We start from the raw sequence: 62,687 nt of genomic DNA, 5'->3' as shown, positions 1-62,687 counted from the left end.
GGACGCTTCCTATACAAAAACAAATCATACTGTGTGGTGGCTGGTCATGATTGTGTGGTGGCCCGCCACACACAGTAATGCATATAGGCGGGAATACACTGCATTGCACTTGGAGTAACACACACCACTCCACACCAGTGCCTTCAGCTCTAAATGAGTTGCGTAAGGAGGAGTTGTGTGTTGCCGTTATGATTGGGTGTGGATCACTGGAGCAGATGGTCCATGTTTAAACCCTGTAAGCTGCAATGACTCAGGAGACAGCTTCAACACGGAACAGCACTCATTGACACACTGTGACTGCACTATGGACGTCACACATGTCTTACATTACCCCCTAGTATAGGCTTTGAAGTAACTACATTCAAATACTTTCTCTGGGACTGAATGATCTTGGCTGATGCACTGACCCCACTACTATTGGAAATGTGCCTCTGAAGTTAACGAGTTAATGAAAGTCTTCTTATTCTTAGTCATATTAATTAATTAATACATTTCCAGTTGGTAACTGACCACTGGTTAACATAAAGCCCTATTAAACCACACCAAAGGGACGAGACGGTTTTAGCGTTGTCCCAGCAGTGTGATATGTCCTGTTGCACGTTGACGCATGTCCCAAGTGATTCAACGCATGGAATTCAATGGCCCAAACCACACCAAAGGGTCACCATGCAACTCCTTGCAACCGTTTGGACCCAAGGAGTTGCATGGTGACCCTTTGATGTGGTTAGGGGCCGGGCTTAACAGATCCTAAGTTCTTGCTTTAACACTTCTGATGCCCAGGACGTTAAATAAAACCGCGGTGTGCCTGCTGGGACCTGTGGGGACGTCTTATGGTCTTTTTTATTGATATAAAATGTGGTTGTTATAATCACTTTTTTTGGAAACGGCTGTTGCTAGGCAGCTCCTTGCTCAGCATAATAATAATAATTACGACAAAGTCTCTCTAGAAGCATTAATATTCTAAACGAGAGGCATGTTGAAGTCAGAAATGAAGAAGTATGCCCATGTGGTCAAAACCATGGAGAGCTCCCTAGATTAGGAGAGACAAGCCTTTCTTTCTGAGCGGTAAACAAGGAAGTGAACGGCAGTGTGCATGCGTGAAACAGCAAGGAGTATGGTGCAGAAGGAGAGGCCAACCCCCCCCCCCCCCCCCCCCCAAAAAAGGAAAAAATAATCTGAATTTGTATTTGATGTTTGATATCAATAAAAAAGAACTAGGACGTGTGTAGTGTACACATCCTCTCGATCCATCGGTTGTATTTCATATGACGTTTCCTCACGTCCTACCATCTGAATGTGCTAACACTTCTAAAGCTAGATCAGACTTACTAGCGCAATGTAGTAATCTAATGGAAGATTTCACTTTCGATTACTACATTGGAAATCTTCTGCTTAACACTCTAGCGCCTTTATTCGGAAAGATTCCCCGGCACCAGAAGGCAGAAGTGTTAGGTATTAGTAAACAAAAAAAAAGAAGAAGAAACATAGCTCTTGGAGTCTCAGTAGATTCAGTTGACAGTAGCTCCTTTTTATAGTGATTATGGAAGGTCATGAGGCCTGGCTTTGGCTTTCTGTTATCGTGTGTGCGCGTGTGTGTGTTATCTGAGCCAGGCAGCAGATACCCAGGCCAGGTAGTAATACATGTTGATGATGACCGTAATGGTCTGCTGGTAGACAGGACGAGGTACTGTAGACTAGAAGAGCACCGGTTCTCAAACAGTGGGTCGGACCGATTTGTGGGTCGCAGAGACATTCTCATGGGTGTTATGTTTTGTTTTCCACATTTTGTTTTTAATTATTATTTCAAAACCTTTTCAAAAAGAAAAGATTGTGTATGAATTCAAAACAAATTCAATTATTATTTTTAGCAGCGGCGGCTTGTAAAGTGCTGGTCAACGAAAGCCCATGAAAACTAGACGACAGATCGACATGCTAGTCTGACGAGTAGTTCTGATTGGCTGCCTCGTCTCCTCCAGACAATTTTAATTCCATCGTTTAACCGTTCACGGGAGCGGCACCGCCGCCATGATGCCTCTGAATTCTTTAACCCATTCTGACCTGAGATCAGATTCATACAAGGTTTCCACTGGACACACGCTGGTCTGACGAACCCATTCTGACCTGAGATCAGATTCTAAAAATGTCAGTCGTTCTTCGATTTTTCAAAAATAGCAGACCTACAAGCTCGTATCGCGCCACTCGGTGGCGCGATATGAGCTTGTAGATCTGCTATTTTTAAATAGCTAAAGCACGACATGATGCCAACACCAAAATCGGTGCCCGGTCAGAATGGGTTAAGGCTAACAAATTTCAGCATAACAGTGCGTAGACCTGCATGAGAGCAGAGCACACCGGAGCTGCACCCGCTGATATAACAGTAACACATTTGAGTCTCAGTCGAGTCACTGTAACCGCGTACCCGCACGCAGACTACCGCAAACCCCCGTGCCGACCTCCGCGGGGACCCCCGTTGGACCCGCCGATCCGCGGACCCCCGTGATTTTGACACATATTGGAGATGTTCTTTAATACCTCTCAAAGGGCACCTACGGATGGCTGCAATTCAAAACTGGCCTCTGTAAAATCTGAATCCCCCCCCCCCCCCGCCCCATTTCCCCTCACTGTATATGTATCTTTTCCATTTTTGCTTCCTATATGATGAATTCCTGTTCTGTTCTTTAGCTACATAGAAGTGTCTATTTGTATGTCTCTAAATGTTTTGATGAATTGAACAATGTGGACCCTGTTGTAAACAAGTGTAATGCTTAATTGGGTCGTCCACTCACAGTTAACAGTCTTTGTATTGAGTTTGTGCTTAAAATGTACTGTAAATTCTACAAACTGTTAATAAATATTTCAATCAATCAAAAACCTGCCAAGCCAATGTAAACACTACTACTACTGCTGTGCGTGAGGTGCGACATATATAAATGGTTTGGAGAATGTGCTACCTGAGACTGTACAAATACAAGAGTTTATTGTTATAAAAGGGTCCTTTGGTTCCATTTGTAGTAGGCTAAGGCTACACTGTCACAGTTACAGAGTCAGAGTTAACTTGTTTCCACAGTACACAACACACACAAATACAGATAGACAGATATTTACATTTCATTGCACAATTCTGGAGATATACTGTAAGGCAGCCGCTACTGAAGATAATTGATCAGTTCTTGTTTCATGAAGAAATCAAATAAAAATCTAAGAAATTCCATGAATTGGAAAACAAATCTTTAAAGAAGTAGTGAAAATAGCCGTCTACAAGGTCGATGCATTTTGAGCTTGTAGATCTGCTTTTATCTTCACTATTTTGGGTCCCGGGCTGTTTTGGGCCTTGAGTTAAACGTTTGGGAACCACTGCTTTAGAGAACACTGTCAGTTAGTGGAGAGCTCCATTTGTCTATGCTTACTCTCAGAGAGAAGGCAAGGTGAATTGTAAACATATTATTGGCGCTATTACAGGTCAAGTCTGGGAAGGTGGAGCCCGATAAGGACTACATAAACATCCCTCTCTTGAGTTTGATATGGGTTTATTTTTAAGATTGTTGCTTTGATATGGCTTACAAAGTGTTGTCTGTTGGGAGTTGGGACAGGACATAATATTGCATAATGCTTAACCCATTTTAGGCATAGAAGACATTTTTAGAATCTGATCTCAGGTCAGAATGGGTTAATACAGCCCTAACATTGTTCAAGATGTGTGAGTGTCAGTGTGCAATGTGCATGCGTGCATATGAATGATGGCTTCTATATTGACTCAGGCTACACCTGTGACCAACCATACACTTAACAATGGTTCCGTAGAAGTGTCTGTTAAGGCCAGTATATACAGTAAATTTTTCACATTATGTTTAGCATTTAGCCTAATCCTTTATGGTTACAAGATCAGGGTCAGGGATATACCAACCCTCAGCTCGGAACTTCCCATAGCTCAAAACAAAGACCGTGGTTATCCCCAAAAATCATTAGTGTGAAACCAGGTTAGAACATGAATGCCATAGAACGTTAATGTTTGTTATAAAAGACGGAGCTTGAATAGGCTACTGTTAGTGTGTTAGTTGTGTGCTGTGAGTGAATTTGTGCAGTAGTAGTAAACCATCATGGGCTCTGATTTATCTGAAGTGTGAATTGCTTACATTACTAAACCAGTATCCTGTAACCAATTGGGTTTAGGGTTAGCTCAGGCCATAGAAATGCCAGTGTGAAAAGCTCTACTGAAGAACCTTCATACCACTATTCCAAACTTTACTTTTGAGACCCTCTTGGCTCTTATCCCATTCTGACCTGAGATCAGATTCATACGAGGTTTCCACTGGACACACACTGGTCTGATGAACCCATTCTGACCTGAGATCAGATTCTAAAAATGTCAGTCGCTCTTCGATTTTTCAAAAATAGCAGACCTACAAGCTCGTATCGCGCCACTCGGTGGCGCGATATGAGCTTGTAGATCTGCTATTTTTAAATAGCTAAAGCATAACATGATGCTGACACCAAAATGGGTGTCCGGTCAGAATGGGTTATGGTAAGACTAATTGCTATGTTCAGGAAACCGTACAAACATTTTAGCCACTTTATAGTGCAGTGGCGAAAAGGATGCAATGTGAATGCAGTTTTTAATGTCAACAAAGTCAAACGATCACACAACACCAGAGGGAGTCCCACAAACCACGTACTACCCAGATTCAGCTCAAACAAGCGGTTAAATTAATTTAGCTCCTATGCCACTAAAATGTGGAATGCCCCTGGCAGAAATTATGTGAATCCGTAGACTTCTTCAAAACCTCTCTCAAAGAGCGCTTACGGCCGGGCGGCTGCAATTCGAAACTGGCCCCTATTTTTTCTATACAGTACTGTACACGTTTTCCCTTTTTTCTAACGGTATATGATGATTTCTTTTGCATAGATGTGTAATATATTGTATTTGTATGTATGTCTTTAAATGTTCTGATGGATTGAAAATGGAGGACCCTTATGTAAACATCTTGGTGCTTTTTTTGGTATTATATACTCTTAGCAGATTTTGTATTGATCTGTATTTCCTTGAACTGTTAATATCAATGAATCAATCAATCAATCAATCAATCAATCAATCAATCAATCAATCAATCAATCAATCAATCAATCAATCGTTAACAATAGAACACCAGCTCTGCCAGGGGTCCTTGAGGACCAGTGTCAGAAACCATATAACCTTTTCTGTTCCTGATACTGTAGTCTGTACTAGTGTACATTTATTTGTACAACCCTATTTCTGTGAGCGTAGTCTCTTCCTTCCTATCCAGGCCCCTGGCCCAAACCTACGCCCATTGTCCCTGCAGGCTTGCAAGTGGTGGTTTGCGAAAGAGGCCCAGCCTGTTTGGATGCATTCTGCAGCCCTGACGATGCATACTGCCATGCTTCACATCGTCTGAGTCATTTTCAGCCTTACAATTGATCTACTGTAACATCGCATCACTAGTATATAGGCTTTCCACATCGGAGTAAAGCCTGTTCCTAAATCGCTGTGATCCGGTCTAGGCGTGGTTTAAACCCCCCCCCCTGGAGTTATGGTCCCCCTGTTTGTTGTTTCAACAAACTATTCCAAGAAGTACTTGAAAAAACATTTCTCGGAGTCATACACCACATCAAGGCTTTTATTGGGTAGGCCCTAAAATTATGACGCAGGGAATTATTTTGGGTATTTCTTATTCCGATTTGAGGGTTTCCGGCCTGATGACTACAGTACAAACTATAAATGGTAAATGGTAAATGGTGCATTTATATAGCGCCTTTATCCAAGGCGCTTTACAGAGATTGTGCATTACATTCACCCATTCACACACACATTCATACACCGATGGCAGCGGAAACCATGCAAGGCACCAACTAGCACATCGGGAGCAATTAGGGGTTCAGTGTCTTGCTCAAGGACACTTCGACAGTAACTCTGGGGGAGCCCGGGTTCGAACTGGCAACCTTACGGTTACCATCCAGGCACTCTACCCCTGAGCCACCGCCGCCCCTATAAATGCACTCTGTCGAGATGCCAACTTGCTTGTACAGTACGTGCGCTCACCACTGGCATCACCGCTTTGTATTGTACTATGATCTCTACTTTGAGTGCTAGTGATGTCTAATAAATACAACTGCTGTTCTAAATCCTTTAGACCCGTTATTGACCTTATACAGTACCAACCTTGAAACTTAGTTACGTCACCAAGAATGGTGGTTCCTTATTGGCTGTTGGAGGACACTGACATACATACCCCGACACACACACACACACACACACACACACACACACACACATACATACATACATACCCAGCCGATCGCAGTACTTGCACGCTCTGCTTGCGCAAGTAACCAGTGACTACTGACGTAAGATAACACGACGTAAGATATCATCCGCTCCGGATAGTGTAAAGCAGTGGTTATCTACCGGTGGTACACGTACTGACGTACTGTACCACCGCTGGTAGGCGAGGCCTCCTCTCATGGTACGCAGTGGAATCTCCCCGAAGAAGAAAAATGTGGACTGAGATGGCCTATAAAATAAAATAATATCATTGAAATGGGATTTAAAAACCTGTATATTAATACATTCTGAACGGGAACCCATTTTAGTGTCAGCATCATGTTATGCTTTAGCTATTTAAAAATAGCAGATCTACAAGCTCATAGCGCGCCACCGAGTGGCGCGCTATGAGCTTGTAGGTCTGCTATTTTAGAAAAATCGAAGAGCGACTGACATTTTTAGAATCTGATCTCAGGTCAGAATGGGTTAATCAGACCAGTGTGTGTCCAGTTGGAAACCTGGTATGAATCTGATCTCAGGTCAGAATGGGTTAAAAACCTGTATATTAATACATTGTCAGTGCCGTGTTTATGTTGGCTTTGTTTTCGACGATGCTTTCACAATCACAACAAGCTTAAACGGTGGCTAATACACTTAAAATGGTGCAATGGTGGCTTAAAACTGTAACTCTTTAAGTGTGAAAGGCAAGAGGAGATTAGTTTGACCAGCAGCAAGTAGCTGAAGTTGTGGATGTCTTGGATCACAGAACAGCACTTGCTCCAGGAGCGCCAGTGAAATCGCACCCGGGCTGGTCCCAGCACCAATTGGTTCCGTTCAAATGGCACAAACCCACCACCACTTAATTTGACGCCTAAAACTGGGATTAAACAGAAACGTTGCCTACAGACAGTGAATGAATGAAATGCATTTGACAACCAAACAAACGTAGCCTACTGAAAAGAGTTAATCTTTTAATAACGAGACAAACTGAACTAAGTCCTAGCCTCGGTACCAGGCTTTCATTTTTGTTGGTGCAAAAATGTAAAGCCTGGAGGAACGCATTGGCCGCTCTGGTCTAAAAGTGGGAGTCAACCCTTCCGGGTGGGCGTCGCTCCAAATGATGTGACGTAGCGCTGCACTAGGGGGGAGAGGAGGGGCCGGGGGTGACGGACAGATCGATGAGATCCAATCAGGGCGTGCGCAAATCTCAGCCGCGACCCGCCCCTCTAGACCAGAAACCTAACACGTTAGCTCAGGCTATTATTAACCTAACCTTACAGCAGTATTAAAGCTATTGGCCTCGCGCATTGCAGCAAAGCCGCTGTAAAAAGTGGCAAAGTTGCAAACTAAGTGTGTGTGTGTGTGTGTGTGTGTGTGTGTGTGTTAATTAACTGCGCTTAGATGGATGTACGCTACTGTATTTTTATGGTGGTACTTGGAGAGAACTATTTTCTTAGATGGTACTTGGTGTAAAAAGGTTATCAGTTTTGTGTCTTATATCTGGTGAACTATAGTGTCTGATAGGATTTAAGGCCATTTGTTATAATGAGGTCATTTAGGTTAACAATTAGTCAGAAGATAAAGGCATTGTTGCCTGGGCTATATAGTCCGTTTGAAAATATAATTGTTTTAGATGTTGTTCAACGAGGAAACATAACTGCCAAAATAATCTCATTCTGATCTTGATCACTTCCACTTGTTTAGATGTTTCCTCAGGTCCCTGGCCAGGGGAAGCAAAATGGAGTCATGGGAGTTTGATGAAAAGGTGCAGCCCTTACAATCATTGGCACATTTGGAAAGGAACGAACGAAGGACGGAAGATATCATATCACACAATATCAACAATGACAGTTTCCGTGCCGGGAATGGATTACTCCAGGTTAATGTCGCTGCCATATACGACAGACCCGCCTTTTGTTTTATGTGTTTAATCCGCTGTATTGTAATAAATAAATAGAAAATCCGTCTTCGTCGCGGAGAAAGATACTAGATGCATTCGCTTTGATGACGAAACCGGAAATCGTCACATGCTGTGGGCTGCTAGGGCTTCTGGGAAATTGAGGCCAATGGAAATGCATGGAGTGCAACGCCTCATTGAGACCAGTCTTGTGTGCGTCTTCCGGGTGCACCAAGATGGTGGATGATACGCTCGAATCATAACAAACCACGGGAGCTTTTTTTGCTGGATTTTCGCGGATTAAAAACCCAAATAATTCAGCGTATGCTCTAAAGGTAATACAACAATCTCGGCAGTGAAGGGGGGTTGATTAAAATGCGGGTTAAGCGTGAAAAACAGTCAAACTGTTAAGTAACTGAGTAGTTAATATGGTTGTTTGATCTATAAATGTCATGATATCTCATTCTCTTAACATAATTTCACCCCCGTAAATGCAGGGACAGTAGCTTGTGCTATCATGTTTAATGGTAGGCCCAAACTATGAGGAGCAGAGCTTCCGTTCACTTGCACTGTCTTCCATTATTTCTGTTTTTAATATTAATGTATGTGCACCTGTCATTCCAGTGCTGCTGCTCAGTAGCATTATGTTCTGTGCTGTGAACTCACGTGTACCGTTGGCTGAAATAACTCGATGTCAGAGAAACCTATTGTACCCACCTTTTTTCTGTCCTCCAAATTCAGTAGCTCACTTATGACATACACATCCATGTTTTATACATTTCCCAGTTATTTTGTGTCTTGTGCTTGTGTTGTACTTTGTGTTGCCGACATGTTCCCAAGAAGAGCACTGATGCCACATATGATGTAAACTCATTGACAAACTAAACCGAATCCTCGACAGTAGCGAGCTCTACATTGTCTCCGAAAACAATAGCCTCCTTGTGTGTTACGACTTACTCTCATGCTATACATAGCAAGCTCACTAGGCAACATCTCCAAGTCCGAACTCTGAACCCATTTGGCAGCTACTCTAATGCATATTATTCTATTGTCAATGGCTACTTATGGCTTGCCTTAAAGAACAGTTGTCTTACTCTTATGTGTCCTCAGGGATCTTTTTGTACGTATGATTGAATACAAACTATTTTCTGTATGATCAAATGTGGCTCAAATCATGACTTTCAGTTGTGTGTGTGTGTGTGTGTGTGTGTGTGTGTGTCTGTGTCATTCTTCCCTGAAGAAGACCTTACAGGTTTCTGTTAATAACCTTTCACCATTGTGGATATGAGTGTCCCCTCATGGGACTTTAAATTCAATGGTGCTGCATGCTATGCATGGCCCAGTTCTATCTGACACGCCTGCACCTGCTGGAGTGACTCCCCTTGGTGGAAAACTGCTGGAGCAGGCTCTTCCGTCTCCGGGAGACAATACAGTATGTTGTTTTATTTATGGTAGTTTGACAGGTTATGTAAACAAGTGTGACGAGCTCAGTAGCACACTGCACAACTGCCTGCATCAGTCTGATTTCATGTAGGTGACACTAAAGAGACAGGGGACAGAGACAGAGAGTGACATGCAGAAAAGGTCGTTGTTGGGCTCAGGAATCGAACCCGCGACATGTTGCATTTAATAGAGCTTATATATGTTATGTGCCTTAACCGCTAGGCCAGCGGCGCCCCTACAACAATGTTCTTGATCTTGAGTATACTGCAGACTCGTTAGCAAAACAAGCTCCCTGTTTTCTTCAGTGGCTGGAGCAGTTTATCTGAATTTTATAACATTATAACGACGCCCATTTTCAGTTTCCCAACATGCAAGTTGTGTTAATGTAACACCGGTGATTCAGAGTTTGGGCTATGGGATTTATGGTCGCCAGGGTTACAGCTGTCTCCATGTTTACAGCCCCGCAAGCTATGGGATGATGACGGCCTCCCAGCTGCTGCCGAGTGCCGGCTATTGCCACACAGTATGCAAACACTCAGAAGATGTTTTATGAACTGGAGGTCGCTTTTGATATGCTCTTCATAGCACTCTCTCTCTTGCAGATTCACTAGTGCAATGTAGACTTGGCTACACTACTGCAAACAAACTACTCTGAACAGCGAGGAATGTGGTTGCAACTCTGTATATAAAGTCTGTTGCCAAGAGTTTCAGTTACAGTTCCACCAACATGAGAATGAACAAGTGACTTGATCCAAGTGTCTCTGAGCGTGAGTATGATTGTTAGTGCCAGACGGTCTGGTGGGGGTTCCAGAGTAAAAGCGGACATGTCTTTCTGGCACGCCAGAGCTTCTATTTTGAAGGAATCCCAACACTGATTGTGTTATTATTAATGATGGCTTCTTTGGCTGGTTTACTTTACCTTCACATTTGAATTTCAAGTGTATTAATGATGGCTTCTTTGGCTGGTTTACTTTACCTTCACATTTGAATTTCAAGTGTATTCAAATAAATACAACTCACGAAAAAAGGCTAATCATTTGTTGATCCCTATCATAGACCCTGTTCTTAATTTTTCACATTGCCATGGATGCAGTGATGGAATAGGCAAATCTTTTATTCTGTCAGGGAGGACAATTTACAATTTAGGCATTTAGCAGACACTCTTAATCCAGAGCGACTTACATTTAAGCAAGAACAAAAGCATGGGAATACATCACATAAAAGCATTTATCATGAAACATGCGTAAGCTAAGAAAGTAACAGTGGAATATCTGTATAATGAAACTATATACACTATACATATTTACTACTATGCTATACATATGTACTATGGTGTGCTATGACTATATACAATACAATTATAGTGCTGTCTACATAACATGCTATAAGTCTGTGTCAAATGCTATCTAAGCCAACAGAAATGCTATCTAAGGGGTTAGGGTAAGTGCTATGGGCCATGATGGAGTCTGAAAAGGTGGGTTTTCAGGCTACGGCGGAAGATTGGGAGTGATGCTGCAGTTCTGACTGCAATGGGAAGTGCATTCCACAGTTTTGGAGCCAGAAGGGAGAAGAGTTTGGGACGTGTGGAGCGTTGTTCCGGCGTTTTTAGTGAGGGTACTTCCAGTTTCCCTGCGTTGGCTGATCTGAGTGCTGATCTGAGGACATGCCATGGGAAGCGAGTGCATTGAATGGAGGACGGGTGTGATACTGACGCGTTCATATTTACACACTCATCAGGGTCTTAGCAGCGCTGCATGTGTTCCGGATGTATTGGAGATCCTGAAAGCTCTTACTAGGGATCCCGATGAGAAGTGCGTTTTAGTAATCAAGCTTAGCCCTGCCCTGTATAGTGAAAACAAATCGGTAAATCCTAGAGATGTAGTATTAAAGCTTGTTAAGCAACATATCAGGGCAGAGGGTAAGAGAGTGGACAATGCTAGTCAAAAGGTTAAGTTTGGGTCTTGATTTGGAAATGCCATTATCCCACTATTTGGACCTGGGTAAGCATTCTTACTTTTGTGCCGGTATTTCAAAGCCAAATTGGCTTGGATCACAAGTTCACAACCCTGATCCAGATTCCAGATGCAAACTCTTCAAGATGACCAAATCAATATTACTATATATATATATATATATATATATATGGATGGTATCCAATCAGATTACTTCTAAACAACCAGGCCCTGGGCCCAGACTTTAGTTTCCTTTCCTGACAATAACAGGAAACCTGAGGATGTGGAACATATGTTCAGGTCCACGCACGCACGCACGCACGTATACGCACACACGTATACTGTTGGAAGGACAGTATCTTACCCTCCTTATCTCTAAACATAACCTTGACCCCTCACCCCTACATCCCATATCCTAAATGCAACCGAACGCCGTTACTTTTACAAAATGGCCTCAGTTTCCAGGATTTTCCTAATCTTTTTGCTCTCATGGTGACATCTGATCCTAACAAAAGTATAAGCACATGTACACACACACACACACACACACACACACACACACACACACACACACACACACACACACACCTACCTACGCACACTTGCAATACCACAACATACAGTACCTCTGTAATAAAGAATCACACTCGTGTGAAGTGAGGGGCGCTCTTATCATCTTACAACATCAATTACAACATAATGTTTGTTTAACCCATTCTGACCTGAGATCTGATTCATAACGAGGTTTCCGCTGGACACACACTGGTCTGACGAACCCATTCTGACCTGAGATCAGATTATAAAAAAAAAAAAGTCGTTCTTCGATTTTTCAAAAATAGCAGACCTACAAGCTCGTATCGCGCCACTCGGTGGCGCGATATGAGCTTGTAGATCTGCTATTTTTCAATAGCTAAAGCATAACATGATGCTGACACCAAAATGGGTGCCCGGTCAGAATGGGTTAAGCAACGGGTGCTAATGTTTGTTTTAGTCCTCAAAACAAACTTCTCTTTATTGTCTATTGCGTTTTCTTAATTATTTGTTGTAATTGTTCTGGCCAACTACGTTCATAAGCGTAGACATAATGTTTAATCCATATATGAACGCGCCGTCGGTCTGTTTACCTTTTAACCCATTCTGACCGGGCACCCATTTTGGTGTTGGCATCATGTCGTGCTTTAGCTATTGAAAAATAGCAGATCTACAAGCTCATATCGCGCCACCGAGTGGCGCGATACGAGCTTGTAGGTCTGCTATTTTTTGAAAAATCGAAGAACGACTGACATTTTTTGAATCTGATCTCAGGTCAGAATGGGTTAATCAGACCAGTGTGTGTCCAGTGGAAAAGCTCGTATGAATCTGATCTCAGGTCAGAATGGGTTAACATTGCTCCGGCTAGTATAGCCCTCCAAAAATAGGTCCCCTGGTCAGCCTGTCAAAGTGTTGACCAGTTGATTTTATTCGGTTTTGTTCAGAGGAAGCCCGATACAATAAGCCTTTTGATCATGCCATTCAATGCCATACAATGGTTGCGCCTGACCTTGTGATCTTGGTTTTGATCAGAGGTTAATGAATCATTTTAAATGGCTAAACAAGTCATTTCTGCCTGAGCTTGGTGTGAGATGAGCTTTGAACGATGCTTGGATCACCACTTACAGTAGGCTATTTACCCTCTCGTCCACTGTCCCAACAGCCCACATGTCGTCTACACCGTGACTCTGTCAGCAAAGTTAGTTAAAATGTGATAACTCATGAATGTTTTTCCATGTGTGTTTGTGTTGCAGGCCAGTCTGTCCATCTGGGGATGGGGGGGTCTTGGCGTGGTGCTGTTCTTGGTGACCTTTGGACCTTTCGCCATATTCTACCTGGCCTTCTATGTCTTCTGCTTTGTTGGCGGGTGAGTGCAAGTAATTCTTTAGGTGGAGTGTGACCTGATTGATTGTACACAGTATACACAGTCTGACAAATTCAGTTGTCTGAATCTAATATATATATATATATATATATAAGGCTTTAAATAAATCATTTTCATTGTACATTTTTATTCATTTTAAAACTTTTCTTGTCAACTTTACCCTGTGTTATAAAAAGACGCTGCACGATGTGGAGGCTAATATTGACACCGTGGAGTACATTAGTTTTCAATTACCACATTGATTGGATTAGATTATTTTATCACATGCTAGTGTTTTTGTCATGTATTTGGGGCATTAGGCTCTTTTAGTAGAAACTTTGTGTTGGTGTTATATTATCAATATCAACCATGGAATAAACATTACTCTAGCAATTGGGAGAAGCCATTACAATGACCTAGATCCAAGTACCAGTCTACCAGACCAAGTGGAAAGTTACATTGAAATCCATGTTTTAACCCATTCTGACCGGGCACCCATTTTGGTGTCGGCATCATGTTATGCTTTAGCTATTTAAAAATAGCAGATCTACAAGCTCATATCGCGCCACCGAGTGGCGCGATACGAGCTTGTAAGTCTGCTATTTTTGAAAAAAATCGAAGAACGACTGATTTTTAGAATCTGATCTCAGGTCAGAATGGGTTCATCAGACCAGCGTGTGTCCAGTGGAAACCTTGTATGAATCTGATCTCAGGTCAGAATGGGTTAATGCAAGGGTTTCCCACCTGCCCCTGGCAGGTAAATACAACAAGGGTTGCCCACCTGCCCCTGGCAGGTAAATACAACAAGGGTTGCCCACCTGCCCCTGGCAGGTAAATACAACAAGGGTTGCCCACCTGCCCCTGGCAGGTAAATACAACAAGGGTTGCCCACCTGCCCCTGGCAGGTAAATACAACAAGGGTTGCCCACCTGCCCCTGGCAGGTAAATAAAACTTTCGGGCAGGTGGAGTTTGCTTTCAGGTTGCCCGACCGGCTAAGTACTCGTTTGAGTGCTTGTCTATAAACACAACTCACGCTATCTGTCTAAACACCTGAACGTCGCCAGAGCGCTTTGTCTTCTGGTCTGTGGAATTAAAAAATAAGAGCACTGTTTACCTATAATGTTCTGTTTTCACTGTAAAAATATCAAGTGTGAACCCATAGTCATATTCATAGCATAACAATTGAGGTAATATTGCACAGACCCAGAAAGTTTTTTAAAAAGCGTTAAATTGAACGGTACTTCAAATTTTAACTATCATTTTTATAATGAACAATTTACTTTGTGCAAGTAGAACATGACCTGTACTTGCCCGGTGGGCAATTGTCTCTGTGACATTAGTGTCAACCCCTGCCATGGGGTATAACCATCTCTGTTTCTATTCACTGTGGTTTTCAGGGGCTTTGCGGTCACTCTGCTTTATGGGAAGATCAACTCCGAGAAACACCTGGAGAAGTGCGAGCACTCCTACCTACCACCTACACAAATTGGCATTCTCAAGGTAACTACAGTACACCGATGGACACATTTATGTACAGTAGTTTGTATTGCCATCTACGGAGTAGTCACTGCTTCTTCACTTGGAAAGGAGCCAGCTTAGATGGTTCGGGCATCTGGTTAGGATGCCTCTCGAGAACCCTAGAACCTTGATGCACGTCCCGCTGGAAGAAGAACCCGGGCCAGTGTCGACCAAGGATGAGTTGGAGGGTCTCCAATATCTGACGGGACCGCCTCAGGATCCCAGAGAATGAAGTTACTAATGTTGCTCTGGAGAGAGAAGTCTTGAGCTCAATGGTAGAGCTGTTGCCCCTGCGACCAGACTACGGATAAGCGGTTGAAGATGGATGGATGGATGGATGGATGGATGGATGATGATTTACATTCACTATATTTGTTTCCCTTTTCCCTAACCTCATCTCTCACGTGTACCTGCACGCATGCACGCACACACATACACACACACGCATGAGCACGTAATGTACAAGTGACAGATGAGACTATATAAAGTAATTGGATTGGAGTGGAGTGGTGAATGCTAGCGGCTAACTGCAGTAGTGACATTTAAAATGTGCTAAAGGAAGGAGCAATAGGATTATGGCTAGTGCATAGACCAACACACACATAAAAACAGATTGTGATGCATTGATCGCCTTTGCCAAAGCAAACAAGTTGAGTAGTAGTGGTTCATCAAGTTTCATCAAGCACCGTGCCGCGCAGTTATGTCGGACATAATGAAAGTTGTAATTGATTTGATAAATTAATCTGCCTGTATGTCTCTGTCTCTCTTCATCTCTCTCTGTCAGACTTTGGATGAAATGAAGTTGGAGTTGAAGGCCATAAAGATTGACAGGAGATTGACAGGCTCCAGCTTCATAGATGAACCCTTACAACAAGTATGGATTTTTCTCTCTGCATATCTCTCTCTCTGTGTGTGTGTGCTTTCCATTAATTTTTACAGCTAACGGTTTGTGTGAGTGCATGCAGGTCTGTACATTTCGTCAGTAAAGTCTCTTGTAGTTTGTAACTATGTGAAAATGTTACAGCCACCTCTCAAAGCTGCACCCCTTGGCAATGAAGACAAACAAATTGAGAAATGGGAGATGCATAAAAATTAAAAATGCATCTGCCGTAATTTACAGCATTTTCTATGCTTGGCTTGTAATGCAGTTTCCCGACCCTGTTGGTATTCTATTCTGCCATGTAGGTCACTATCACTACATTCACCTGGTTCCACCTGATGCATCAGGTATAAGTCTAACTTGGGCTCGTTCACAGTTATCAAGAGATAGAATCAAGCAAAAATAACTATACTGTAAAAAGTGTCTAACCAGAAATGTAGGAACTACAAGGTTTATACATCCTACTGGACCTTTCTGTAAAAAGTTTTATATCCATAACAACACAGCTTTATTTGTATAGCATCTTTTTTAACAATGTTATAATATGTTTCTTTTTTTTATGTAAACTATCAAAACAACTTAACGAAGTAAGAAATGGGAAACAAGAAAGCAATATTGACAAAACGGTAAAAAGAAGAAAACATGGCTTCAAATATTGAAAAATACTTTCTTATAAAAAAAAATATTTTAAGAGAATTTAAAACGAGTCGTTTTAGATTGCTGTGACTGCAAAGGCTCGATCACCCTTGGTCATGGGCTAAGACCTAGAAACGACCAGCAGGGCGCCGTCTTCCCTCCCCATCTTAGGGTATATAGTTAGCTCATTACATAGTCATAGTTCCATACTGAATCCATGTTGAAATATGGAGGGGGGGGGGGGGGGGGCTTTGAAGGTGTGGTCCAGTAATTCATAGGCTGGCAGGCTGAGTGAACTGCAGACACAGCACTTTGTTGTGGTCACATGACAGTCACTACTCCTCCTGACTACTCTCTCTCTCGCTCTCTTCTCTCTCTCTCTCTCTCTCTCTCTGTATCTGTTTCTCCACCCCAGAGAATGTGTTTCTAGCGCTATGTGTGCCATGCACTTTTGCTCGGCTACGCATGACACGATGTAACCTCCGTGTCACGCTCGCTCTCCCGAGAGGCGATTGAAATCTAGCCGTGTCTGGCACATTCTTCCTCACTCCCTTTCACGCTCACTCTCTTTACTTCACTTTTTTCCAATATATGCCTATGTAGCTCTCTCTTTATCTGTCTCTCTCTCTCTCTCTCTGTCACCCTGTCAATGTCAATGTTTCTCTCTCTCTCTCTCTCGCTGGCATTCTTTCTCTCCCCTGACTCTTCCAGTCTCGACCTCTATCGGTCTCTTTCTCTCTCTCTGTGTGTGTGTGTGTGTGTGTGTGTGTGTGTGTGTGTGTGTGTGTGTGAGATGATATTAAGTTTTGCATTGTTCTCTATAGTATCTTGTGTTCTGATTACAGCAGCAGCAGCAAATTAACTATAAAAGAGAACACTACTTTCATTGCAATCTTTAGTCTTAATTTAATAAAGTGGCTCTGCTACTGTATGTGACGTATAAAGTGTTTGTATGACTGTGTGTGTGTGTGTGTGTGTGTGTGTGTGTGTGTGTGTGCATGCATGTGTGTGTTGGTGAGGTCTGTGTCTAAATATGTATATGACATTGTACCTATTCCAATTAAAGGCATGTGGTACCCTTTTCTATTGAGAGGATGGCCCCTTGAGATGGAGCATCTCGTTTTAGAGGGGGTCCTATACATACAAGTTAACTACAACATTACAGCAGTGCAAGTACACAGTAAAAAAGACACATAGGTGCAACATAACACACAGTACATTACACATACAGGTACAGTTAGCTTAAATTGAATATTCTTTCAGTAAAGGCATGCAACCTTTCACTTGAAGTTTGGACAATTTGCCCCTCTCCTCTCTTAACGTTTTGCTTTAAAACACATTTAGTGCCGGAAGTGCCTTCAAAATAGAAGCTCTGGGTGCCAGAGTTGTCTGATCGCTTTTACTTTGAAAGCCATGAAACAGGAAACACTTTCCTAAAAAGGTTGACTTTACAAAGAGACTTCAGATCCCCGATCATCTTAATATATTTTTTTACGCTCCAAAAAGAGTTCATATTTTGCGGGAGAGACGGATGAGGAGCAGAAATGAAGCGCCAGCATATCGATCCATTCTTCACCACGGAGAGCGCCCTGGATTAGGAGATACGAGTCATTCTTTCCGCCACGCTAACATGGGAGTCAATGACAAGCTAATAGTTGCACTGAGCGTTAGCATACGGCAAGCGAAAAGCGAAATGCCAAAAAAAAAAAAAAAAAAATCTGAATATTCTTATCTCGCCCCGCGTCGCTGGGACGTCGCTAGGACGTCCTCACACGTCAAAGGTACTAATATTTCGTGATACTTATGACGTTCTCAGACGTCCTATGTCTTAATTGTGTTAATGCCCCTGGCCCCTGTCTTCCTCTATATTTGTCCCTCTTTCTGTGTGTGTGTTTAGGTGATCCAGTTTGGTCTGAGGGACTACATCCAATATTGGTACTACACGCTGAGTGAAGATGAGTCCTTCCTGCTGGAGATCAGACAGACGGTACAGAATGCCCTCGTCCAGTTCTCCACAAGGTACGTACACACACACACACACACACACACACACACACACACACACACACACACACACACACACACACACACACACTACACAGAGTACCCATACATTCTACGGGGCGATCTGAATGAATCGAGGCATTTTATGTACTGGAAAATGAATGCACTTCATTGGATTATGACAGAGTTGGCTTCAAACGTATGGCCTCCTAGTTTCAGATATGTCTTTAAACATGTGCTATGGTCATATTGTGTGTGTGTGTGTGTGTGTGTGTGTGTGTGTGTGTGTGTAGGTCCAAGGAGGTGGACTGGCAGCCTTACTTTACCACTCGTCTGGTTGATGACTTTGCCACCCACCTGCGTGTCTTCAGGAAGGCTCAGGACCGCCTCGGAGACAGAGAGGACAAGCAGAGTATGCACACGCACACACACACACAGTCACGCATAGGGATGGAGCTCGTTACGTTTTATTGATAACGATCAACCTTATCGATCAGGCTTCTCGAGCCCACTATCCTATCGAGCATTTTCTATTATTTCGTGGAAAGACGGGAGACAATAAATTCTGAACAGAACCAGTATCTTTTATTAGGGCCTTCAAATACAGTACTGTTCAGACGGAAGGCAATTGACCTTTTTTACCAATAAAATAATATTAAAGAAACTTAACTGGTTAATATATGTACCGCCACTTTAAAGGTATATTCAGTGATTTCACTTAATTCAAATATCACTTATTTTTTTGTTTTGTTGTGATAATCCTCCCTACTATAGAGTGTGCTGGCCATATAAGGAGTTCCTCCCTGTCCCCAGTTAACCCCTGGGGGTCAAAAAACCTTAGGTTTCGTTTTTGACTCTCTATTCTGATTGGACGAAAGGCTGGGTCCCACAGCCAAAAACGAAACCTAAGGTTTTTTGAGTGAAATCACTGAATATACCTTTAAAGAAACTGTTAACTGGTTAATATATGTACCGCCACTTTAAAAGCGTAATTGTGTTTACCCGGACAGCGATTGGTTGGCATTTATTTCTTGATCGCCTCTCGTCTTGATTGTTTAAACATGACCGGGCCACTATGCCGCTATGCTCAATAACAAGCTTGATAAGCCAAAAGCTTATTGATAACGGGTACTCAATAAGCTGCTTATAGAACTTTTTCCGGGTATCGGTTATCGAGCTCCATCCCTAGTCACGCACACACTCTCGCACTCTCGCTCTCTCTCTCTCTCTCTCTCTCTCTCTCTCTCTCTCTCTCTCTCTCTCTCTCTCTCTCTCAATATGCATTATGCCACTTTTTATGCATTGTTCCACTTTTTGCTTCGGCAATGTATGTTTTCTCATGCCGATAAAGCCCTTTGAATTGAGAATTGAATGGAATTGTTGGTGGCCAGGGGACGTGACAGAGGAGCTGGTGGATTCCTTCTTCGAGGCGGAGGTGGAGCTGGAGAGGAAGATCTGTCGAGACGTGGTGTGCACCTCGCATAAAGACGAGGAAGGTGAGCAGATTCACCATCATGTCGCCGTTCCATTCCACAGCCCCGGCATGGCAGAGACGAGTGCTAATGCTTGTGTGTTTGTATGTGTGTCAGGTTTCCTGAGAGACCTGTGTGAGGTGCTGTTGTATCTGTTACTACCTCCTGGAGATTTCCACAATAAGAACATGAGATACTTCCTCAGGGTGAGTACTACAACTTAGGACACACACGTTTGTAGTACATTTTTAGGACAAACATTTGAGGATAAAAATTTTGTCATTTTCACAGTTTCCATTTGTAACCCTGAAACTAAAGCATGAGTTATACTTAGTTGAGTGTCTGTGTCGCGCACACCAAAGATGGACCTGTGTTGTGATCTTGCAGATTGTGTATTTTCAGTGCACGACTAAATATAAATCAGGTATAACTCTAATTCTAACCACAAAATCTATCCTATCTATGTATCTTGTATGTAAATAATACTAATTAAAACCAACAAAGACGGTGACCTCACGCCAGCTCACTTTGATGCACACTGCCATCAATCATGATGCTGGTTCTTCATTCACTTTGCACATATGCTGGTGTGTGTGTGTGTGTGTGTGTGTGTGTGTGTGTGTGTGTGTGTGTGTGTGTGTGTGTGTGTGTGTGTGTGTGTGTGTGTGTGTGTGTGTGTGTGTGTGTGTGTGTGTGTGTGTGTGTGTGTGTGTGTGTGTGTGTGTGTGTGTGTGTGTGTGTGTGTGTGTGTGTGTGTGTGTGTGTGTGTGTGTGTGTGTGTGTGTGTGTGTGTGTGTATAGGAAGTGTTGGCGCGTGGTGTGCTGCTTCCTCTAATCGACCAGCTGAGTGACCCAGACTACATCAACCAGTTTGTCATCTGGATGGTGAGACATAGAAATCCATAACTGTCCATAGCTCTGGCTGCTTACATTTCTTTTAATTGTTATTGGTCAAAAGTATATGCATGGGTAGTGTACATGTAATAGACCTCCTGCACATTGCTGCGCAGCTTATACTGTATACATTTGTCTTTTCTTATTGTATTTAGGCCTTGCCCAATGCACTGTAAAATCCCAGGTGCTAATTTAACTGAGTGTGTAAGGTCTATGTTTGCATGGCTTTAAAATAAATTCTAGTTATGGAAATGCTTTGAATAATAATTATGTAGCACAACAACCTGTAATCAGGCTAAAAATAAATCGTAATTAGACACAGAACAGAAGTATGGATACAGTACATACAGGACAAACTTAGGCCTCGGTTTCGAGAGAGTTCATGCAATTGGATTTCCATTCAATTTCAAAGCAATACTTTGAAATAAAAAAGAAACTCACTTTCATTCATCAACCGGGAAGAAAGATATATCTCTGCAGTTGGGAAGAAACCACCAACCAAGATCAGATTCATACGAGGTTTCCACTGGACACACACTGGTCTGATTAACCCATTCTGACCTGAGATCAGATTCTAAAAATGTCAGTCGCTCTTCGATTTTTCAAAAATAGCAGACCTACAAGCTCGTATCGCGCCACTCGGTGGCGCGATATGAGCTTGTAGATCTGCTATTTTTCAATAGCTAAAGCATAACATGATGCTAACACCAAAATGGGTGCCCGTTCAGAATGGGTTAAGAAACCTTATATTTTGAAAACAAAGCAATACTGCCTCATCAAAGTTGGCGTTGTGACTTTATATATTGTCAATTTCTTCCATGAGAGGGGAAGTGGTGGTGGAGTTAGCTGCTTTAGCAGACAGTTTGAGGGCCCAATGGAGGTTTTGTCCAAAGCAATTTTTTACTTCTTTTCATTGGTTCAATATTTTTGAAACAACACACAATAGCACTGATTTATGGAAAGGGAAAAAAAAAAGAACAGCTAAAAAAAAATGGAGTTAGGTGGTTTCCTCCCGACAGCAACGAATAATTAACCCATTCTGACCGGGCACCCATTTTGGTGTCAGCATCATGTTATGCTTTAGCTATTTAAAAATAGCAGATCTACAAGCTCGTATCGCGCCACCGAGTGGCGCGATACGAGCTTGTAGGTCTGCTATTTTTGAAAAATCGAAGAGCGACTGACATTTTTAGAATCTGATCTCAGCTCAGAATGGGTTCATCAGACCAGTGTGTGTCCGGCGGAAACCTCGTATGAATCTGATCTCAGGTCAGAATGGGTTAAATGAGAATGAAGCTTTGAAAAATAATAGAACATGTGTTGTGTGTGTGTAGATCCGTGACTCCAGCTGTAACTACGAGGCCTTCATGAATATCCTGAAGCTGACGGACAAGACTCCTGAGCTGGAGGCGGTCAAAGACAAGGTCCTGGAGGAGCTGGCGTATCTCCGGTCTCTGGACACTGCTGGAGACGGTGGGTATACACACACACACACACACACACACACACACACACACACACACACACACACACACATTTGATTTCTTTTATTTGGATCTGCACAAGAGGCGTAATACAATAGACCCAAACACTGATCAGAATTAGGTTATACATTATATGGTCCAACCAGATATAGCTGCTGCACATGCTGCTTAACACACAGAGGGAAAAGAAGAGAAAAATAAATATATAGCACATTGTTGACATACTATTACTTGACACTACTAGACAGGATGTTTGTTTTGGGTTTTTTAAGCCACCTAGGGATAAATTAAACAACGCCTTCTCCAGACAGACAGACTGCACACACACACACACACACACACACACACACACACACACACACACACACACACACACACACACACACACACACACACACACACACACACACTGCTGGGGACGGTGGGTATACACATCTACAAAGTAACTGAAGTTTTCCAAATAAATGTAGTGGAGTAAAAGTACAATATTGTCCTCTGAGATGTAGAGTACAAATAAATAGTACTGGTCTGGAAATTGGAAATACTTGAGCGCAAATACCTGAAAATTGTACTTGAAAATAAAATGCATTTACTTTTATGTACTTAGTTTCCACCACTGGTGGGTACACACACACACACACACACACACACACACACACACACACACACACACACACACATGCACCAGCAGTACTACTCACTGATTCAATAACATGCAGACACACATGTATTCAGAGCAACAAGCGCCAATTCATACAAGCAGAATAACATGATGCATTACAGAACCGTACACCAGTTCAAATACATGCACACATAAAAAAAACACATATACTGTTCCTCTTCTTCTCTTTTTCGATTTGACAATTACAAAGTGAAATGCAATAAGAGAAGAATGCCCATAAAGCTTATTTTTTTGCAGTGGTGTCCATAGAAAGAGATTTACAGTACAGCTTTCAACCTGGCGTCCCTGTTTTTGTGCATGTTTTCAAACATTTAAAAACATTCAAAACTAGCAGAGCCTGCCGATGCTGCTGTTTTTTGCCAGGTTGACAACGTTGTACAATGAAATATAAAATACAGCTTGAGTGGTCAAAACAGTACAGGCGGCGGTGGCTCAGGGGTAGAGTGCCTGGATGGTAACCGTAAGGTTGCCAGTTCGAACCAGGGCTCCCCCAGAGTTACTGTCGAAGTGTCCTTGAGCAAGACACTGAACCCCTAATTGCTCCCGATGTGCAGGTTGGTGCCTTGCATGGTTTCCGCTGCCATCGGTGTGTGAATGGGTGAATGTAATGCACAATCTCTGTAAAGCGCCTTGGATAAAGGCGCTATATAAATGCACCATTTACCATTTACCATTTAACTGAAAAGACATCTGAGCAAACCATGTTGTTGACACCTCTCTCCTTCTCCCAGACATCAATGTGATTAAGAACCAGATAAACAGTCTGCTGTTTGTAAAGAAGTTGTGTGAGATGAGAATCCAGAGACTGCAGTCTGGCAAGGTGAGAATGTACTGCACATCTCCCATAGTCACACTGCTGTGGAATTATATTTCTGTCTGAACCATTTTGTCAGTTCACAAATGTATCCGTACTGTCAATTTTGCCTTATCTAATATCACAGGTTCTAATATTAATTATTCACATACTTATGACTTAAGTGTGTTGTTAATGTTAACCATTTTCAGATTATAGTTATCAGAAGTAAATGAGACAAAAAGGACAAAATGCTTTAAAAACCACTTTCTATTTTTAATTTACTTTTTCGCTCACGGAAGATGTACAAAACCCTTTCAGCACACCTCCTTCAGTGTGTAGGTACAGTCTAGATCATGCACCATCTGTTCTGTTCTTTGGGATTACTGACTCGTGCCTTGACTCTGGGAGTGTCTGCTGTGTGTTGATTTGGATTACTGACTCTTTGACTCTCTACCATGCCTGACTATTTTATCCTAGGTTTTATATTGGTCTTGACACTTATTTTTTCTTGTTTCTGTGTGGCACTCTTACTCCTGTTAATTCCCCCCTGGGGATCAATAAAGGTCTATCGTATGTTATCGTAGATTGTAGATATTATAGTAGTATTTCACACTGGACCAGAGGTAAGCATAGATCACAGAGATAACTAGAACTGCACTCTGTCGAGTGCATACTTGCTTGTTGCACACTAGTAGGCCATAAATGGCCAACTAGTGCGCAAGCAGAGCGTGCAAGTACTTTTTGGTACTGAAACAATTTGGTCAGGAAACAATTTGGTCAGGAAACAAAGTATGAATGGATTTCAGGGAGAAATGAACTGGATGAGAGGGAGACAGACAGACAAAGAGAGGAAGCAGTGTGCCTTCAGCTAAATGTGCCATTCTGAATCAGAAATTAATCGCCTACATGATTTGTGCAGGTTTTAATTTTATTTTGTATGGGGGCTACTAAAAAAAAGAAAGTAAAGTGAAAGAGTGACGTATGCCTCCTCAAAGCAAAAGGGTGATGCATGATTACTCAAAGTGACATGACGTGCACAGTAAGTATTAAACACAGTTCATGAAATGATGACACGGTGCTGAGGCGAGTGTCCTCATAGTGGCAACTCCTCTTAATGCCATTTAGATAAATCACACAGACAATTAGGGTGGAAAAAGGCATGCTCTTCCCATAATAAAATGAACGCAACCTGCACAAATATTGTATGAATCTTGTCTTTTAATATAGTCCTCAAACAAAACATTTGTAGTTATCGTGCTAGTTGTGGTGGCCACTACCACCATCAGAGCTTGCGGGGAAACACTTGCATTTGGCTTCTGTTGATTAAACCTGGCTTCTTCTGTCATGGTGTTCTGTAGGAGGTAGATACCTTGAAGCTGGCAGCAAGCTTTGGCAAGCTGTGCATCATCCCCCTGGAACACATCCTGATCCACAACATTGCCCTGCAGTTTTTCATGGGTAACTACACATCACACTGCTGCTTAACGTCACCCTAGGGTCTCAATTGAGCTTAAGCTTGTAGCCAGCGAATGAATATGAATACAACTGCAAGATGATCTTTCATTTCTTACATGCCCCTGCATTTAAATGCAGTGCATATTAAGAAATGCAAGGTCACATCCATTGTGCACAAACAATGTTGCCGGGGTCAGGTTGTGGAGCATTGGTCTCGTATCAGATAGATTTACTGTATGGGTGGATGCCACCAGTCAGTAGTTAACCTTTCTAATGCCTTTGGTTGTTGAGGTTTAAAACCACGAGAGAATGCTATTGAACTGTCTTAACACGAGTGGTACTGTATTTGACTAGTGTCTATTTTGCAAAAGTAAACGGCTACTATGGCTGGGCAGAAAAAAAAAGATATCCTGCTCTAATTCGTGAAAGGGTGCACTGCAGTGATCTCAATCTCAGTGACCTGAGATTGAGTAGCGCAACAGAATGAAAGTGACAAGAATCCTTTTTCAGACTTCATGCAAGCTGCAGGGGCCCAGGCGGAGCTGTTCTTCTGGCTGACGGTGGAAGGCTACCGGGTGACGGCCCAGCAACAGCTGGAGGTGATGCAGTGCTGGCAGAAGGACGGCAAGAAGCAGCCCAGCACAACCAAGGGCCTACTGAAGGCTGCCGCACTCGGCGTCTATGAACAGTACCTCTCTGACAAGGTAGTCACTCTATAAGGGCCTACGCACTGTCTGGGAGTCTATGAACAGTACCTCTCTGACAAGGTAGTCTATAAGGGCCTACGCACTGTCTGGGAGTCTATGAACAGTACCTCTCTGACAAGGTAGTCACTCTATAAGGGCCTACGCACTGTCTGGGAGTCTATGAACAGTACCTCTCTGACAAGGTAGTCTATAAGGGCCTACGGAAGGCTGCCGCACTGTCTGGGAGTCTATGAACAGTACAGTACCTCTCTGACAAGGTAGTCTATAAGGGCCTACGGAAGGCTGCCGCACTGTCTGGGAGTCTATGAACAGTACAGTACCTCTCTGACAAGGTAGTCACTCTATAAGGGCCTACGCACTGTCTGGGAGTCTATGAACAGTACCTCTCTGACAAGGTAGTCTATAAGGGCCTACGCACTGTCTGGGAGTCTATGAACAGTACCTCTCTGACAAGGTAGTCACTCTATAAGGGCCTACGCACTGTCTGGGAGTCTATGAACAGTACCTCTCTGACAAGGTAGTCACTCTATAAGGGCCTATACGCACTGTCTGGGAGTCTATGAACAGTACCTCTCTGACAAGGTAGTCACTCTATAAGGGCCTACGCACTGTCTGGGAGTCTATGAACAGTATCTCTCTGACAAGGTAGTCTATAAGGGCCTACGCACTGTCTGGGAGTCTATGAACAGTACCTCTCTGACAAGGTAGTCTATAAGGGCCTACGGAAGGCTGCCGCACTGTCTGGGAGTCTATGAACAGTACAGTACCTCTCTGACAAGGTAGTCTATAAGGGCCTACGCACTGTCTGGGAGTCTATGAACAGTACCTCTCTGACAAGGTAGTCTATAAGGGCCTACGCACTGTCTGGGAGTCTATGAACAGTACCTCTCTGACAAGGTAGTCTATAAGGGCCTACGCACTGTCTGGGAGTCTATGAACAGTACCTCTCTGACAAGGTAGTCTATAAGGGCCTACGCACTGTCTGGGAGTCTATGAACAGTACCTCTCTGACAAGGTAGTCACTCTATAAGGGCCTACGCACTGTCTGGGAGTCTATGAACAGTACCTCTCTGACAAGGTAGTCACTCTATAAGGGCCTACGCACTGTCTGGGAGTCTATGAACAGTACCTCTCTGACAAGGTAGTCACTCTATAAGGGCCTACGCACTGTCTGGGAGTCTATGAATAGTACCTCTCTGACAAGGTAGTCTCTCTATAAGGGCCTACTGAAGTCTATGAACAGAGTCTATAAACAGTACAGAACCTCTCTGACAAGGTAGTCTAATAAAGTACACCACTGACAAGTGGTGTACCTCTAGGACAAGATAGTCTATCAATAGTACATGTATGGCACCTAGCTTGTGAACTATACCTCTCTAACAAGGTCCATCAACATAACATAACGTCAAACCTTAGAAATAACACGATAACGTGATTGAGATTGAAATTGGAACTCTAATCGCCTCCTCCTCCCCCAGGCGTCTCCCAGGGTGCAGGTGGACGAGGCGTCAGTGGTCAAACTGGGAGAGAAGTTGCAGAAAGACGACCCTACGCCGGACATATTTGACGACATCCAGCGAAAGGTGGGCCGGGCTTGTATGCATAGTGAAAGTTTTGTACAGTAAATCAGTATCAGTTCTTTTTACGCCCATAGGAACATTTATTTTTCTAATTTATTGTGTTTGAGATGCCTACTTCCCTGCTTTTTGTGAGATCCTGCCTTTCATAGGGCTGCACAAAATATATTATCATAAATAAATACTATTTAATCATGTCATACAGTATTTATAATAATGGCATTTATTTAGCGTATATTTATATGGCATTTATTTAGCGTATATTTATATATCTCCAAAGCACTTTACAATGTGCATTTCATTAACCCATTCACACATACTGTACATTGACCTCCTGACGGTACTTGCAACACCACAACAACCTGCTCATCAGGAGCAGTTAAGTGCCATGCTCGGGGACACTTCAACACAAAGTCAGGTGGAGCCAGGGATCGAACTGTGAATCTTCAGAGACTTTCTGATTCCAAAATGACCACTCTACCTCCTGAGCCAGTGCCGCCCTGCATGCAGTATGTGTTGTGAGTGACATAAGTATTTTTGCACATGCACATACACTGTTTGACATGATGCTGTGTGTGCACCGCACTCCCTCCTCCAGGTGTATGACATGATGCTTAGAGACGAGCGCTATTACCCGTCCTTCAAGCAGAGTCCTCTTTACGTTCGCATGCTAGCTGAGCTGGACATGCTGAAAGAGCCCAGCTACAGGGGGTCAGATGACGGAGAAGGAGGTTCGTGTGATCTTTTTTTTTTTTTTAAGATATTTTTTTTGCGGCTTACGCCTTTTATTGATTTTTTAAGGGACAGACAGTAGGCTGACAGGAAACGGGAGAGAGATGGGGGGATGACATGCAGTAAAGGCCGTGTCGGGTTCGGGAGTCGAACCCGCGGCACACTGCGACTGGATTACCAGTCCGGTGCCCAGACCGTTACGCCACGGCCTGGGCCGGTTCGTGTGATCTTGACACCCTTTTATATTTTGTAATATAATATTCTAATCCCAGATAATCAATAAAAGCTTTATTTGTGGCTGATTCCGGTCGCGTCGCTGGTGGTCGCTGAACTCTTTCAGCGCCACCTGGTGGTCACCAGTTTAGGCTTTGGTTGCCAATTCCATTATGAAAAAAGAAAGACATTTTAATTCTATTATGCAATGCAATGTAATGTGCATGTCATCACCTGTACACCAGATTAGAGGAATTTTCAAAATATGGATTTTTTCCCCTTTTTTCAAAAGAACACGTCTTGTCGACCGTGGCATCCGGTCCATAATTGGCAATAAAACGTCTTGTCGTTTATGGCTCTTAAACTGTTTTAATACTGTTTGTATATAGTATATAGTCACAGCACGCCATAGTACATATGTATAGCATAGTAGTAAATATGTATAGTTTATATGTATAGTGTATGTATAGTTTCATTATATAGATATTCCACTGTTACTTTCTTAGCTTACGCATGTTTCATGATAAATGCTTTTATGTGATGTATTCCCATGCTTTTGTTCTTGCTTAAATGTAAGTCGCTCTGGATTAAGAGCGTCTGCTAAATGCCTAAATTGTAAATTGTAAATTGTAAGAAAGTCATGCCTCGGGTGGCCCGCAATCCTCCCGCGATTGGATTGCTTATCTGTGAGCCAACGTCTGGTTCACGACCCGAGGCAAAATAATGTATTAATACATGGCAGGCAATGTGTTTAATAGTCAAAAGGTCCTTAACACTAGTCAACATTAGCCTGTGTGTGTGTGTTACTATTTTTGGCTCAACACTCCCTCGGTTTAACTACTGTGTCCATCTAGGTAACTTCTTCAGCCATTCAGTAGAGTCAGCTCAGCTGCTTTTATACTTTAACTTGCTAAAGCTGTTAATCTCTTTTACTCCACAGAATCTTTCAACGGCTCTCCAACAGGAAGTATAAGCCTTGTAAGTTAGATTCACCTCATGGTTTAGCTGGTAGAAAAAAACAAAACAAGGATGTACAGAGTAGACATAATAACACGTCTGGCAGTGAGATAATAAACATGTGTTACACTTTTCCAAGCAAAGTTTTTAGTTTTTTTTTACACCGAAAGTACTATAACCCATTCTGAACGGGAACCCATTTTGGTGTTAGCATCATGTTATGCTTTAACTATTGAAAAATAGCAGATCTACAAGCTCATATCGCGCCACCGAGTGGCGCGATACGAGCTTGTAGGTCTGCTATTTTTGGAAAATCGAAGAACGACTGACATAGAAACATAGCTTTATCAGAAAACTGTCAGGATGTAGAAGACGTTTATAGAATCTGATCTCAGGTCAGAATGGGATAAACACAAATTCACAGAACACCAAACTAATATCATAATCGGATATGAATGACTGTGTGAAACACTTTTGTTTTGTTGCGTCTTGTGGTTTCAGTCTCTGGATGACCTCAACTCCTGCCATGATGAGACTATGCAGCTACACGCCTTCATCTCCGACACGGGTACTACTACTCACACACACACACACACACACACACGCACGCACATACTCACTCACACACACACATACACGGGTACTCACACACACAAAGCACAGACAAGACAATTCAGCTCACAAATATCATGATAACCACAATGCTGTAAGCAGAGTGTCATTTATTCACTGATATTGAGCAAGAGGAGTATCAAAGCTCCATCATCTTGTTTTAAATCTTAAGCATCCCTAATCTGGCCATGTCTTAACCGTCTTCCTGCCATTGCCGAAGCCCTTCGGCAATTGAAGCATTAATTTGATATTAACGCTTGCTGCCATTGCCGAAGCCCTTCGGCAATTGCTCTTTTATAGTGCTTATGATTGATCAAGCCATAATGCTACTCACGTTAGCCGGTTAGCTAGCAATGTTGTTAGCACTGCACTGGATCGTTCATATTAATTCACCGTCGCCATAAGAATCCATTCTATCCGTTTCTTTCAATCGCCTGTATCTCCTATTCCTTGTCCCAGATGGCATTTTTGGTCAAAACAGCGTTTCTTTGACGGCACGAGCCGACGTTGTGGAGTGCTAAAATGTACCGGCATGATTCGATCATGTAAACAAAGGTTGTCTTGGCAACGTAAAGCTGGCAGGGATAAGCTCACTTCCGGTTGAGGCAAAATGTGGCTTTTCAAAATAAGAGCTCAAATTAAAAAAATGCTGGCATGAATTAGGTCCTAATTTCTCAATAAATGGCAGCAGTAAAAGGGTTAACAGATTCTGTACATAGGACGCCTGAGAACGTCATAAGGACCCCGAAATATTAGTACTATTGACGTGTGAGGACGTCCTAGCGATGTCCCAGCGACGCGGGGCGAGATAAGAATATTCAGAATTTTTCCTTTTTTTTTTTTTGGCATTTCGCTTTCCGCTTGCCGTATGCTAACGCTCAGTGCAACTATTAGCTTGTCATTGACTCCCATGTTAGCGCGGCGGAAAGAATGACTCGTATCTCCTAATCCAAGGCGCTCTCCGCGGTGATGAATGGATCGATATGCTGGCGCTTCATTTCTGCTCCTCATCCGTCTCTCCCGCAAAATATGAACGTTTTTTGGAGCGTAAAACAATATATTAAGATGATCGGGGATGTGAGGTCCCTTTGTAAAGTCAACTTTTTTAGGCAAGTGTTTCCTGTTTCATGGCTTTCAAAGTAAAAGCGATCAGACAACTCTGGCACTCTATAGCCTTTATTTTGAAGGCACTTCCTGTACTAAATGTGTTAAGACGCCTGGGGGACGAGAAGCGACCTCGCCCCCAAAGGACGAGGTCACGCGCACACGTCCGCCTCGTTGACGGCAGACTGCTGGGCGAGCGCTGGCTTTTTGGCATGGGGGGGGGGCACAGCTATAGCTATAGGTTGTCTCCATATATGGAGCTCAAGATGAAAGCCTTCATTATTTCACCTAGCTCCATGTATGGAGACAACGGCGATATCCAGCGCTGACATCAGACTAGTGTGGAAACCTCATATATGGATATACACGCCTGGCATCGTCATGGTAATAGATATGTACTCAGTTGGCTGGCATCGTCATCATGACACACATCTAGTGAACCATATATAAGAAGAATCCGAGGTTTAGGGAGCTAGCAGCATTTACTATGTTCCTATGTTCTGTTCTCTATTGCCTTCCGGATGAGACAGGATATTTGGCCTTACAACCCAAATGTCCTCAGTGATATCTGGCTTTACAAACCCGATATCGCTGGGTTAGAAATTCCTGAAATGTAAGATCGGATCGGACACCACTGCAGCAGGATCTAACGAGACAACCAGCACTGGTTCGAGCGATCTTATATGGTCCTCGATGTCATGATGATGTCACAATGACCTGGGGGCTTGCCTGGCGTGAGCGACAGGGATTTTAGTTAGGTGACATGACAGAGTGACGGGAATTGTTGTGAGTGGAGTGACAAAAGCGCAAGGTTTCATAGTTATCTGCGACCTTCGGTCGCAATCAACAGCACATTTTTGTTAGTTGGTGTCTTCATCAGGATGCCGTCTACTGGTACAGTATATTGAAAAGTGATGTCAGATATGGCTGCCGACAGCACTTTCCTAAACAAACAAAGAGACCTTTTAAACCTTTCTGTATGTGTGGATTGATGTCTGAGACTTAGAGCTTGAGAGTTGTAACAGCTTTTGTGGAAAAGTGTAGGACTGCACAATATTGCCAAAATGACGCAGAAGATGGAAATTCTGCATAGGACCAAAAATCTAATTTATGAAGCTGACTGAATCTCTTGATTTGGATAACATGAAAGTCAATCTTTGGATGTTGTTATATTTGTCATATGGCGTGCAACCGTTGTAGAGTCGAGCATATTAGGAATTAGTTGTCCCCTACCAGTCCCCCCTCCTCTTGTTTCACGCTACTATGCTTATATCTGCACCTCCTTAACTCCATTCAGCTGCATGTGTCTTTTCTGTTACTAATCAATTCCACTGTTCTAGTGCTCTTAAATCTTTCCATTTCATTCCATTACCTTTACCATTTTTTTGTCTTCCTTTATTCCTTCCTTCCTTTCTTTCCCCTTCGTCGCTTTCCCTGTTATCGCTGTCCAATTTGCCCTCCTTTTGTCATCCACACCCTTGTGTTGTGTTCATTGCTTCCCGTCCCTCTCTCGTCTCCTCTCTTTGCCTGTTATGTGTGTGTGTGCTCCTGTTGCCTTGCCTCTCGCTCTCCTCCTGCCCTACACATCCTCTACTGGTCCACCACCACCTCCTCCACCCACCTCATCCTGCTCTCTCCACCCTGGCCTGTGGTTGTATTGCTGGGGTGGGGTAGCTGACACTTATTTCCCCGGCTTTGGGGGTGCTACAGGGGTGTGCAACGACCATGGCAAGACGTATGCGCTGTATGCCATCACGGTGTTCCGACGCAACCTGGACGGCAGCGAGGATTGCTGGAAGACCTACCGCCGCTACTCTGACTTCCATGACTTTCACATGAGAATCACGGAACAGGTAGTGGTACTGCATTTTCACACTGTGTTTTTGATTGCACCGTTTTGTTTTTATTTGTATGAACGAGTGTGAACTTAAGTAACCTTCATCAACTGATGGGGACGGTATAAATGAATAATGATTATTTTAGTATCGCTGAAACAATCATTGATTTAGCTATAACCACAGTTGGTATAAGACACTCATTCTGTCCTTCCCAATGGACAAATTCAACTTTCTACTATGTAACAAAGACAAGCTTCCATTTGAATTTGTAATAGAGCACATTGGCTGTATCATTTGTTAGTTTGAGAGCCTGACGACCATCTTGAAGCTGCCTGGGAAGAAGACCTTTAACAACATGGACAGAGACTTCCTGGAAAAGAGGAAAAAGGACCTCAATGCCTACCTACAGGTGTGTGTGTGTGTGTGTGTGTGTGTGTGTGTGTGTGTGTGTGTGTGTGTGTGTGTGTGTGTGTGTGTGTGTGTGTGTGTGTGTGTGTGTGTGTGTGTGCGTGTGCGTGCCTCTTGAGTGTTGACTGCCTTTTGCTGTTTTCCAGTCCCTTGTTTAACTTTTTAACAAATGTTGCATGATGTGATGTAGTTGCTGCTAAACCCAGAGATGGTGAAGGCGTGTCCTACCATCGTCCCCCACGTCTATGACTTTCTGGAGAACAAGGCCTACAGCAAGGGCAAGGGAGACTTTGCACGCAAGGTTAGACCTTAAAAAAGTTACAAGAGTCTTTAATAAACCATTTTAAATACTTGCATAGTTAAAATAACATAAAAACCCCTGCAGTACAACACACACACACACACACACGCACACACGCACACACGCACACACACACACACACACACACACACACACACACACACACACACACACACACACACACACACACACACACACACACACACAGTATATTTGTGACCTTGTGATCACTTTAGTTTTGATCTATTTGCATCTTTCTACCAACTGTAGATGATGACAATAAGATGAACTAAACTAATTATCTATTTAACTAGACAATATAACGTAGTATGGGCCTAATATTAGCATGGTAAAAATGATTGTTTAATAACAATATATACCTTCTTTATTTCCTTTTTTAAGAATTCTTTCAGCAGAAATCAATTCTACATGGTAAGGCACCAGTACATCTGCTAGAATGTAGTTTTTAGCAGATTTATTCATTTATTTTTATGTGGTCTGATGGACTTGGACCACATAATGTACAGTTTGTACACGAGCATTCGGAGCATAACTACTACAAAATTCATGATCAGATGACTAAAGACTTTCAAGAGAGGACTAAAGTCTTTGGTTTTGAATTAAGCTATTCTATTTTTTACCCCATAGGATTTCTTCTCCCCTCCCCCTTAAGTTTTTTTATAAATAAATACAATATTTATTTCTAGGCTTTTATATCTTTATTGATAGGACAGTAGTAGCCTGACAGGACATGAGGAGTGACACGCCGCAAAGGTCGCAGGATCGGACTTCAAAACCGCGACACGCTGTCATCTGTCATTGCAGCCTAGCCCATTCTGACCGGGCACCCATTTTGGTGTCAGCATCATGTTATGCTTTAGCTATTTAAAAATAGCAGATCTACAAGCTCATATCGCGCCACCGAGTGGCGCGATACGAGCTTGTAGGTCTGCTATTTTTGAAAAATCGAAGAGCGACTGACATTTTTAGAATCTGATCTCAGGTCAGAATGGGTTCATCAGACCAGTGTGTGTCCAGAGGAAACCTCGTATGAATCTGATCTCAGGTCAGAATGGGCTAGGGTGCCCGGTTCACCACACCGGCCCGCGACGCGCTATCATCTGGCATTGCAGCCTAGGGTGCCCGGTCCACCACACCGGCGGCCCGGGCAGCCCCTTTGCTTTTTTAAATTGCTTTTTAAACCCTGCTTTTTTATATTGGTTTTATCCAAATGCTTTTATGCTGTATTGTAGCACTAATAATAATAATAATAATAATAATAAGTCAAATCAATGGCAAAGTTGAGTGGCAAAGTGAGTCACTCAGTAGGTGTTCCTGCATAACTTCCGGTTATGATGATGTCACGTGCATATTATTATTATTATTATTATTACAATCAGAACTGCAGACTCACTCCCAATCTTCCGCCGTAGTGTGAAAACCCACCTCTTTAGCCCATAGCACTTGCCGTAGCACTTGCACTAGCCTCGACGACCGTACAGGCGTATGCAAAGGCTAAACTTAGATAGCATTTTATGTAGACATAGCGCACTCTACTGTATAGTGTATACTCATAGTTTCATGGTACAGACATGCTACTGTTAGACAGATGTTGGGTTCTTACTGTACAGCAAGGTACAGCAAGGTACAGTGATCCTTGATCACTATTTCTATGTATTTAATGTACATACATACATAGATGTTTTACCATGTGCTGCTCTTGCTTACTGTAAATCGCTCTGGATTAACCCATTCTGACCGGGCACCCATTTTGGTGTCGGCATCACGTTATGCTTTAGCTATTGAAAAATAGCAGATCTACAAGCTCATATCGCGCCACCGAGTGGCGCGATACGAGCTTGTAGGTCTGCTATTTTTGGAAAATCGAAGACACTTTTAGAATCTGATCTCAGGTCAGAATGGGTTAATAATGAAACTGTCAGGATGTAATAGACATTTTTAGAATCTGATCTCAGGTCAGAATGGGTTAAGAGCGTGTGCTAAATGCCTAAATTGTACGTTGCAAATGAAACAGTGATCTTTAGGTCGGAGCCTTGTATGAGACAGAATTTGTCGAACATGTCTCCCTCAGATGGACACCTTTGTGAACCCCCTGCGGAGCTCCATGCGGAACGTGTCCAACGCGGTGAAGTCCATCCCGGACAGCCTGGCGGAGGGCATGAACAAAGCCGCCGACAACATGGGCCGCATGTCAGAGAGGCTGGGCCAGGACATCAAACAGTCCATCTTCAAGGTACCCCCATCACAACAGTTACTCTGTTATCAAACAGTCCATCTTCAAGGTACCCCCATCACAACCGTTACTCTGTTATCAAACAGTCCATCTTCAAGGTACCCCCATCACAACAGTTACTCTGTTATCAAACAGTCCATCTTCAAGGTACCCCCATCACAACCGTTACTCTGTTATCAAACAGTCCATCTTCAAGGTACCCCCATCACAACCGTTACTCTGTTATCAAACAGTCCATCTTCAAGGTACCCCCATCACAACAGTTACTCTGTTATCAAACAGTCCATCTTCAAGGTACCCCCATCACAACCGTTACTCTGTTATCAAACAGTCCATCTTCAAGGTACCCCCATCACAACAGTTACTCTGTTATCAAACAGTCCATCTTCAAGGTACCCCCATCACAACAGTTACTCTGTTATCAAACAGTCCATCTTCAAGGTACCCCCATCACAACAGTTACTCTGTTATCAAACAGTCCATCTTCAAGGTACCCCCATCACAACAGTTACTCTGTTATCAAACAGTCCATCTTCAAGGTACCCCCATCACAACAGTTACTCTGTTATCAAACAGTCCATCTTCAAGGTACCCCCATCACAACAGTTACTCTGTTATCAAACAGTCCATCTTCAAGGTACCCCCATCACAACAGTTACTCTGTTATCAAACAGTCCATCTTCAAGGTACCCCCATCACAGCAGTTACTCTGTTATCAAACAGTCCATCTTCAAGGTACCCCCAATGCCCATCACAACAGCTACTCTGTTATCAAACAGTCCATCTTCAAGGTACCCCCATCACAACCGTTACTCTGTTATCAAACAGTCCATCTTCAAGGTACCCCCATCACAACAGTTACTCTGATATCAAACAGTCCATCTTCAAGGTACCCCCATCACAACCGTTACTCTGTTATCAAACAGTCCATCTTCAAGGTACCCCCATCACAACAGTTACTCTGTTATCAAACAGTCCATCTTCAAGGTACCCCCATCACAACAGTTACTCTGTTATCAAACAGTCCATCTTCAAGGTACCCCCATCACAACAGTTACTCTGTTATCAAACAGTCCATCTTCAAGGTACCCCCATCACAACAGTTACTCTGTTATCAAACAGTCCATCTTCAAGGTACCCCCATCACAACAGCTACTCTGTTATCAAACAGTCCATCTTCAAGGTACCCCCATCACAACCGTTACTCTGTTATCAAACAGTCCATCTTCAAGGTACCCCCATCACAACAGTTACTCTGATATCAAACAGTCCATCTTCAAGGTACCCCCATCACAACAGTTACTCTGTTATCAAACAGTCCATCTTCAAGGTACCCCCATCACAACAGTTACTCTGTTATCAAACAGTCCATCTTCAAGGTACCCCCATCACAACAGTTACTCTGTTATCAAACAGTCCATCTTCAAGGTACCCCCATCACAACAGTTACTCTGTTATCAAACAGTCCATCTTCAAGGTACCCCCATCACAACAGTTACTCTGTTATCAAACAGTCCATCTTCAAGGTACCCCCATCACAACAGTTACTCTGTTATCAAACAGTCCATCTTCAAGGTACCCCCGTCACAACAGTTACTCTGTTATCAAACAGTCCATCTTCAAGGTACCCCCATCACAACAGTTACTCTGTTATCAAACAGTCCATCTTCAAGGTACCCCCATCACAACAGTTACTCTGTTATTAAACAGTCCATCTTCAAGGTACCCCCATCACAACAGTTACTCTGTTATCAAACAGTCCATCTTCAAGGTACCCCCATCACTACAGTTACTCTGTTATTAAACAGTCCATCTTCAAGGTACCCCCATCACAACAGTTACTCTGTTATCAAACAGTCCATCTTCAAGGTACCCCCATCACAACAGTTACTCTGTTATTAAACAGTCCATCTTCAAGGTACCCCCATCACAACCGTTACTCTGTTATCAAACAGTCCATCTTCAAGGTACCCCCATCACAACAGTTACTCTGTTATCAAACAGTCCATCTTCAAGGTACCCCCATCACAACAGTTACTCTGTTATTAAACAGTCCATCTTCAAGGTACCCCCGTCACAGCAGTTACTCTGTTATCAAACAGTCCATCTTCAAGGTACCCCCATCACAACGGTTACTCTGTTATCAAACAGTCCATCTTCAAGGTACCCCCATCACAACAGTTACTCTGTTATCAAACAGTCCATCTTCAAGGTACCCCCATCACAACAGTTACTCTGTTATCAAACAGTCCATCTTCAAGGTACCCCCATCACAACAGTTACTCTGTTATCAAACAGTCCATCTTCAAGGTACCCCCGTCACAACAGTTACTCTGTTATCAAACAGTCCATCTTCAAGGTACCCCCATCACAACAGTTACTCTGTTATCAAACAGTCCATCTTCAAGGTACCCCCATCACAACAGTTACTCTGTTATTAAACAGTCCATCTTCAAGGTACCCCCATCACAACAGTTACTCTGTTATCAAACAGTCCATCTTCAAGGTACCCCCATCACAACCGTTACTCTCAACCTTTTTGTATTTCAAGGACCAACTGTTTGATGAGAGAGAGAGAGAGAGAGAGAGAGAGAGAGAGAGAGTCAATAAAAGACTGCAGAAAACGGGAGGTCTTTACCTTGGATTTTAAAGAACTGAGAATTGTAAAACTGGAGCTCCCCCCCACCCCCGGGGACCCCCACATGGTAACTCTCTGCTGGACGCAAACGATACAGAGAAGAAATTGGAACGATACAGAGAAGAAATTGGAATGATACAAATTGGAACGATACAGAGAACCAATAGACGGGAGTTGCACCACTTGGTTCACACTGGTGTGATTTTTATTTTACAGTCAGCAAGTTGCGCTTTTGTAGACTACAGCACATCCGTCCGTTGGACTCCTGCAGTCTGAATCAAGTCATTTATGTGACTTACTTTAAGAGTCTTCCGTGTTACTGACTTACTAGGTTTGATTACATCCACCAGAGAGTAGTTTTATCAGTGGCACAGGCTATGGGCAAGATGTGCTGAGTAAAGTGCTTTGAAGCTCTCCTGTTTCATTTTGATTTCCTTTTTCACCAACTAGCATAAGTGGAAGACCTCCTTGTAAGATTTCCCATTGATGCATCGCCGCTAAAAAGAACAAGTTAAAGAGTGCTGTCTTTTCCCCAGTGATGAGACCTCAGTATTACTTGATTTCTTTATTGACAAAAATTAAAAATGCACAGTTGCATTTTTTTGTGTTGTGATGCGAGGATACTAGCGCCACATCTGACTCGCGTGTCTGGCAGCCGACAGCAAAGATTTTGATTTCAGTTGCTCAACTTCACGTCCCGGTGCACATCCTGAGTATCACTCAGGGGGGCAGTCAGCCAGATATTTCGTGAAGCCTCATTTGAAATCGGTAGTTCATATAATGGCCTGTTGTGGCGCTGTCATTGGGCCCAAAAAGCCCCATAGCTCCATAGAGGCCCATGTATTTTGGCCCAACTTCACCTAGACTGTATTACCTTAATAAACATGGTCATGAATACTTTCTGCTTCCAGTCACTAGTTTAAAGTCTCATTTCTAATGTCATAATATTCTTTTTGGAAAATTATGGTCCCATTTATAAAAGAAATGACCATAAAGTCGCGTATGTTCTGAGGGGCGTGGCTACCGTTACAGTCTATGATCGGGATCCCCCACCCACTCGAGTCAAAATAAAAACCAACGGAGAAGAAGGGGGGAAGTCCCGCCTCGTTGTCTGGGCCAGCCAATGGCCAGCTGGGCCAAAACGGATCTTGAAAGATGGCGACTTACAGTGCATTAGAATGCAAGGGATTTCAGGCTTCATTTTACGTTCATGTTAGACCCGGGGAACACTTTGTCCATATTTTTTACAGTCTATGGTATCACTCCATCTCCAGAAACCAACATCCTTCCAACATGAACACACCTGTCATGTTCGTCTCTGGCCGCCAACTTGATAGCTGGTTTCAAAGTGAGGAAACCAGCCAATAAAATAGTGAAGGTCTACTTGTGACATTTTGATCCCCATTGTTTTGGTATGGGGATCTTTCTTGTTTATTTGTTCTGGCCATTTTGTTCATTCATTCGTCTTTGTGGTAGACCATGGGCAGTTGTACAACAAGGAATTTTCTGTTTCACTGGTATGCTCACAGGATTTATTTCTGCGCAGGATTTATTTCTGCAGCACTGAAACTGAAGTGTTACTGTTATTTCATGTGAAGGTAGCACAACTTTTTTTTTTTTCTTAGCAACACTGAATGCGCTGTCCCATTGGCTGTGTGCTTGTGTCATGAGTAAATGGGCCAATGAGCTGCAACTGAGCACTTCTCAGACACTAGATTCACAGCTCACACTCACACAGGCAGTAAACTCACATGCAGACAGCAGAGTGGGAGAGGAGGACAGTAGAGTTGTCAAATTAATCGCTATCATTCATAATTATTATAGTTGAGAGTTGGGGCATAGACGAAAGAGCTCTCCTCTTGAGTCTCAACTGCTCAAAATACTACATACTCCTACCATAACCTGGCTGTTAATGCAATTGATAACAGTACAAAACATGGTGTGTTTGCTGACCGTTGAATACTAGGTAGCGTAGAGAGAAAGCTATATGGAGAACCGGCCTCTTTTACTCCAGTGTTAGCCTGGAATCAGTCAGCTCCTGGACACCACTTAGCCTCTCAATCAATGGGCTCACAAACCTGTAACACATCACACTCAACGGGGGAGGGTTAAGTGGTAATGGGCGAATAGAATAAACACAAGCGTGCAAGTCTGTCTGCTCCCTTATCAGCTCCAGCTAAACATTGTCTCACCGTCCACTGTATTTCCTCTCTCTTTTTTCAGCCACCTCCACTCCTTACCAAGTCAGACATTGACCCAGAACACTGTCGAGTCTCTGCTCACCTCGATGACATGGTGAGTCTCTGCAATGTCTATATATTATTATATATACACACAACAGCAAGAATAATGCATTTTTTTGTTAATTCCTACAAAACCTCTGCCATCATTGTTTATTTCCTCATCTCACTCTTTTCCAGGTGGATGATAACATTCCTCTTCGGGTGATGTTGCTGCTGATGGACGAGGTGTTTGACCTCAAGGAGAAAAACCAATGGCTGCGGAGAAACATCAAGAATTTGCTGCAGCAGCTCATCAGGGCCACCTACGGGGACACCATCAACAGGTCAGAGACACGCACGCACGCACATCCAACCACCAAGCCCCCAGCACATCCAACCACCAAGCCCCCAGCACCGTGGTAAAGCAGTGACGCTGCCGTCGCCTGGTGGTCAGAACCTGGGACTGCAACAATATTTAAAACTCATTTAAAACACTACTGGGCTATACAGGTCTTCCACATTTGAGCGCCAAATGTTTGTGCTCAAATCAAGGACAATGCGGAGTGTTCTTCCGGGTGCTTCATTCGCTGGTGAGCGACTTTCATTGAAATGAATAGCTGGGCAAGGGCCGGCCGTCCGCTCTATCGACACACAGACCGAGAACACTAGAGTTGCAGCCCTGTGTATGTTTGTAACTTGTGTCACTTAATCAAGGAGCACTGGTGCTGTTTTACTTCAAAATCTTGTTTCACCATCACACGCATGTGCAGACCAAGTTCAAGGGCAGCTCAGTGACAGTTCATTTTGCCAGGGTTTCAAATCGCAATTTAGCTACAGCGAACTAGCCTCCACCTAAATGCAACCCCACTCAGACTTTTCTTCCCCTCTGCCTGCAGAAAGATTGTGGACCACGTAGACTATATGACCTCACCAGAGCAGGTGGCAGACTACGTCAAGAAGTTCAGGTAACTCCTCTCCTGTGTTTTTAATTAACTGTGGGACTGTTCTTAAGGTGCTTTGTCCACTAACCATAATTGTATGGTCCCCAACCTTTTGTTCAGGGATTCATACTGGCCCAATGGGATACTGGCCGAGACTCCACCTCGTCGAGACAAGAGCATCCGCATGAGGTCACGAGTGGCCGCCAAGACCAACCTGCTAGGGATCATGCCAGGTGACTGAAAATACACACACCCCAGGTTGAATTGGTCCAGAACAGCATTCCAGCACCCTCGGTTGGAGGAACAATAGAGCACGATGCCACCTAATATATCCTTGAATTTAGCTACATCCCTTGCAAGGTTTTACTTGCAGCATCAGCATGAACCATTGTATCAGTCCCTCCCTGCCTCACAGAAAGATTATTATTATTATTATTATGTATTATTATTGCTGGAGAATGCTCAGAAAAGAGCTGCTGTTTTCATATTGTTAATCTAAAACCATTGTTCTCCTATCGTACAACATGCATTGTGTGCGCTCCTATCTTGTGTCATGCGTCACATTAGTTCTACATTGAAATGTTCATAGACCCTATTTGCAAAGACATTTCTGAAGCATCTGTGACCTGTAGAAACTGTCTTGGGGTGATCGCACCTAAGACGGCTAACGTACTAGTATATGAATGTCAGGTAATTGGTGTCAACACTGCTCTAGAGTCAAGAGCAGTGGTTTTCAACCTTTTACATGTCAAGGTCCGTTATTTATTCAGCATTTGATCCACGGACCACCATTTGGAGAGATTTAGCCTCTCGGACCCAAAAAAACAGCATATTTTGTTATATATTTTTCTTATTATGGTTATTACATGGTTTGGTTGAATGCTTGATTCTGATTGGTCAATGGCTGAATTCAGCGGTCTGTTATTTCTGGATAATGACCGCTCCGCTCTATAACAGACCGATGCCTAATCAAACCCTCGGAGTTGTGCCTGCTGATTTACTGCTGTTTCCAGCCATGTAAACGCAATGTCATTTGCAGCTAAACATTGCTCTCAAAATGTTTTTGAAAACATTTGAGCGATAAATAGACGAAGCAGTTCCCGAAAATGGATTCTATTTGATCAACTCACTTCCTTGTTTTACGACAGTGCTCTAGCCCTGCAGCTGGGCAGACGCAGCCAGCGCTACTTTTTTTGTTGTGTTTTGGGTAAATGTATTAATGTATGTTAGGTAGCCATGTAATAAGCGGGATAATATCTGGCTAGGTGGTCATTGTCCGGATATAATTCCCCTTCAGGGTGATTAACCTACCACTCCCTGTCTGTGAATTATCTCCCGACAATGACCACCTAGCCAGATATTATCCCTTACTTTGACTCTTGAGAGCGTGAAAATGAAAACCAAGAGTTAAAGAGTACAGACTAGAGTTGAGCTGTGCTTGAAATGTACTGTAATTCTGCACTGTTCAATAAATACTTCAATCAATTAAACAGTATGAGGGTCCATTTGGTTACCAACTCTCCCATCATTAAGGTGGGGACCACCTGGAACCCCCTCAAGGACCACTGGTTGAAAACCACTGGTCTATAGACTCTAGTCTAGAGCATGGAATCACTCCCTACCTACCTCCCTCCCTCCCCAGATGAGCTGAAGCACATCATTGGTGCGGACACGACGAGGAAGGGCATCCTGCGAGTGTTCGACATGTTCCAGCACCAGCCCATGAACCGACGGCTGGTCTACGTGTTCCTCGAGGGCTTCCTGGAGACCATGTTCCCGCAGTACAAGTTCCCGGAGCTCTTCGTCAAGCTGCACTCCCGGTCGCCGCGCATGCACAGATACAGCCAGAAGGTCAAATCGTCGTCCCTAAAGAGGTGACAGGAGAGGTGGGGGCGGCGGTGGTGGCAGGAGTAGCAGTGCAGTGCGAGGAGGAGACCGGCGGCAAGAGCACGGAGAGCGTATATGGGATGTGCACGCATGGCATGCACACACACACAGACACAGTTGAGTGAAGATTCAGAGTTGAGGTGTGTGTGCGTGCGTGCGTGTGTGACTTCTGCTCCTCCACTTCTCTTTTCCAGCATCCCACTCCAAACTTTCCAATGTTTTCTTTCCGATGTGAAGAGAATTGAGTGGGGTGGGGGGGGTGTGGGGGGGAGCAGGTCGACTCTAGACCCCACGTCCCTTCTGTATTTCACTGTCAGAAACACAACGTGCACACGCTGTTCGTGGAATTTGCACCACAGACTGAAATGTTGCAGTCTTTTTTGTTTTAGTCAATGTATTATCTTTTTCTTGTTGTTTCTTTCCAGTTTTTTTGGAATTTTAGTCTGCATTTAGCTTTAGCTGGGCCAGATAATGCTGCTTTCCCCTGGTCTAGCAAGCACACCAGATACTGTATTGTTTTTAACCTGCAGGAGTCACTAGGGGAGACCTACACCTTGCCTTACCCTCCAGTTTCTGAATAATATAGGCTGACTTAACAAAGTCTATCGTCCCAATCAACTGACTGTTTAGTCATCATTGATTTCTCCCTCACAGTATACTCTCTGTAATAATTCGTCTAAACTAGTATGCTAAGTCATTTTAACCAAGTATGTCAGTAGCACTACATCAGAAAGTCCCAGGTTTTAAAATGTGGCCTATTAGAATCAATATAGGTCTGTAGGTTTCTTGTCAGAATCCCCCCCCAGCTACGACTCGAGGACTTTTTTTTAAATGAAATCATGCCACTGTTGTAACTCCTGCCAACCAAAGCTCCTGCTCTTCCGTACGTGTACCTATGTGATGTGAAGATACTGACAATATTACTGTATATCGTGCACCATGTGAACAAAGGAAACCAGAATGCCGGTGTGAGCTAGTAAACCAGCCTTAATACTACCCATACAGACCAAGAGAGTCACGCTAGTGGTAGCTTTCCTTTCACACTCGACTGAACATTACAAAGATAGAGATATGGAGCTGTATCCCCAGTTCATCACTTTTATTCAGTCTTTACTTTTGTGCAATATTTTCTTTCCCCAGTGCATGTGTTTCAATAACTGTATACAGAAAAAGTAAACCATACTGTTTTGAGAAATGAAATTATAGAAGAAATATAAAATACTTCTCCCCAGAAATGTCTTTTTATCCCAACAACATACATTCCGTTGTTGTAAAAGTACTTTATTTTACAGACTTGTTTTATAAGTCTGAGTTATTATTATTATTTTCCCCCCCTCAACTCACTCCTTGTGATTCTGTGGTTTGTGGCGCGGCTGTTCTAAGTCATAGCCTGATGACTTGTTGGTTAACCTCGGAACACAAGACTCCAGCATATCGCGGCGATCCACTAGAGGGGTTTATGCATACGAGCCTGTTCTGTTGACTGTGAACAGAACTCTTATGAACAAATATCAGGAGGAATAGCCCCCTCCCCTCCTGTTCGTTGGAATCAAAGGAGAGCCGTGTGCTGTGACCCAAGAGTGACTGCTGAAGAGCACTTAATACCGTAGCGACTGTTGGTGGTGCACTCCCATTGGCAGAACAGAGTCCCATTCTGCTGCAGTCATTGGATGGAACTCCCATCGCCTGCCATGATTTGCTTGCATTGAGCAGACCTGGTGGACTCTGAGTGGCCGAGTGTGAGGACTTGGACTCGAACGAACCTCACTTTACTGTTAAAGGGAGGTGAATTCACCTTTTTTTTAAGGGTACATTGTGTGATTTTAGACGTATCATTTTGTTTCTTGCATATCTGTGCTACTTTGACCAGCAGAGAATATTATCACGTCGGCTGGAATGGTAAGCTGATGGTGTTAAGCGTCTTGCCGTCAACAAGCATTCCAAAGAGGGTAACTCAAAAAGATTATATATATATATAAATAAAGAGTGTGTGTGTGTGTAGTGCTACAGGGGTTTAGGAGTAAATGGAAAAGTACATAGAATAATTGAGTTCTGTTTTCACATACTGTACTAAAGAAATAACAGGACTATTTTTCTCTTCTTCAGAAGCACAGCCTGCTGTGAATTGAAAGCATACTGTAATGTACGTGTGTCATGGGGAATCAGGTCAGATTGTAAACACATTGAGTCCATTTGAATGTGGAATGAGAGTCCACTCACTGAGTGAAAATGGTGTCATGCTGCTTTCCTAGCTGTGGTGGTAAAGAGAGTGGTTGGTTACCAAGCTGCTTTACAGAATGGTGGTGTGTGTGTTCTTTCCAAATAACCAGTTTGGAATGCGTTTAGAAGCAAGACACTGGTAATGCTAGCATCCTGTTCCAGCCGACAAGGGAGCCAATATTATCTGCAGGTACATGCACTACAGGTATGTAAGAGACTGCATAATGTAGGTCTAAAATTCCCTAACTTACCCTTAGTATCCAATCACCTCTTCTCACAGGAAGGCTTCTGTTTAGTTTTTTTTATTTCTAGTATATGAATCTATGATAATGAAATTTGTGCATATCTGTGTACAGTATGTGTCAATAGTGTGCCTAAATGTACTGTCGACTCTATTTTCATATTTTTCTTTATCTAAAAAAAATCTATCAGAATGTCATGGTCATTTTACGCGACTGAAAAGGATTTTAGGGTGTTTTTTGCATCATGCTTATCAAACTTCCTTTGGAACAGCTCAGATCAGTATAACACTAATAAAACAATAACTGAGACTAACTGATCCACAGTGTATGCGTTATCCTCATTGTGTTTGCACAATTTCACCTTTTGTCCTAACATCTATGCAAGCTGTTTAAGATCAACTAGACCTGTATTCATCCCGGTGACAACAGTAAGCGGGACAAACCCAGGAGTGTCAAGAATCAGTAAAAAGGAAATTTGATGTTGGTGATGATTTTGACATTTCTTTCCCACCAATTCAAATAAATGCCACCTATTTCTAAGCTGCAATAGAAAGGGGATGGGTACAAAATACAAATCACACCTTTTCTGAAGTCCAGGACTTGGGCAGGCTACTAATATAATTAATTTTACAATAAATGTATTAATCTGAGCATCAGTAATTTAGAGATGATAGCTCAAGTTTATATAACGCTTTTCCCCAAAGTAGCCAAAGGATCAGGTTCACCCTAAAATGACGTATTTTCTTTCAATGACACACCCCATGAAGCCTTACGACTAAAGAGTAGATGTTATTTCCTGTGTCCTGGAGAATTCGTGAAGTTTTACTCTTTTATTGGAAAATGATTGGTGGTACATATGCTCCGTTCAGGCCGATCTGCGCTCCGCTTAAGACGTGGTGGTGAGATGTGTCAAAGATGCATAAAACTGCTATAGGAATAGGAGACAACGGAAACGTGGAAGAATTTTCATTTGGCGCAGATGCCGTTAAGTATTTTTTTTGTACTTTTTTCCCCCAGTTTTGGCTGCTCTGAAATTCTCTGAAAAAAAGTAAAAATACTTAAAACCACTTAACCCATTCTGACCGGGCACCCATTTTGGTGTCGGCATCATGTTGTGCTTTAGCTATTTAAAAATAGCAGATCTACAAGCTCATATCGCGCCACCGAGTGGCGCGATACGAGCTTGTAGGTCTACTATTTTTGAAAAATCGAAGAGCGACTGACATTTTTTATAATCTGATCTCAGGTCAGAATGGGTTCATCAGACCAGTGTGTGTCCGTCGGAAACCTCGTATGAATCTGATCTCAGGTCAGAATGGGTTGAGCGGAGCATATGTACAGCTGTCCATGGGACCCTACGGGTGATGAAAAGAGCTCAACCGAGGGGGTCCCGAGAGGGGCTAGCAGAGGCCTGGTGTAGGGTCTAACTGAAATTATAATAACAGCTTTAAAACAGGATGGTTTACTATTACCGAATGCGTTCCCAGATTGATATTCAAGTGACAAAGATTAATATGTGGTAGGCAGTTTATTTACAGTCATTGTAGGACATCAGTCTGGAAGTTGTGTCAATCTGCTTGGCCTGTGATCATCTGTAAAGAATTGTGTTTAGTTGTTCTATCTATTCAGTTCATGTCTTCACAATGCACTTTTAATCTTCATGTCTTCCGGTCAGCCCTGTGAGATTTTAATCTTCATGTCTTCCCTGTGAGATTTTAATCTTCATGTCTTCCGGTCAGCCCTGTGAGATTTTAATCTTCAGGTCTTCCCTGTGAGATTTTAATCTTCATGTCTTCCCGTCAGCCCTGTGAGATTTTAATCTTCATGTCTTCCCGTCAGCCCTGTGAGATTTTCCTACTGGGTCTGCGAGGACGACGATTCCCCAGGAAGCCAATGCTGAAAGACAGGAGGAATTATTTAAATCTCGTAATTTAATACTAGAGTTTTACCGTTCTCTGTAGGCTACTTTACAACAGTTATGTAAATATGTGCCATTCATTCTGCCAAATGAAACCATTCAAATGTGAACCCTTATTGATGGTGATCCGTATATTTTGCCATTGTGAATCAAGATATGGACTAGAAAAAGTGCCCTTCTGGGCACAGGTCTCCACCAGGAGGATAGGAGTGTGTGTGATGTTTGGCAAAATGTATAGGAGCAATATAAACGTTTGTGTGTGTCGCGGCTTGGCCTCTTGTAGCGCCACCATGAGGCTGATTTGAAAACTGTCAAGTGGCATTTCTTCCAAAGCCTAGTGGGAATATGCATGCACAGTTTCACCACAATCGGACGCTGCGTTGAGTAGTTGTGGCGATTTGTACAAAACAGGTACAAAGCAGGCTACTCCTGAAAAGTTTAGAAGCCAATCGTAGCCAATGAGGGTGGATTATGAGAAATCAAACAAACCCGTCTTGATCACACGACTATGGAGAGCATGTGTACCGATTTGCGTGAAAATGCACCACCATGAGGCTGAGTTGAAAATAATAATAATAATAAGCTTTATTTATATAGCACCTTTCATACAGGGTTGCAGTTCAAAGTGCTTCACAGGCAGGATATACATCAAGTGCTTTACAGATAGGTCATATACAGTAGGTTAAACACAAGACATTGAGATAAAAAATAGGCATGAGAAGGTCCAGCATTTAAGATATTTGTTAAGAGAAAAATATATATAGAATAATAATAAAATACATGATGGGAAGCCTCAATAAAGTGCTACGGCAGGGTGGAGAAGGCTAATCTGAAGAGGTGTGTTTTTAGTTTGTGTTTGAATATGTTGGTGGAGTTGGTCTCTCTGATTTCCTGAGGAATTGTATTCCATAATTTTGGTGCATAATATGAGAATGCTGCCTCTCCTATTTTCTTTCGTGGTTTATTTTTTTCTTTTGTGGTTAGTAAACTTGCTGTTGAGGATCTTAGCGTTCTAGATGGAGTGTATGATAAGAAATCTGTTATGTATGCAGGGCCTTGGCTGTTGAGTGCTTTGTAAACTATAAGTAGTACCTTAAAATCTATGTGTTCTCTTTTCTTTGTTTTCGTTAATAATCTAGCAGCAGAGTTTTGTATGAGTTGTAGTCTGTTTATGGCCATTTTTGGTAATCCTGTGAATAAAGCGTTGCAGTAATCTAGGCGGCTAGTGACAAAAGCGTGGATGATTTTTTTCCAGCATCTGGTTGTGCTAGGAAGGGTCGATCTTGGCTATATTTCTGAGATGAAAAAGTGCAATTTTGGTTATTTTGTTGATGTGGGATGTGAAGTTGAGGTCTGAATCTATTATTACTCCGAGGCTGGTTACTTGTGGTTTAACCCACGCGGCTAGATGTCCTAGAGAGTTCATCACCTGATCTCTTTTTAACTTATGGCCTACCAGTAGCACCTCTTGTTTTATTTTCGTTTAGTTTTAATAGGTTTGCGCTCATCCAGTCGGTTATATCCCTGAGGCATAAATGTTCATGTGGCATTTCTTCCTCGGCCTAGTGTCAATGTGCGTGCACAATTTCACGGAAATCACACGATGTGTTCATGATTTGCAGCATTTTGTTTGAAACTGAGCACTCCTGCGAACTTTGGAAGCCAATCTTAGCCAATAAGGATGGAGTCTGAGAAATCTGAAAGACTGTGAGACTGTGTACCAATTTACATGATGTTTGGACAAAATCTGTAGGTGTACTGTCCACAAACTTGTTTTGCACAAAGCTGCCTCCTGGTGGCGCTATAACAGGCCGTTCTGGAAATTTTGGGGCAGAGGTTCATCGTTGGCATCCAGGGAGTGTGTGTGCAAAATTTGGCATCGACCGGGTTAACGGTGCCGGAGATTAGCTGTACACAGACGGGACGGGGTGCAAAACATACTCTCTCCCCATGCCTTCGGCCTGGTGGAGACAATCATTTTCCGGTGTGTGTCGCAGTGTTATTGTTCCGAACAAGCTTTAATGTAATCTTGCGAATTAGGTTTTTATGGACAGGCAATTAACACTGGCTATGAAATGCTGCACAAAGTATACATAGGAGATGGCATAAATAAGACATGGATTGCTTAATGTTTATAGGGCTCTAGAACAAACAAACAAACGCTCGGCAGAGGAATTCAGTCAATCGCTCACTCACCCATGGCGAAACTAATCTGAAACACTGTGCCCGGGCTGGTCTGGCCGCCTCGGAGAATCCCTTTGCGGGCTCCACTGTAGACATACGCGGCAGACAGAAGCAAGGCGCCGCCGGAGAGGATCCGACAGCTCCAGCAGCTCTTAAACAGCGGTACTGTAGGTGCGGCGGGTGGACCTGCTGCAGCTGCTGTAGACGTTGACATTGGTTCAGGACTCGGTGCTGTTACAGTTGACATTGTCCTGGCTGCTGTGGTTATGTGGCTCTCATAAACAACACCTACAGTTCACACACATGTTCATATAAAACAAATCCAGTAGGCCTGGCCAATCCTTGTGCACTGACTGAGATCGTTCTCATGCGTATGGCAAAGATTTTGCTACAAAGACTTAAGAGTACAGTCACGAAATGGATATTTGTTTTGGAGGAGTGGTTCCGGGTTGCGTGCTAGGAAAAATAAAGAGGAATGTGCACGGAGGTGTGGCCCGGTCTCCTGCGGGAGGTAAGCACCTTGGTTTGCACCATGTTTGCACATGTATGCTCAGTGTAAACAGATTGATTGATTGATTGAAATATTTATTAACAGTTTGTAGAATTTACAGTACATTTTAAGCACAAACTCAATACAAAGACTGTCAACTGTGAGTGGACGACCCAATTAAGCATTACACTTGTTTACAACAGGGTCCACATTGTTCAATTCATCAAAACATTTAAAGACATACAGACATTTAGAGACATACAAATAGACATTTCTATGTAGCTAAAGTACAGAACAGGAATTCATCATATGGGAAGCAAAAAAGGGAAAAGATACAATATACAGTGAGGGAAAATGGGGGGTGGGGGGGGATTCAGATTTTACAGAGGCCAGTTTCGAATTGCAGCCATCCGTAGGTGCCCTTTGAGAGCGGTTTTGAAGGAGTCAAGGGATTCACATGTCTTAATGACTGTTGGTAGGGCGTTCCACATTTTGGTGGCATAGGAGCGAAAATAATTTAGTCCCTTGTTTGTGCCGAATCTGGGTTGTACATGGTTTGTTGCACTCCCTCTGGTGTTGTGGGTGTGGACTTCGTTTACATTAAGGAAGTATTTAGACAGGTACATGGGTATCTTGGTGGTGTATCGAATCTTGTGGACCAGACCCATTGCAAGATGCTGTACTCTGTCGTCGACCCTAAGCCATCCCAGCCTGTCAAAGTGGGCAGGGGTGAGGTGGGTTCGGGGGGTGAGGCCAAGTAGGAGCCTGACCAGTTTGTTTTGGGAGGTCTGGAGCCTTGTTTTAAGGGCCTTTGAGGTGCTGTGGTACCAAGAGGTGGATGCATAGTCAAAGAAACCTTGTACGAGGGCTCCTGTTAAGGTCTTCAAGGTGTTTTTGCTGACCAGTGAGGAGATCCTGTAAAGGAATCTTGTTCTTTGATTGACTTTTTTGATTACGTTGGTGGCCATTTTATCACCGGAAAGATTGGCCTCCAGGATGGAACCTAGGTAGGTAATTTCATCTTTTTGTGTGATAATATTGTCACCTAACCTGACGCTGCCAGATCCAAGAAGCTTGCTACACAAATTTGTTTCACAGCTTATTGGGATCTGGGATCGCGGAAGCAAATTCTATGACGGGGCTGTTCCTTTTTTTCAAGATACTTGGTAGATGATTGGATGGGACCGTCTGTCTATCACCGTGTGGGCGTGCAAACACAACCAATCATATTGACGTGTCTATATAGCTTCACATCCGGTTTCGCCCATGTCCCGCCCTTAGCTCACGCTGATTGGTCCGGTACGGAACGGATTTTTGTCAGCTCAACTGCCTGAGAGATCCCAGATGATTGCTGTGTTGGAGAACATGGTTACCCAATACCGCCCTCATCTGGCAGCGTCAGGTTAATTGTCACCCACTCTAACCAAGAAGCCATCTGCCTTGCTGAGTTTACTATTTGATCCGAAGAGGATGGATTCAGTTTTTCCCAGGTGTAAGGATAGTTTGTTATCAGCGAGCCAGGTGCAGATTCTACCGAGTTCAGAGCTGAGGGTCTTTTCAACCTGCAGTTTGTTCCTGTCCGAGACCAGCAGTGCTGAGTCATCTGCGAACAGGAACAAGTTGCAGTCACAAGCTGAAGTCATGTCGTTAACATAAATTAGGAACAGTAAAGGCCCTAGTATGCTTCCTTGTGGGACGCCACAGCTCACTGGGAGGGGAGGGGACAGTGTTCCGTTCACCTCCACCATCTGTTCTCTCCCCTCCAGGTAGGATTGCATCCAGCTCACTGATGTGCTATCAAAACCAATAGCTTTAAGCTTGTTAACCAGTATGGAGTGGTTCACGGTGTCAAAAGCCTTTTGGAGGTCCAGCATGACCATGCCGCAGTATTTTCCAGCATCCACCTCGTGTTTGATGTGATCGCTCAAATAGAGGAGGCATGTGTCAGTGGAGTGGGATGTTCTGAAACCAGATTGGAACTCGTACAGCAATTTATTAGAGGCAAGATACTTTTCAACCTGTTCATAGACTATTTTTTCCATCACTTTCGAGATGGAGCTTAGAATAGAAATAGGGCGGTAGTTGCCGGGTTCTAATTTACTCCCTTTTTTGTACAAGGGGGTTACTTTGGCCAGTTTCAAATCTTGGGGGACCTGTCCCTGTTTGATGGAGAGGTTAACTATGTGGGTGATGACTGGAGCTATGGAAAAGGCTGAGTCTCTGAGAAATTTGGAGGGAATATTGTCATGGCCAGTGGCCTTGTGAGGTTGGAGGGCACTCAGTTTTTTAAGTACCTCCTCGGTTGTTACCATTGTCATTTTAAAATCATCTTTACAAACACCAAGGTTTTTGTAGAAGGCTTTGATGTGCTCTACACCAAAACGCCCAGAGTGGGAGGGCAGTTTGCTAACCAGCTTTGTTGCAATGTTTGTAAAGAAGATGTTCAAGTGGTTGGCTACATCGAGTTTGTCAGTGATGAGGGTGTTATTCGATTTGATGTTTATGTTAGTAAACCTGGTTTTTAGTTTCCGACCACAGCCTAGTTGATTGTTTAGTAACTTCCATAGCTCCCGAGGATTGTTTTTGATTTCCTCGGCTTTATCATTGATAAAGTTACATTTGGCTGATTTGGTCATGGCAATTACACTGTTTCTTAGCTTGTTACACTGGGCTTTTAGGTTGCACAGTTTGGTTTGGAGATCACTGTCGAAGCGCTTGCACTTGGCTAGTTTGGACTTGCATTTAAGAAGTTCAGAGCATTTGTTGTCTCTGGCTTTCATTGCAGTCAGTATGTCCGAATTCATCCATGGCTCCGAGCGGGTTTTGACCCTGACGGTTCTCAAAGGAGCCATGATGTTTAGTACTGATGTAAATTTGGTTTTAAAGCCAAGCCATGCTTCTTCGACTAGTGAGCTCCTGAGCACATCGGACCAATCCAGATTCTCCAGTTCAAGGTTAAAGGTTTTGTGTTTTGTGACAGTCAAACTTTAGTTTTTGTATTTTGCGGGTACAGAAAATCATAAAATGATCACTGAGCCCACATACAATAACCCCTTTCTTTGAGATTCTGGATTTGTCCGAGGTCAGAATGAGATCAATGACAGTTTGAGAAGAATCACACACTCTTGTGGGTTGGGTAATTAGCTGACTGATACTATGCAGATCACAAAACCGACTAAATGACTTGAACACAGGAGCCCAATCAGGATCTTCTCTACACATTCCTCCCCAGCTAAGCACCCCTCAAGTATATCATAGAACTCATTCTGATCAGGGGGTCTATAGACGGTGCCCACTAATACCGATTTAGCATTTTTGAAAATTAATTCAACCCACACAGTTTCAATTTCATCATGCTGCAAGTCAGTAGGAGTAATGTATTCAGTATCTTGGTGAATATACATGCACACGCCACCACCATGCCTGTTTCTGTCATTTCTAATGACTGAGTAATTTTCTATTTCAATCTCTGGGTCTTTAGTAGACTCATCAAGTTTAGTTTGTAAAGAAGATGTTCAAGTGGTTGGCTACATCGAGTTTGTCAGTGATGAGGGTGTTATTCGATTTGATGTTTATGTTAGTAAACCTGGTTTTTAGTTTCCGACCACAGCCTAGTTGATTGTTTAGTAACTTCCATAGCTCCCGAGGATTGTTTTTGATTTCCTCGGCTTTATCATTGATAAAGTTACATTTGGCTGATTTGGTCATGGCAATTACACTGTTTCTTAGCTTGTTACACTGGGCTTTTAGGTTGCACAGTTTGGTTTGGAGATCACTGTCGAAGCGCTTGCACTTGGCTAGTTTGGACTTGCATTTAAGAAGTTCAGAGCATTTGTTGTCTCTGGCTTTCATTGCAGTCAGTATGTCCGAATTCATCCATGGCTCCGAGCGGGTTTTGACCCTGACGGTTCTCAAAGGAGCCATGATGTTTAGTACTGATGTAAATTTGGTTTTAAAGCCAAGCCATGCTTCTTCGACTAGTGAGCTCCTGAGCACATCGGACCAATCCAGATTCTCCAGTTCAAGGTTAAAGGTTTTGTGTTTTGTGACAGTCAAACTTTAGTTTTTGTATTTTGCGGGTACAGAAAATCATAAAATGATCACTGAGCCCACATACAATAACCCCTTTCTTTGAGATTCTGGATTTGTCCGAGGTCAGAATGAGATCAATGACAGTTTGAGAAGAATCACACACTCTTGTGGGTTGGGTAATTAGCTGACTGATACTATGCAGATCACAAAACCGACTAAATGACTTGAACACAGGAGCTTCCTTATGACGCATATCCGTATTGTAGTCGCCAATCAGGATCTTCTCTACACATTCCTCCCCAGCTAAGCACCCCTCAAGTATATCATAGAACTCATTCTGATCAGGGGGTCTATAGATTCTGGATTTGAGCGACCACATCAAACACGAGGTGGACGCTGGAAAATACTGCGGCATGGTCATGCTGGACCTCCAAAAGGCTTTTGACACCGTGAACCACTCCATACTGGTTAACAAGCTTAAAGCTATTGGTTTTGATAGCACATCAGTGAGCTGGATGCAATCCTACCTGGAGGGGAGAGAACAGATGGTGGAGGTGAACGGAACACTGTCCCCTCCCCTCCCAGTGAGCTGTGGCGTCCCACAAGGAAGCATACTAGGGCCTTTACTGTTCCTAATATATGTTAACGACATGACTTCAGCTTGTGACTGCAACTTGTTCCTGTTCGCAGATGACTCAGCACTGCTGGTCTCGGACAGGAACAAACTGCAGGTTGAAAAGACCCTCAGCTCTGAACTCGGTAGAATCTGCACCTGGCTCGCTGATAACAAACTATCCTTACACCTGGGAAAAACTGAATCCATCCTCTTCGGATCAAATAGTAATCTCAGCAAGGCAGATGGCTTCTTGGTTAGAGTGGGTGACAATATTATCACACGAAAAGATCAAATTACCTACCTAGGTTCCATCCTGGAGGCCAATCTTTCCGGTGATAAGATGGCCACCAACGTAATCAAAAAAGTCAATCAAAGAACAAGATTCCTTTACAGGATCTCCTCACTGGTCAGCAAAAACACCTTGAAGACCTTAACAGGAGCCCTCGTACAAGGTTTCTTTGACTATGCATCCACCTCTTGGTACCACAGCACCTCAAAGGCCCTTAAAACAAGGCTCCAGACCTCCCAAAACAAACTGGTCAGGCTCCTACTTGGCCTCACCCCCCGAACCCACCTCACCCCTGCCCACTTTGACAGGCTGGGATGGCTTAGGGTCGACGACAGAGTACAGCATCTTGCAATGGGTCTGGTCCACAAGATTCGATACACCACCAAGATACCCATGTACCTGTCTAAATACTTCCTTAATGTAAACGAAGTCCACACCCACAACACCAGAGGGAGTGCAACAAACCATGTACAACCCAGATTCGGCACAAACAAGGGACTAAATTATTTTCGCTCCTATGCCACCAAAATGTGGAACGCCCTACCAACAGTCATTAAGACATGTGAATCCCTTGACTCCTTCAAAACCGCTCTCAAAGGGCACCTACGGATGGCTGCAATTCGAAACTGGCCTCTGTAAAATCTGAATCCCCCCACCCCCCCCACCCCCCATTTTCCCTCACTGTATATTGTATCTTTTCCCTTTTTTGCTTCCCATATGATGAATTCCTGTTCTGTACTTTAGCTACATAGAAATGTCTATTTGTATGTCTCTAAATGTTTGTACGTCTTTAAATGTTTTGATGAATTGAACAATGTGGACCCTGTTGTAAACAAGTGTAATGCTTAATTGGGTCGTCCACTCACAGTTGACAGTCTTTGTATTGAGTTTGTGCTTAAAATGTACTGTAAATTCTACAAACTGTTAATAAATATTTCAATCAATCAAAAAAAGTTTCAGAGAAACACAGTATGTTTGCCTTACCGTTCTGGAACAGATGTCTGATCTCAGCTAGTTTGGGACTCAAGCTATTCACATTCAAATGGAACAGGTGAAGGCCGTTGGATGCGACGATTGTGTTAATTTCGTCTGTGTTGAAGTAGTCAGAGGTGTGACCGAGGATGGGCGTGGTTGAGGTGTGAGTGGGGAGGGGCGGTGGAATGTGGGGGGTGGCGCCGTTGAACATGTCTGAACATGTCTGAACATGTCTGGACATGTCTGTAGGCCAGGTCAGATCCATCCTGGTGTCTGGGTCAGTGGCTGGGGTGGGAATGGGTGGTCTATTATCCTCTGTAGTCCTGGGTTGACTGTGGGTATGGGGGAGGGGGTGGTGTTCCTCGTTCAGCTCCATGATCACTGCCGCTGGGGTGGCTTCGGCGAACAAGACGCCTGCGGTGGTATGTGGGGGTCCGCTGGCGTTGGTTGTCTGCAGTTCATGGGCTGATCTTGAAGTTGCGTCCGTGGTCCGTTCCGTGGGGGAGGCGCTCGAGGCGCTCGCGGCGCTCGCGGCGCTCTGGAAGGCGTGGAAGCCGTGGTGCGTTGCGATGGGAACGGCCGTTGTTTGCGGAAGCAACAGTTGCTGCTGTGAGTGCAGTCTTGCTTGTGATCGGGTAACCGGTCCAGGATTGAAGTGAATATCTCCCGATAGTAACAAGAAAAGAATAATCACAGTTCTGCGATCCATCTTGCCAGTCGGGGGCTTGTACTTGCGATTCGGGTTTGCTGTTAACAGGCCATGAATCGCTGCTGATCCAAAAGAAATGTGTTTACATTCAATGCCAGTTAGAAGGTAAAAATCGCTGTGAAACTCCTCCGCTTCGATTCCGTGACGTTCCATCTCTTCTTGGTGGTGTAAGGTCCATGTTGGATTAAAGTATGCGTCCGTAATCCATAGCATGAAGAGGAGGAAAAAGGCGGAAAAGGTTGAAGGAACCGCGATGATGGAGTGTTCCAGCAGAGGTGCTAAATAGAAAGCTCATAACTTGTGATGTAAATAATGAGATCCAGAGCAGTTGAGCAGTCACCCTTCCATTTTCAAATGTTTTTGCGAACGCAGTGATTGCGAATGCAATAAGCACTAACTATGAGACCCTGCAGATCGTGTCTGTGTGTGTCTGTCCCGCTGTGACACCACAAGCCCGCCACCAGAGGGCGCAGCTGTAGCACACACACACACACACACACACACACACACACACACACACACACACACACACACACACAAACACACACACACACACACACCTTAACTTAAAAAAACTTAACTTAAAAACAAACTTACATAAAAAAATTAACTTAAAAAAAATTTACTTAAAAAAAGAAAAAATTAGAAAAAAAAATTAACTTAAAGAAAACTTACATAAAAAAAAAAAAAAAAAAAACGTAACTTAAAAAAAAAAAAAAAAAGGAAAAAAACACGTACATCACAACGACACTGTCTGTAACTAGGCTATGTGTACTAGTGTGTGCGTATAGGCTAACGTTAGCTAAGCAGTCACAGTCCTGTTTACTGCTGCTTAACAACGACACTGTCTGTAACTTGGTGTACTAGGCCCAACATAAAAATAATACTGTCACAACGACACTGTCTGTAACTAGGCTATGTGTACTAGTGTGTGTATGGACTAACGTTAGCTAAGTAGTCACAGTCCTAACGTAACAGTCTGTTACTGCTGCTTAACGACGACACTGTATGTGTGTCGTTACTTAAAAACAAACTTACATAAAATTAAAAAAACTATAAATAAATAAAAAACTTTAAAAAAGAGCTGGCCAAAACTGTATGTGTGTCGATACTACCCCAACATAAAAATAATAGTGTCAACCTTACACTAAGCAGGGGAGACTTGGTAAAGGGGCGAATCACATAACATAACATAGCATTTCAACATATCTATTGCCACTTCTACTCTACTGTATTTAACATCGACAGCATGTCACAGCACCAGCCCTCCATCAGCACATCACCATCAAACAGCCAAATGCCCTCATGTGCAGATAGGCCAGAGGAGAGTAAAGAAGACCGTCGCCGACGTCTCGCCAGGGAACGGAAGCAGCGTCAACGCAAAAAACACACAGACGAAAGGCTCGTCCAGCTGCGGCAACGAGATGCTGAGATGAAGCAGCAGCACCGCCAACAACTGCATGAGGACAGCCGAGCCCAGCTGCGGCAACAAAATGCTGAGAGTATGCAGCAGCACCGCCAACGACTGGATGAGGACAGCCGAGCCCAGCTGCGGCAAAGAGATGCTGAGATGAAGCAGCAGCACCGCCAACAACTGCATGAGGACAGCCGGGCCCAGCTGCGCCAACAAAATGCTGAGAGTATGCAGCAGCACCGCCAACGACTGGATGAGGACAGCCGAGCCCAGCTGCGGCAACGAGATGCTGAGATGAAGCAGCAGCACTGCCAACGACTAGATGAGGACAGCCGGGCCCAGCTGCGGGAACGAGATGCTCTGCAGCAACAGCAGTCGAGAGCCGCACCAACTCCTCTCACACCTCAGCAGGAGTTCATAGAAGCTGAACGCAAACTGACACTTCAAGAGTGTGCCTGCTGTCACCGCAAACGCCTGACGCTTATGCTCAACCGCCAAGGACTTTGTCTCAACTGCCACTCTGACAAGCAGCACCCAAAAAAATGGAGTGCCGACAACGGCATGCAGCCAGACGCACACGTGCCCTCTGAGCTCTCTGACCTTACCTTCTTGGAAGAGATGCTCATCGCACGTTACTTACCCTGCATGTCCACGTATCAGCCCTGTGGACCCCCACATGTCCACGTATCAGCCCCGTGGACCCCCACATGTACACGTATCAGCCCTGTGGACCCCCACCCACATGTCCACGTATCAGCCCTGTGGACCCCCACATGTCCACGTATCAGCCCTGTGGACCCCCACATGTCCACGTATCAGCCCTGTGGACCCCCACATGTCCACGTATCAGCCCTGTGGACCCCCACATGTCCACGTATCAGCCCTGTGGACCCCCACATGTCCACGTATCAGCCCTGTGGACCCCCACATGTCCACGTATCAGCCCTGTGGACCCCCACATGTCCACGTATCAGCCCTGTGGACCCCCACATGTCCACGTATCAGCCCTGTGGACCCCCACATGTCCACGTATCAGCCCTGTGGACCCCCACATGTACACGTATCAGCCCTGTGGACCCCCACATGTACACTTATCAGCCCCGTGGACCCCCATTAGAATAGATATGCCAGGGACCCCCATAAGAGAAGGGAATGGGATTTCTATCTCTGGGACCCCAATTTATATTGTGAAACCAATGTTAATTTAACTCAGAGAGTGTACAAATGGACCCTAACAGGTCCATTTGGTTCCATTTGTACACTCTCAGAGTTACAGACCCATAAGGGTCCATTTGGTTTATCATTTAGCTGGGGACCCCCTGGAACTCCCTCAAAGACCCCTGGGGGTCCCCGGACCCCCCTGGATCTCCCTCAAAGACCCCTGGGGGTCCCCGGATGACCGCTCTGGGCTATGGTAGGTACATGCATTTTGTATTGAGTTTGTGCTTGAAATGTCTGCTACTGTAATTCTGCAAACTGTTAATAAATATTTCAATCGATCAATCAAGGCTGTTGCCCTGAGTCCAGTGCATTCTGCTTCAGAACATTAAATTGTCAAGAGCCTCCATTGGACTGAATTAAGCCCCAAGAAGTGAACGGAGTTTTAGTCAAAACTAACTTAAAGGACAACTTTAGTTTTTTTCAACCAAGGTTCATGTTTTAGGTTGTTATTAGAGAAACTAAAAGGTGAGTGTTAATTTTCTTTCATTTGCTGCTTTCTTTCGTTTTAGGGATTTTAGCTCTTTTTGACAGGGGGGCGGGGGCATTCGAGCATGGGGCTAAATATGTATTTTTTTACCAAATATTTATTGTCTCCACCAGGCCGAAGGCATGGGGAGAGAGTATGTTTTGCACTCCGTCCGTCCGTCCGTGTGTCCGTGTGTCCGTCCGTCCGTCCGTGACAAGCTAATCTCGGCCACCGTTAACCCGGTCGATGCCACATTTTGCACACACACTCCCTGGATGCCAACGATGAACCTCTGCCCCAAAATTTCCAGAACGGCCTGTTATAGCGCCACCAGGAGGCCGCTTTGTGCAAAACAAGTTTTTGCACAGTACACCTACAGATTTTGTCCAAAAATCCCGCAAATCGTTACACAGTATCTCCATAGTCATGTGCTCAAGACGGATGTGTCTGATATTTCATATTCCATCCTAATTGGCTTAACATTGGCTTTCAAATTTTGCAGGATTGGCCTGTTTTGAACAAAAAACCTCAAATCATGAACGCAGCGTGCAATTTCACGTGAAATCTTTCACGCACTTTCCTACTAGGCTGAGGAATATAGCCCACCCATTTCACATTGCCCTGTTATAGCGCCACCAACAGGTGGATTGTGCATGCGTGCCATCAACACGGATCTGCACCATTTCCCATATTCCATCCTGATTGGCAAAGATTGGAACAAACAAACAAAAAACATGTTTATATTACTCCTAAATATTCCTATCCTCCTGGTGGAGACCTGTGCCCAGAAGGGCACTTTTTCTAGTTTATTTATTATTTACTATAGTCCTAATAAACCCCAGGAGATCTGGCCACAGAAGATCACATGATCTACTGAATGTGAAGGTATAGCCTATAGGGGGAAGGCTTATACTGTGTGTATAGGCTCAATATGTCAGTTTGACACATTCAATAGATCCTTCACACTACAACGCCTGCATGTCATAACCATGTTTATTGAAATTATAGCTGTCATACATTTACACCGATTGCTCCATCGCCTCTCTTATGCTGTGTGTAATGTGTTGGCATGCTCTGAATGAAGAAATAACACTAATGCCACATGTCATATTATTTTAACCATGTTTATTAAAACGGTTTTAGAATAACACAGATTGCTCCATGTACCTTCCTCTGTAATGATGGCGTCTCTCTCTCTCTCTCTCGGTCACACAAAGTGAACGGAGTTTAGCCTACTTCGACTCGCCCTTTACCAACTTTACGATTTTTGTCGTTAACAGTTAATTTAGTATTTCCCTCCCTCTCTGAAATCTGAAATGATCTTGTATACAGATTTATTTGATTGTATAGTAGTCGATCTCTATACTCTGTAAAGTTAAGAAAGAATAACATGACACAGAGACGGTGACTGCAGTTTCGTTTTATTAAACACATTTATTCCATGTGTAGCCCATGTCTTGTAATGGCATCATCATGCTATTATAATTATGCCCGTGGATATACAGGGTGAATTTAACAATGATAAATTAATATGATAATACCTTTTATTTTATATAATCACCAACATGAATTATGTTTGTTATTTACAGCCAGGTAGATAGTGGGGCGAGATGGAACAGAACAGCTGAACAGGGGCCTGTTACCACTTGTCTTACTTGTTGCGTTTTGTGTGTGTGTGTGTGTGTGTGTGTGTGTGTGTGTGTGTGTGTGTGTGTGTGTGTGTGTGTGTGTGTGTGTGTTTGGACGGACGGACATTCTTCTTTGGTTTAGTGGGGGTCGGGAGTGTAACGATGGCGTCTCTCTCTCTCTCGGTCACAAAGACGGGTTGTTGCTGTTGGACGATGAGGCTGTATTTCTACATGTTGGTGATGATGCTGGGGAGCAGACCCAGCGGTTACTACACATTACCTGTGAGAGGTATTAAACGATAGCCTACTGTATACAACTGTCAACTGTATTTACACTCGACTCACTGCGTTGTTGTAGTCCTGACCTGGGCTTGTGCTACTATCGCTAACGGTAGCCTAAGATTTAGATTGTTTTTTTGTTTTTGTTTTTATCGTAGATGAAGTTGATGGATTTTGACATGTTTTGCTTGTACAATGTATAAATATTAGCCCGTAGTTTTCTATAAAGGAGTGTTTTAATCCAGGCTGTGGCCGATTTCTGTCGGAACTTCCCCAACGGCCGTATAGTGGGGGAGGGAGCGAAACTGTGAAAGACGCTCAATGTAAA

The 62,687-nt window shown here is 43.4% G+C and overlaps 2 protein-coding genes across 7 annotated transcripts; one reads left to right on the top strand and one right to left on the bottom strand.

Annotated features, from left to right (window-relative positions):
* The first annotated feature begins 13,347 nt into the window (after positions 1-13,347).
* LOC310873893 (sorting nexin-13-like) lies at positions 13,348-46,456 on the top strand. Of its 4 annotated transcripts, none has more exons than XM_083786462.1 (26): positions 13,357-13,466; positions 14,862-14,964; positions 15,767-15,856; positions 18,396-18,517; positions 18,796-18,914; positions 19,894-19,998; positions 20,092-20,180; positions 20,776-20,859; positions 22,203-22,341; positions 23,766-23,854; positions 25,189-25,288; positions 25,796-25,989; positions 27,471-27,575; positions 28,168-28,300; positions 29,455-29,492; positions 29,973-30,039; positions 32,898-33,040; positions 33,327-33,434; positions 33,624-33,734; positions 34,137-34,166; positions 35,827-35,988; positions 40,850-40,921; positions 41,047-41,192; positions 41,745-41,813; positions 41,910-42,022; positions 43,432-46,456. In XM_083786462.1, exons 3-26 carry the CDS (start codon positions 15,779-15,781, stop codon positions 43,665-43,667), a joined length of 2,652 nt encoding a protein of 883 aa, XP_083642588.1. In that variant the 5' UTR covers positions 13,357-13,466; positions 14,862-14,964; positions 15,767-15,778; the 3' UTR covers positions 43,668-46,456. The 4 variants fall into 4 exon arrangements, with proteins under 4 accessions (XP_083642589.1, XP_083642588.1, XP_083642586.1 ...); XM_083786460.1 differs by having other exon boundaries at positions 32,862-33,040; XM_083786463.1 differs by lacking the exon at positions 34,137-34,166 and having other exon boundaries at positions 13,348-13,466.
* A 1,195-nt stretch (positions 46,457-47,651) lies between these two features.
* LOC310864395 (distal membrane-arm assembly complex protein 1-like) lies at positions 47,652-50,645 on the bottom strand. Of its 3 annotated transcripts, none has more exons than XM_083773086.1 (3): positions 50,253-50,645; positions 47,944-48,034; positions 47,652-47,807 (listed from the first exon to the last, which is right to left on the bottom strand). In XM_083773086.1, exons 1-2 carry the CDS (start codon positions 50,485-50,487, stop codon positions 47,961-47,963), a joined length of 309 nt encoding a protein of 102 aa, XP_083629212.1. In that variant the 5' UTR covers positions 50,488-50,645; the 3' UTR covers positions 47,652-47,807; positions 47,944-47,960. The 3 variants fall into 3 exon arrangements, with proteins under 3 accessions (XP_083629212.1, XP_083629213.1, XP_083629211.1); XM_083773087.1 differs by having other exon boundaries at positions 47,652-47,955; positions 47,992-48,034; XM_083773085.1 differs by having other exon boundaries at positions 47,652-48,034.
* Between the last annotated feature and the right edge of the window lie 12,042 nt (positions 50,646-62,687).

This window comes from Protomyctophum parallelum, assembly GCF_964188405.1.
Source record: "Protomyctophum parallelum genome assembly, chromosome: 1".
Taxonomy (NCBI): domain Eukaryota; kingdom Metazoa; phylum Chordata; class Actinopteri; order Myctophiformes; family Myctophidae; genus Protomyctophum; species Protomyctophum parallelum.
The sequence above is the reverse complement of the archived record's forward strand: the minus strand, read 5'-3'. Positions and strand labels throughout refer to the sequence as shown.

Excerpts from the sequence above, each read along its gene's own strand:
- LOC310873893 (XM_083786460.1), top strand. The coding sequence starts at position 15,779 with ATGAAGTTGGAGTTGAAGGCCATAAAGATTGACAGGAGATTGACAGGC. Across the intron at positions 18,518-18,795 it reads CTCGTCCAGTTCTCCACAAG|GTCCAAGGAGGTGGACTGGC; the intron begins GTACGTACACAC and ends GTGTGTGTGTAG. Across the intron at positions 33,735-34,136 it reads AGGGAGACTTTGCACGCAAG|AATTCTTTCAGCAGAAATCA; the intron begins GTTAGACCTTAA and ends TCCTTTTTTAAG.
- LOC310864395 (XM_083773085.1), bottom strand. The coding sequence starts at position 50,487 with ATGTCAACTGTAACAGCACCGAGTCCTGAACCAATGTCAACGTCTACA. Across the intron at positions 48,035-50,252 it reads TCAGATTAGTTTCGCCATGG|CATTGGCTTCCTGGGGAATC; the intron begins GTGAGTGAGCGA and ends CCTGTCTTTCAG.